At 40.0% G+C, this 72,089-nt stretch overlaps 1 protein-coding gene and 1 pseudogene across 1 annotated transcript; one reads left to right on the top strand and one right to left on the bottom strand.

The window, feature by feature from the left end:
• Window positions 1-35,713: 35,713 nt before the first annotated feature.
• Window positions 35,714-70,857, top strand: YWHAZ (tyrosine 3-monooxygenase/tryptophan 5-monooxygenase activation protein zeta). The gene is made up of 6 exons (XM_007532478.3): window positions 35,714-35,855; window positions 38,487-38,791; window positions 66,433-66,556; window positions 67,043-67,206; window positions 67,287-67,382; window positions 68,836-70,857. Exons 2-6 carry the CDS (start codon window positions 38,498-38,500, stop codon window positions 68,893-68,895), a joined length of 738 nt encoding a protein of 245 aa, XP_007532540.1. The 5' UTR covers window positions 35,714-35,855; window positions 38,487-38,497; the 3' UTR covers window positions 68,896-70,857.
• LOC103121989 (3-oxoacyl-[acyl-carrier-protein] reductase-like) lies at window positions 59,351-60,110 on the bottom strand (annotated as a pseudogene).
• Window positions 70,858-72,089: the final 1,232 nt, after the last annotated feature.

The following is a 72,089-nucleotide window of genomic DNA, read 5'->3' as shown; positions in this document are numbered from 1 at the left end:
GGAGCCCCACCTCCACAGAGCCCTGCCTCACTAGGGAAAGAGAGAGAGAGTCTGGGAGTATGGATCGACCTACCAATGCCCATGTTCAGTGGGGAAGCAGTTACAGAGAAGCCAGACCTTCCACCTTCTGTACCCATAATGATCCTGGGTCCATACTCCCAGAGGGATAAAGAATAGGAGAACTTTCAATATAGAGTGCTGGTGGTGGGACCTGTGTGGAATTATGCCCCTCTTATCCTATGATCCTGTCAATATCTCCATTTTACAAATAAAAAAAATAGATCAGGTGTGATGGGTGCCAGAATTACAAGTACCTTCATTAGGTACCCAGAGAAATAGCTCAGTGGGGTACATGCTTTGCCTAGATACGGCCCTGGGTTCAGTACTTACCATAACCTCCCCTCCTAGCCATAAATCTTCAACACTCTAAGATTCATAAAGTGAAGTACAACAATGAAAAACAAGGGCAACAAAAGGGAATAAATAAATAAATATTTTTTAAAAAAATTCATAAAGTGGTCTTTAAAAAGGAGACCTCGGGTTAAGCGCATGTGGCGCAAAGCACAAGGACCCATAAGGATCCAGGTTCAAGCCCCCGGCTCCCCACCTGCTGGGGAGTCGCTTCACAGGCGGTGAAGCAGGTCTGCAGGTGTCTATCTTTCTCCCCCCCCCCGTCTTCCCCTCCTCTCTCCATTTCTCTCTATCTTATCCAACAACAACGACATCAATAATAACTACAGCAATAAAACAACAAGGGCAACAAAAGAGAATAAATAATAAATATTTTTTAAAAGAATTTAAAAAGGAGACCTCAGACAATACAATCTCCTTTTTGACTGCAGAGTTGTGTTCCATTGAATACATATCCCATAACTTCTTTATCCAAATGAGTGCTGATGATTATGCTAAGTGAAATAAGTGAAGAGGGGAAGGACAACTACTGTGTGATTTCATTAATATGTGGAGTATAGATGACAAAATAAATCAACATGCAAAAATAGTAGTTATCAAACTATCTCTTGGACTCTTGTGAGAATTCTGGTGGTTATGAAGAAGAAGCACAGAACTTCGGGGGGGGTGTACTTGCTGACTTACTCTGTGTATGATTGTGAAATTATACCCCTGAGGTCTTACAATTTTGTAAAGTCCTACTAAATTACTAATAAACAAAAAAAGACCTCATATTTACTTTTGGTTTTTTCAAGTATATTTACGCAAAATGAACAAAGCTTTCCTACAGGACCTACTGGATTTCACATTTGCCTGCTTAGGGTTTCCATGGCTATTTTCACAAGAGAAGGTTAGTTTCTCTGTTACTAGACAAGAAGGCTAGCCTTGCACACACAAAAGGCAGTGATCCTGTGGGGCAGGGGCTTTAATACCAGACTCATCAGGTACAAGACAAGAAGAATTTTTCTCAAATCTCTCTCTACTTCTCTTTGTTTGGGCGAGTTTTTATTAGGAAGAAAAGGAGGTTGAGGAAAGTGGTGAGGAATGGGGATTGTTGCTCTGGCTTGATGGCATTTAACTGGTTCAACCCATCTGTTAAGCTAGGGGAGCTGGAAGTCACCATTCATCTGGGCATCTGGATGATGACATCAGGATAATGGTCTCTGGATAATTAGGACAAAGGTCATCCGACCATTTGCAAAATAACCTTAGAAACAATCCTGGGGGGAGTCGGACGTAGCGCAGCCAGTTAAGCTCACAAGTGTAAAGCGCAAGGACCGGAGTAAGGACCCCAGTTCGAGCCCCCGGCTCCCCACCTGCAGGGGAATCGCTTCACAGGCGGTGAAGCAGGTCTGCAGGTGTCTCTCTTTCTCTCTCCCTCTCTGTCTTCCCCTCTTATCTCCATTTCTTTCTGTCTTATCCAACAACAGCAATAATAACTACAACAATAAAACAACAAGAGCAACAAAAAGAATAAATAAATAAAATTTAAAGAAAAAAAAGAAACAATCCTGGGAGGGTCCATTAATTACTATTCAGTAGGAGGCTGCAACTGAATATTCTATAGAACCCATCATTAACAAGAAGTGTGTGTGTGTATGTGTGTGTTGGGGGGTTTCATTTTGACCCACTGTACTAAGTCCACATTCACTGTGCTTCCTGATCACTTGGTCACATGACAGTTTTGTCCAAGAGGTACCACTTTTCCCAAAACCATCCTGTTGTTTAGGATAGTGGTAGAAGTAAAAGAAGGGAGTCGGGCTGTAGCGCATCGGGTTAAGCGCATGTGGCGTGAACCGCAAGGACCACTGTAAGGATCCCAGATCGAGCCCCTTGTTCGAGCCCTGGCTCCCCACCTGCAGGGGAGTCACTTCACAGGCAGTGATGCAGGTCTTCAGGTGTCTTTCTCCTTCTCTCTCTGTCTTCCCCTCCTCTCTCCATTTCTCTCTGTTCTATCCAACAATGACAACAACAATAAAAAACAAGGGCAACAAAAGAGAATTAATAAATAAATATTTTTAAAAAGAAGTAAAAGGAGACAGAATTTCTTACTATATTTTCAAGGATAGGTGCAATCAACCAAAAATAGAAAGAACTTGGGTCAAAGAGAAAGCATGCTTGGATAGAGCATTTGTTTTGTCTTGAGTGTGGCACAGGTTTGAGCATGACCCTCCCTGCACTGAAGGAAGCTTTGTGCTATGGTCTCTTTTTCTATTGTATGTTAACTCTCTTTTCAACCAACAGGTTCCAGATGCCAGCATGATGCTGATCAGACTTCCCTGAACAGACAACCCCACCAATGTGTCCTGGAGCTCCATTTCCCCAGAACCCTTCCCCACCAGAGAAAGAGAGAGGTTGGGAGTATGTATGGACCTGTCAACACCCATGTTCAATGGGGAAGCAATTACAGAAGCCAGACCTTCCACTTTCTGCATCCCACAATGACCTTGGGTCCATACTCCCAGAGGTTTAAAGAATAGGAAAGCTATCAGGGGAGGGGATGGGATACAGAGTTCTGGTGGTAGGAATTGTGTGGAGTTGTACCCCTCTTATCCTATGGTTTAGTCAATGTTTCCTTTTTATAAATAAAAAATTTAAAAAAAAGAAATAATAAAAAAAAGTTGGACTAGAGCAGTAAAGCCCCAATGATGATAATGAATAGATAAAAATCAATCAGTAAATAAATATAAAGAACTTAACTAAGATGATAAAGTACATATTTTACATATATGAGACCTTGGGTCCAATATCTGGCCCAGGAAGGAAGGAAGGAAGGAAGGAAGGAAGGAAGGAAGGGAGGGAGGGAGGAAGGAGAAGAAAAAAAACGGGGGGGAGCTGGGCAGTAGTGCAGTGGGTTAAACACACATGGCGCAAAGCTCCAGGACCAACCTAAGAATTCCGGTTCGAGCCCCTGGATCCCCACCTGCAGGGCAGTCGCTTCATAGGCAGTGAAGCAGGTCTGCAGGTGTCTGTCTTTCTCTCCCTCTCTCTGTCTTCCCCTCCTCTCTCCATTTCTCTCTGTCCTATCTGACAACAATAACAATAAATGCAACAACTAAGGCAACAAAAATGGGAGAAGATGGCCTCCAGGAGCAGTGGATTCATAGTGTAGACACCGAGCCCCAACGATAACTCTGGAGGCAAAAAAAAAAAAAAAAAAATGCTGCCAGGAGTAGTGGATTTGTAGTGCGGGCACCAAGACCCAGCAATAACTCTTGAGGTAAAAATAAAGAGAGAGAGAGAGAGAGAGAGAGAGAGAAAACAACAAAAGAGAGAGAGAGAAAAAAAACCAAAAGAATTTGGGATTCTTTGTCTTGAATACTTCCCTTCTCCCTAGTTCCCTTTTCATTTCTCTGAGTCTTGTCAGAGCAGAGGGTTTGTGGCTTTCTCCTATCAAGTCTTTGAGTTTTTTCTACCAATTCATTTCCTTTTCCTTTTTTTTCTCCCCGTTTGTTTCTTCCTTGTTTTATTGCATGGCTTGTTCTTGCCTCCTTTTCTGATACTGGCATTCTTTCTTGCCTTTGGATTTCTCATTTCTCATCTCTTCCATAAAAGGAATACATTGCATCATGCTGACCAAGCCTGTCTATTTTTTGTCCCCTGTGGGCTCATGCTGAGGCTCTGTCCAAAACTGCCAGTATACACTGGGCCCTGATAAAACCATCGAAAGAGGAGAACCCACCCCAAAAATAAACAGCCACTTCCTTCTTGGAAGGTCCACTAGTAGAAAAACCAACAAGGCTTTCGTCAAAAGCTGTGAAAGGCAAACTGTCTCCATACCCAAAGAGCTCCAGGAAACTGGCCTCCTGTGTTCAGTCAACAAACATTTCTCAAGCATCCTAGGATCAGGCAGAAAGAGGATGAGTTCAAGGCACCAAGACTAGCTTGCTTGAAAAGGTTCAGGAGTAAGTAAATAATAAAAAGACGCTCCAATGATACCCCTTACCCACCACATTGTCCCTCTGCTGCATTATTTTTCTCCCTATCACTAATTGATTTCCATAGGACATGCCCTATGTTCTAACTTTTTTTTTAATTGGCATCACCAGAATTTAAGTGCTCTGTGCTCACCATTTCAGATAGAAGAAACTAGAGATAGACAGAGGGAGGGACAGACACCACAGCACTGAAGCTTCCCCCAGTGTGATGGAGGGGGGAAGCTGGGCTCAAACCTGAGTCAAGTGCATGGCAAAGCAGGAAGCCTTCCAGGTGAACTATCTTGCCAACCTTATATGTAAACATTTTCTCATCAGTTTTCTCCTAACTTGAAGGCAAGCTCTATAATGGAGGGATTTTCTTTTCTTGATTCATGGCTGAATCTCTAGTACTGAACATTGCCTAGGAGATGAAAGGCTCAAGCACATTCCAAATAAATGGTAACACAACCTGATATCCATAATATCAGAAATGGGGACAAAGTGTTATGGAATGACAGGAATTAATACAGAATAAAAATCAGGGTGTACGAGTCAGGTGGTAACGCAGCAGGTTAAGCGCACATGGCACGAAGCGCAAGGACCCGTGTAAGGATCCCACTTCAAGCCCCTGTTTCTAGCCTTTGGCTCCCCACCTGCAGGGGAGTCGCTTTACAGGTGATGAAGCAGTTCTGTAGGTGTCTATCTTTCTCTTCCCCTCTCTGTCTTCCCCTCCTCTCTCCATTTCTCTCTGTGCTATCCAACAATGACAACAATAACAACAACAATAATAAACAACAAGGGCAACAATAGGGAAAATAAATAAATTTTTAGTGTGTGTGTGTGTGTGTGAGAGAGAGACTTTCTGACTCAGAGAATTGTGACACTTTTGGAGTGAAGCAGTTAAAATAGTGGAGTTCAGAGGAGGCTTGGTCATCTGGTGCTGGGGTGGAGATTTGGAAGGGAGGGTATATGTGTGACATTCTCTGTGCTTCAAACTCAATAAAGCTCTTGTTTCTTTAATGGTTTATATTAGAAAAACTTCTATTCTCTCTGGGAGAAAAAAAAGAGGAAGGTGGGTCATTCTCAGTACTTGCTTAGAACACAACAAGAAACTCAGGCCATCAGAGAGATCAGAGGCAAGCAGAAGGGGCTTAAGAACTCAGGTGTAGGGGAGGATGGTGGTGGACCTGGTTGAGCAGGTATTGTAATGTGCAAGAACCCAGGTTCAAGCCCCCTGGGGGAAAGCTTCACAAATGGTGAAACAGCATAGTAGGTATCTCTCTGTCTCTTTCCCTCTCTATCTCCCCCTTCCCTCCTGATTTCTGGCTGTTGCTAATAAATTAATAAAGATAAGAGAAATAATTAATTAAAATATTTTTTACAAAAAGAAGTCAGGCATAGGGAGTTTGGGTTTCTTTCCTGGCTCTGTTGTATGATCCAAGCATTTCGCCTTGCCTCTCTTGAGTCCCATTTCTTCAGAGGATAATAGTCAGACCTTACGGAGCTATCCTAAGGAGTAAGTGAGAAAATGAATGTAGTGTTTAATACAGGACCTACCTGGTAAGCTCACAATTAAAAAAATAAGAGAAAGTAGTTATTCTAATACATGCATAATAGCAAAGAACTCATGTTGGCCAAGTAGCACACTTGGATAGTATACTGTTTTGCTATGTACATGATCCAGATTTGAGCACAGCCTTCACCACACTAAAGGAAGCTTCAAAGCTATGGTCTCTCTCACTGCCATATCTCTTCCTGAAAAAGGTGGGGGAGAGGAGAAAGAGGAAAATAAGAAGAAAGGGGGGGTCAAAAGGAGATGGAAGGAAAGGGATGAGAAAAATGAAAGGAAGGGAAGGGGAGGGGAGGGGAGGGGAGGGGAGGGGAGGGAAGGGAAGGGAAGGGAAGGGAAGGGAAGGGAAGGGAAGGGAAGGGAAGGGAAGGGAAGGGAAGGGAAGGGAAGGGAAGGGAAGGGAAAGACAGGAAAAACAGAGCTTATACCCTTCTGCACTCATTGTCAAGGATTGAAGTTATCCCATTGCAAACTATTTAGTTGCAGGAAAGCACAAAACCAATTTTCCACTGGCTTTTAGCCTACACAAAGTTCTATCAAATGCAACATAAATTGGGTACTAATGAAAGTGAGCATCCCTTCATATTCTCAACCTTTCCCATACCTAGCAAGAAAAAGAGAGGAAGGGAAGGAGGAAGGGGTGGAAGAAGGAAGGGGGGGTGGAGGAGGGGGAGGAAAGAAAGAGAGAGAGATTATGTTCATCTTTTTTTCCTGTTCCTGAGTATCTGTGATGATTTTCTTCTATCAGAGTCTGGTTACCTGGATGACTAAATCATTATCCTGTTCTCCCTCCTCTCCTTATTCTCCTTCCTCACCCTACATTAGTTCTGTTAAAAGAAAAAGCTTTCTGGGGAAAAAGAAAAAACATACCTTAATCCACAATTTACACACTGTGAGAGTCATCTATTTGAATTTTTTTTTTGCTTGAATACATACAAACACATATTTTAGAATATTAAACAAAACACCTTGTCTCTATGACAGAGGAAGGTGGCAAAGAAGGATAGTGAAAGAAAGAAAAAGAAGGTGCCTGGAAGCAGGAGAGTCAGATGGAGAGCAGAGTTGAGTTTCTAGGCTCTTTAGTGTCAGGAAACCATTCTGATTTCTAGCCCCATCAATTAGTTTGATCACATCTCTCAAACCTTCAGATGAGTACATCTTGGCTGACACCTATCTAGAGTCTCACAAGTGAACTTGAGCCACAATTACCCTGCTGAATCAAATGTCTGGAAACAATTTCTGCAAAGGCACTCATATTTGTTGTGAGTTTAATGTGCTCAGTTTTGAAATAAGTATTGTGTGCAAGGTGTAATATTGGGCAGATACCAGCACTTGGTAAATATTTGTTGAATAAATAAATAAATAAATAAATAAAAAGTGGTGAGTGCATTAGATTAAGAGCAAAGTGAAATGTGACTGCACACTATCTCCTTCAATCTAATCAGGACGCATGTGTAACAGGCCTTTCTCTCCACTCTTTCAAAATTTGGTTTAAGCTTAAGGTCCTCAAGCAGGGTATTCCAGTGTTGGTACTGTTGCTATTTGGAGCCTAATGCTGGTTATTGCTATTGTTGTTGTTACTGTTGTTGTTGGGGGTATAGTCTTAATTATTGTGGAATGTCTAGTATCTCCACCTACCTAGATGTCAGACATAACTCTCTCCAACTTAAGTGTCACAACCCAAAATGTCTCCTGACATTGTCAATGTAATTTAGGGTACAAAATTGATTCCACTTAGAGCCCCTGCTCTAAAGGTAGATTAAACATTGTCACCATACCAATGAAGTTCAGAGCTGGCACAAAACATTTATGAGTTTTAGTAATATTTGACTTACTAAAGCCCCATGAATGCAAGTACTTAAACAAAATACACCTATACATAAAAGAATCCTTTCTAAGTGTAAATGACTCAAATAATTCACAATAGTGTTAGGTATGAAAAAGCCACAACGCCATGCCCAGCTTAATTTCATCTTCTGGATTTAAGCAAAATATTGAAAAGGTGATCCACCTGACAATTCTCCCTTTGGGAAAGGATGTGAAGTTTCTTTCATAGTAGAGCTGTCCAAGAAATAAGTCTTCTTAGAATAAGCCTTTGTATTTCCTGTTCCTTACAGCCGGTGAACTTTCTCAGGAGAACCATCTGACTTGCTTACTTCTACTTCATTTAGGTACCTACTGAAATATCTCCTCTTCTCAAAAGCCTCCCAAGATCAACCTTTAAAAATAGCACCTCATCAATCTAGCACTCTATCTTCAATAACACTTCACACTACCAGGTATATTCTTTGCTCCAATTTTCTTTGCTGTCTGTCTCTGGCCCACTAAATGTTGATTGCAGAAGGCCAGAGATTTTGTTTTATTTTCTGCTGCCTCCTTGCCCCTGGGAATGGTGCCTAGTAGAATGTAGATTTTCAATAAAAATCGGTTGAATGAGCAAGTAAGCGGAATTAGTGAATGGTGGGTATAAGGTCAAAGTGAAGGAAGGACTGGAGTTGGTGTTTTGCACCGAAGTAAAAGACTGGGGGTGAGGGCAGGGGAGAGTTCAGGTCCTAGAACATGGTGGCAAAGGACCTAGTGGGGGTTGTATTATTATGTGGAAAACTGGGGAATGTTATGCATGTACAAACTATTGTATTTACTGTCAACTGTAAAACATTAATCCCCCAATAAAGGAAGTAAATAAACAAACAAACAAATAAATAAATACATTCAAGGAAGGCTCAAAGTGTTCCCCTGGAACCAAAGAGAGATTTTCACTGCTTTTTCTATTAAAATATTAATTACACACTGAGATACCATCTCATACCTAAGAGAATGACTTCCATCAACAAACCAGGAAATGACAGGTTGTGGAGAAAAAAAGGAACTGTGATGCACTGAGGTGGGAATGCAAACTAGTACAGCCCCTTTGGAAGACTCTATGGACAGTCCTTAAACGAATAAAAATGAAATTACCTTATGATCCAGCAATTCCACTCCTGTGAACATATCCTGTGGACACCCAAACACTGATTAGAATGGACATATGCACCCCTGTGTTCATAGCTGCATTATTCACAATAGCCAGAGTGGAAGCAGCCTGAATGTCTATCAACAGATGACTTGTCGTGCTAGCTTCGAGGGCAGGAGAGAGAGACCACCAGGGACTCATGGCTGAGTGGTACGCAGTTCAGTCTTTATTCATGTGAAACGCAGTGCAATCTAAGCTATCTCTAATTACAACCTTGTCCTTCTCTATCCTGAGGCGGAAGAGTCAGGTCCAAAAAGGATGTATGTAGGATAGGGGCGGGGAGAAAGAAAAAGCAGGAACCAATGAGGATTAAACCAATGTCCTGGAGGCAGGGGGGTGCTCAGTCAACAGTGTCTATGCAAATAGAATACAGTGTTAAGCAGGGGGAATCAAACCAATGAAACCAAAGGGGTCTTAGAAGCAGAATCCAGAAGCATACCAACAATGACTGGCTAAAGAAGTTATGGAATATAGATTCCATAGGATACTACTATACGATACTAATAAAAAAAAAAAGACGATATTGCATCCTTTGGGACAAATGGATGGAACTAAAGGTGATCATGCTTAGCAGAATAAGTAAAGAGATGAAAGACATTCATATGTGTGCTCTAGAGATCTGATTCACACGAGTTTTCCAAAAACAAAACAAAACAAAACAAACAAACAAGCAAATAAAAACAGAAGCAAGCAAACTGTGAGACTTGTGAGAACTGTGGTGGTTCTCTTTGGGAGGTGAGAGGGTGAAGATACAGAACATTGCTGGTGGGTACGGTGTGGAACTATCCATCATAATTTTATAATCTTGTAACATACTACTAGTAAGAAATTTAAAAACTTAAAATATAAAAATAAATTAAAAAATTAAAATAAAATACTAGTTACCTGAAGCGTTTGAAAAGTGAAAGAAGTGACTGGGAGTGGTGACTCAGCAAGTGCAACACAGACTTGCCCATTTGAGAGCTCTGTTTAATCCCAGAATATGAGGGGCTCTTGTCTTTCTCTGGCCTCTCTAGTCTCTTTCCCTCTCTTTCCATCTCATACACGCACACACACAAAATAATAATAAGTAAAATGAATATATATATATATATATATATATTTTTTTTTAGAAAAAAATAAGTTAAACCCTTACCCCAGTGGGACATGTAATTAATGCCTGTTTCACATCTCAGCAGCACTCAGAAGTTTTCCTTATCTCATATCGTTTACCTTCAGTATGAAAGTGGCTTGTATTGTTATTGCTTGCATAATATAAAATGACGGATTGTTTTGAATCTTCATTCCTTATTTTAAGAGCATCTCAGGCTCTTTTAAGTCATGTTTCAGTATTTCTTCAGTTTTTTTCCCCAAGTATTTCCAGCCATATATATGCAAAAAAAGAAAGGGAACAGGAAATGAAGGGAAAGAGAAAGAAATCCAACGCCAAAACTATCATTAGGCATCCTCTGCAACCATGAAGATCATGAATTTTATCTATATAACTTGATAGCTATTTTCTGATAAAAGAGATATATAAATTCAAATTTTGTAAATCAAACAGTTTATGTATATTCTGAAAAATATTCTTCTTCTTTTTTAACATTCTTACGTGATCTTGTAGTATTTTTTGAAAAATATTTTATTTATGAGGGGCCAGGCAGTGGTACACCTGGCTGAGTGCACACATTACAATGCACAAGGGCTCAGGCTCAAGGCCTTGTTCCCCCCCAGCAGAGGATAAAACTTTATGAGCAGTGAAGCAGCTGCAGGTGTGTCTGTCTATCTTTCTTCCTTTCTATCTCTCCTCTCCCCTCTCAATTTCTCTCTATCCAATAATAAATAAATGTGTAGATATATTTTAAAAGAAAAAAATATATTATTTATTTAATTTTAATGAGAGAGATAGAGAGAGAACAGTATATATAGAGGGTGGTCAGAGCATTGTTCAGTTCTGGTTTATAGCAGTGCTGGAGATCGAACCTGGGACTTGAGAGCCTCAGGCATGAAAGCCTTTTGCATGACCACTATGTTGTCTCCCCAGCCCAGTATTTTTATTTAAAGAAAAATTAGAGAGAACTCTCCAATATCTCTGGAACAGTATGATTTATAATACATAAATATTTGATCTTCATCCCACTTCTGACACAGAACTCCTAAAAATCCTTAGAATTTTCTAAATTTTGAGAGCAATAAAGTTACCATGTGTTCTGTTGATGGACTTATCTGTGGATTCCCTACCTCAGGATTGGGGCTGTTTACCAGGAGAACCAAACCATGTGATTAGAGGGTTAGAATTTTCAGAACCACCCTTCTTGCCTCTACTCACTCATGCTCTGCACCCTCCAGTAAACACAAGAGTTGTGCCTATAGAGGCCATAGGATCTCTGCACCCTCCTCCTATACTTTTAAAATTTGATAACTCATGAGAAAGAGGAATAAAGAGAGAGAGAGAATCAAAATTTTGAAGAGTTCAAAAATAAAAGAGAAAAGAAGTAAAAAAAAAATTATGAGGTGAGCTGAGGAGATAGTATAATGGTTAAACAAATAACTTTCACATTTGAGGTAATAAAAGTCCCAGATTCAGTCCCTAGTCCACTATAAGCCAGGATCAACAGTGAAATTTAAAAAAAAAAAAAAAAAAAAAAAGGGAGTTGGGCGGTAGCGCAGCGGGTTAAGCGCATATGGCGCAAAGCGCAAGGGCTTCAGGATACCAGTTCGAGCACCTGGCTCCCCACCTGCAGGAGGTCGCTTCGCAAGAGGTGAAGTAGGTCTGTGGGTGTCTATCATTCTCTCCTCCTCTCTGTCTGTCCCTTCTCTCTCCATTTCTCTCAGTCCTATCCAACAACAACAGCTATGGCAACAATAACAACTATAACAAGCACAACAGCAAGGGCTCCAAAGTGGGAAAAATAGCTTCCAGGAGCAGTAAAGCCCCAGCAATAACCCTGGAGGCAAGAAAGAAAGAAAGAGTAAGGAAAGGGAGGAAGAAAGGAAAGAAGGAAGAAAACTTAAAAATAAGTTATTAGGACAATACTCAAACATGTTCATTTCTTTAATATCCTACTACTACTCATTTTCTATACTAAACCTTAGGAATTTTTGATATTTGAAATGTTTACCATTATTTTTTAGATAACATTGGTTTGTAACACTATATATTTCAGGTACAGAGTATACACTACCTTGTAATCATCAACAAAAGTCTGCTTTCCATCCACCACCATATCTGCTTTATATATTTCACCTAATCTCCAGTTTGCTCCCATCTGTACTCTAAGATTTTAATTTAGTGTTTTGATTTTTGTTGTATTTTTTAAAGGTTTATTTATTTTACTTTTTTTACTATCAGGGTTATTGATGGGGTTCAGTGCACAATGACTCCATCAATCTCGGCAGTCATTTTTCCTTTCTAAGAGAGAGAGAGGGAAAAGGAGAGGGGGAGGGAGGGAGGGAGAGAGGGGGGAGATGGAGAGAAAGAGATATACCTGAAGTAGTGCTTTATCACTAGTGAAACTTCTCTGCAGGTGGGGGTAAGGGGCTTGAACCCAGGTCCTCTCACATGGTAACATGTGCACTCTATCAAGTGCACCACCACTTAGTTCCATTTATTTATTTATTTAAATTTTTTTTATAAATTAATTTATTTATTCCCTTTTGTTGCCCTTGTTTCTTTATTGTTGTAATTATTATTGTTGTCTGTCTTCGTTGTTGGATAGGACAGAGAGAAAAGGAAAGAGGAGGGGAAGATAGAGAGGGGCAGAGAAAGACAGACACCTGCAGACCTGCTTCACTGCCTGTGAAGCGACTCCCCTGCAGGTGGGGAGCTAGGGGCTCGAACCGGGATCCTTCGGGATCCTTCCGCTGGTCCTTGCGCTTTGCACCATGTGCGCTTAAGTCACTGCGCTATCGCCCGACTCCCAGTTCCATTTATTTTTATGAGAAAGACCACTGCTTAACTGCAGCATTTGGTAGTACCAGGAATCAAATTGGTATTTGTTTATTTATTTATTTATTTTTAAAAATATATTTATTCATTTTGTGAAAGTGGGAGATAAAGAGAGAGAAAAGAAGGGAGAGAGTAGAAGAGAGAAACCAAGGCACTATTCTGTCATTGGCAGGGCGGGAGATCAAACCCCAGGGCTTCATGTGTGCATGTCATGTGCTCCACCCATTAAAGCACCTTCTCATTGATTGACTGATTTGATGGGATAACCAATTGGAAGAAGTCAACTTCTAGATCTCAGCTCCTGTATAGGAAGAAACCAAGAAATGATGAACAGATTATATATTATTCAGTTTATACAGGTTACAATTCCAATAATATAATTCCAGTAATTGAGGTGAATAATATTTGCACTGACACACGCAAACATAGTTGAGTGTAGACTTGGGACAAGGGGAATCTAAAAATAGTTTGGAGTGCAAACGAATAATAAAGATGAGCAGCCCAGGAGGTACAGGATTTGCATGGGTGAGGTCCCAGGTTCTATTCCCAGGACCACATAAGCTGTGGGCTGTTTCTCTGGGTCCCCTGCCCCACTGGCCACCGACAGGTAGGGTCAGAATGACCCCTGTGGAGTCCCAGGGTAACTCTGCGTGTGTGTGTGTGTGTGTGTGTGTGGGGGGGGGTGATGTGCACGGAGAGAATCACAGATTCATTCAGCTCCAGGAGCGGCCTTGGAAAGGTGGGAAACTTGTTTATTGAATAGAGAGAAAGCAGGTAAATTATACCCATTGCACAGGGAGAGGGTCAAAGTAATCATTAACCCAAACACAAAGCAACACAATGAATAGTCACATTTTTACCTGTAAACGATTTGCTCACAAGCTGAAAGTTACCATACAAGGTTTGATTGTGAGCTTCACAATGCATATTTCCCTGGGGGTAAATTACAGGCACCTCAGGATGAGGGGAGGAGGAGGGGGTGTTGAGTAACAGGAGTTTGCAGTGGTTTCTCAAGTTTGGCCAATCATAATGTACAGTAATGCATGGCCTTTGTTTTAAGGGGAGGGGAGGGGCATGTGCAGAAAGGTAGCCCCCATTCTGGAGAAGCCATCCTTCATTAGTTCAGGAGGTCAGGGGAACCTTTCCTTGTCTCGACCCAAAGGGAGAGTTGGGGGTCAACCTGCTTGGATCTCATGGAAACAACAGCTTGGACTTTCTGGGACAGTGGGCCCCATCCTCCAACAGTAACAATATGCCAGAGCAGTGTATTGTTCTCTTTCTCTTTCTCTTTCTCTTTCTCTTTCTCTTTCTCTTCCTTTCTCTTTCTCCTCTCCTCTCCTCTCTTCTCCTCTCCTCTTCTGTTTTCTCCTCCTCTCCTCTAATTTTTTTTCCTCTGAAAATAAATTATTATTTTTAAAAAATATAAGCAGATAACCATAGTAACTAAAACACAAGTGTCAGGGTCTGATTTTGTTTTGAACTCAAGCTCTTTTTCTTAATAACTAATGGATCTTAATCAAGTTGCTTCATCTTTGTAAATAAAATAATAGAGAAATCTACCCATACTAATTTTGTGAGAATTCATGGACAACACATAAGGAACTTAGCAAATAGTAAGTGCAACTGTATGAACACAATCTGAAAGAAAACTGCAAATTAAGACTATCACAGTGGTCATGTCTCATACTAAGTGGCTAACTTAATCTATAAACTAGGATTATAGAAGTATGAGGGTAGCTATGTATTGAACTTCCTCTATGAGACAAACATAGTGCCAGACACTTTGTTCACATATTTCTAATTTTCACATTATATCTGGTACTATTGTCTCTGTGTTATAGATGAAGAAATTCAGAATCAGAAGTTCAGAGATGCTGCAATGCTATAACCCAAACTTTATTCACAACTCCACACTGCCTCTAAGATTTATTGTACAATCAACTTAGTCTGTAAATTGTTAGCACATTTCTAACAATGACTTGTTCTTTGAAATGCTGACCCTTCTAAAAGCTTAGACCAAGGAAAACAGAAGCAACCATGGCATTACTGTATAAGATACAGCTATATATAAATAACATCAAAGGGCACAAATTGTGGTAAGGTTGTGTATGATACAGCAAATCCTAGCAAAAAGATTTTCAAAGTTAACCCACTTGTCAAATAATTTGATTATAGCAATAACTATCTATTGCCTTCTTAAACTCTAAGACAGCAGGAACTTCCCACTTCCTCTATAAAGCCTATATTTTCCCCAGTCCTGGAACCTCCAAGGTGGGGCTCACTTTCCTACATGCTTCTCTCAATTCATTCCAACTGATACTGCATCTGCTGATCCCAACCTAATCAGTGCAATGAGTACCACCTCGACATGCTTCACTTCAGACTGTGTCCAGAGATGTCAGGCATGGAATGTCAACCCTTCAGCCTCATTACTCGGGTGAGACCTTGCCTTTCTCATAGGACTCCTTAATTCCATTTCCAGTGGTTCACTTCCATTTTTCCCATTTTTGTTGCCCTTGTTGTTATTATTGAAATTGTTGTTATCGCTATTGGATAGGACAGAGAGAAATCAAGATAGGAGGGGAAGTCTGAGAGGGGGAGAGAAAGATAGACATCTACAGACCTGAGTCACAACTTGTGAAGTGACCCCCCTGCAGGTGGGGAGGCAGGGGCTTGAACCAGGATCCTTACTCAGGTCTTTGGCTTTGTGCCATGTGTGCTTAACCTGCTGCGCTACCGCCCGGCACCCCACTAGTGTTTTTTTAATATCTTTCACAATGTGATTAACTTTTGTTCCTGGATTGTCCTTAAATACAAGGTAGAACTCAATCTCCAAGCATCTATTGAATTGAAAGAAAAAGTAAAGTAGGAGATACCACTGCCCTCCATCAAGTTCATTTCCCACGTCTACGCTCGACCGGACCTGCCAATATACGCGGATATCTTCGCCCACCCTGTCCAACGCTTGACATCTCGTCACCCAATCTGGTCCCCTACGCCTACACTGAGCTTCTCTGTTCCAGTCTCTTGGAAACAGAGCTGGCAGTCAGCTGAGGTAAAGAACAAACACCTCATCACAGACCCCTGCAAGCATCAACCCGGCTTTGACCTAGCACGTTATGATTGGGCCCTCCTCAATCGCTATCGAACAGGCCATGGCCGGTGCGCCGCTATGTTCCATCGCTGGGGAGCCAGAGACGACCCGAACTGCCCCTGCGGCTCCAGACAGACTATGACCCACATAGTCAACGACTGCCACCTCTCCAGATTCAAAGGAGGTCTTGAAACTTTACATCAGGCTCAACCTGACGCTGTTGACTGGCTACAGAAGAAGGGCAAACGCTAGAAGAACTGCCTGTACCCTCCTAGATTAGTGGCACCTAGCAGCCATTCTTAGAGGAGACTTGCTTCAGGACACATCTTTTACAACACAATGGAGCTTTTTCAAGTCAAATAGAGGAATGGGAGAAGTCAGAAAAAATATTCAGCAAAGTTATTTGCTAAGATGATATTGTGCTGGCTTGAAGAAGTTAAGTTATTTACACTGATTTAGTAATGTGAACCACCAAGATATCATGTTCATGTTTAACTTGCCAAATGATAAGCAGTAAGCACTGTTGTTTAGCTACTTTGTTTTATATCCTTCTTTAAACAACTCAGCACAGTACCTGGAAGTATGAGTCCATACAACAAATATATTAGGGAAGTTCTTTTTTTTAAAGACAAATGACTTTTATTTTCTTAAAAACATTAAAATCCTTTGAAACTAGTACAAACCAGGTCAGGACTCCTTTGAAGGTAAGCTTCCTCAAAATACTTATTTGATAACCAAAGCAAACAAAGCAGCAAAACACAACATTAACTACGCTGCGTAAGCTTTGTGAAACAATATGGAAGTTACCAGAGGAAGGGGGTGAGCAGGGTGGGAAGAATGGCTAGAGAGACCCATGCTGACAGTGAAGAGCACTGGAATCTCAGTGGTGGAGGGAGGCAGTGAATCTTATATAGTGGAATGAAGCTATACTCCTGGGCAATTTACAGTATCACAAACTAATGGAAAGTAAGTTTTAAATGTTTCTAAAATACTTATTTGGTGTTCTAAAATCTCACTAGTTAAAAAATTAAAAATGTAGAAGAGATATAAAGATATGTAAGTGGTTAAGCAAGTATATGGATGTTCAATATCAGTAGTCATCAGAGAGATGCATTTCAAACTATCATGAGATAACAATACATACCCATCAAAGGAGGTCTCGAAACTTTACATCAGGCTCAACCTGATGCTGTTGACTGGCTACGGAAGAAGGGCAAACGCTAGGAGAAGAAGAACCCATCAAAGAAGCTATAACTAAAGAAACTAACAATACTAAATGTTGACAAGAGTGGAGAACTTCTGGGACTTTCATACATTGCTTGTGAAAATGAAAAATAACACAATCACATTGGAAAATAGTTCTTATAAAGGCAAACAAACACTTAATATATGATTTCCTCAATCTAATTCTTTCTTTTCTTTTTTTTTTTTTTTAAACCAGAGCACTGTTCAGCTCTGGCTTGTGGTGGTGCGGGGGATTGAACCTGGGACTCTGGAGCCTCAGGCATGAGAGTCTGTTTGCATAACCATTATGCTATCTACGCTCCTCTTCAATCTAATTCTTATTGGTATTTACCCACAAGAAATGAAAGCATGTATCCTCACAGAAACTGGTATATAAATGTCTTATTCACAACAGCCAAAAGCAGAACAGTAACCAAATGTCCAACAATGAGGGAATGCTTATAGACATTACAGTAGAACCATATAATGGAATACTAGTCAGTAAAATAAAATAATAAGCTAACTAGATTCAAGCAAATATGTCTAACTAGTGTTTGGTAAAGAAGCAAAAATAATTCAGTGAAGGATGGATAATCTTTTTTTTTTTTTAAGATTTATTTATTAATGAGAGAGAGAGGGAAAGAGAGAATCCGAGTGTCACACTGGCACATATGATGTTGGGGATCAAACTCAAGGACCGTGAGCTTGAGAGTCCAGTGCATTTCCACTGCATCACCTCATGGACTGTGAGGATGGATAATCTTAACAAAGACTAGTGTTGGAACAATTTGGTTGCTATAGAACATAAATGAATGAGGGAGTCCGGCGGTAGCGCAGTGGGTTAAGGACACGTGGCGCAAAGGGCAAGGACCAACATAAGGATGCGGGTTCGAGCCCCCAGCTCCCCACCTGCAGGGGAGTCGCTTCACAGGCGGTGAAGCAGGTCTGCAGGTGTCTTTCTCTCCCCCTCTTTGTCTTCCCCTCTTCTCTCCATTTCTCTCTGTCCTACCCAACAATGGCATCAATAACAACAACAGCAATAACTATAACAATGAAAAACAACAAGGGCAACAAAAGAGAAAATAAATATAAAAAAGAATATAAATGAATGAATGAGTGAATAAATAGGTAAAACATTAACCTTTTGAGATTTCACTTCTGATAAACTAGAAAAAACAAAACAAAAATCACCCAAAAACTTAACAAAATACAACTAGAATCTCTCCAAGAAACTTAGCCACAGGCACCAAGTTGCAGATGCTACTATGTTTCCATCCTGAACTCCATGAGCAGAAGATCTCACCAATGTGTCCCAGAACCTCACCTCTTCAGAGCCCTACCCCACTACGAAAAGACAGAAACAAGCTGGGGGTATGGATCACCCTCCCAATATCCATGTCCACTGGAGAAGCAATTACAAAAGCCAGGTCTTCCACTTTCTACACCTCATCAAGAATTTTGGTCTTTACTCCCAGAGAAGTTAATGGTAGGAGGACAACCAGAGAGCTCTGAACTGCAATTCCATCAGGACCTAGAGAAAGAAGAGGGGAAGAAAGGGGGTGGGGTGGGAGAAGGACACTCAGAAGTAGTAGGTATAACTTTGAAAGGAAGAGAAGGCAGGACCATAGGGGGGAAAAGGGGGGGATATATAGAGATAGATAGTTATAGAAATAGTAGTCAACCCATATCTTTGACCTCGAGAACTACTGCCGTTTCTTTCAATGAAAGGAATGGGGCCACAGAACTCTGTTGGTGGCAACGATGTGCAATTTTACCCTGTTATCATATATTGTTGTATATCAATATTGAATCACTCGTAAAAAAACTGAAAAAACTTCAACCTTTTATTCTCAAGTAAGAATATACCATGGCATGTCTCTAAATTAAATAACACTTTTAGAGATAATTAGGCCACTATTGGCTAGGACTAGGTTTAACTTTATAGAAACCCCAAGTAAACAGGGGTTTAATTATATAAGTTTCTACTCATTAATGATAACCAAGGTCCAGTTTAGGGCTGGTACAGTGATTCCCAGAGGTTGTGAGAGGCTTCAGATTCCTTCTATTTTGCTAGCATTCTATTTTAGTCCAGACTGACTGTTCAAGCCCTTGTTGTGTCCACATTTCAACCACAAGTGAGGGGAAGGTTCAAAACCAAAGGAAGGAGAACCTTCCCATAAATCTTACATAAAATATCTGTTTACAACTCCTATCTATTATTTATTTAGAAGACCAACCAGTCTGGATGGGTGGTGAACATGTGGTCTTTATTCCAGGTGGCACTGTGTCCAACTGAATAGCAGAAATTCTATTAATATTATCTAGAGGAAAGGCAGAAGCTATATTGACAGAAACCTACTGACTGTTTTACATCTTCTTCAAAGTTTCTTTTTAAATGTATATTATTTTAATTATTTTCTATTTGAGAAAGATACAAAGTGACCAGAGTACTTACTAGTCAGCTCTGGTTTATGGTAGTACTTGAAATTGAACCTGAGACTTCAAAGCCTCAGGCATAAAATTCTTTTGAATAACCATCATGCTATCTCCCCAGGCCCTTTCTTCAATTTCTTCAAGATCTGTCTTCCTTGATAGATCAGACAAAGAAATACAACTTTTCTATGAAAATCTTGAAACACCCTTATATCTGTGAGAGTCCAAGATAATCAGAAACAAAAAAAGTTGAGAGGATGTGAAGAGAAGTAAACCTTTGTACACTGCCAGTGGCCATTTAAATTGGTGCAACCATCATGAAAAACAATACAAAGATTTCTCAACAAAATTAGGAGTGGATATTCATCATTACCCAGTCACCCTACTTCTAGGTATTGACCAAGAAGATCTAAAGGTAAATAAGAACACAAATTTAAAAAGCTACATAGGGAGTCGGGCGGTAGCGCAGCGGGTTAAGCCCATGTGCTGCCAAACACAAGGACCGGACCGGTGTAAGGATCCCTGGCTCCCCACCTGCAGGGGAGTCGCTTCACAGGCAGTGAAGCAGATCTGCAGGTGTCTGCCTTTCTCTCCCCTCCTCTCTCCATTTCTCTCTGTCCTATCCAACAACAATGACATCAATAAAATAACAACAATAAGAAAAAAAAGGGGGGCCACAAAAAGGAATAAATAAATAAATAACAAAAAGTTAAAATAATAATAATAATAAAAAGATACATACTCAGTCTTGAATTTGATCCCCAGTACCACACACCCCAGAATGATACTCTGGTTCAATCTCTCATCAATAAATGAATTTTTAAAAAGCCATTTCTTATGTGATAGCAATTATCTTATAAGTTATTACTTCCCCCAATAAAACCATAATAATAAGGCAGTGTTTCTCTTCTTTTATTCTCTATTTCATTTCATCACTAACAAAGCCTATAAGAGTACTGTACAAAAATCAATAAAAAAGTTAGTTTCCCTTAGTGAAGAAACACTACTGTTTATTGGTTTAAATAAACCCTTAGAATATGTTTACTTGGGAGTCGAGAGGTAGCGCAGCAGGTTAAGCACACGTGGCACAAAGCTCAAGGGCCGGCATTCGGTGAAGCAGGTCTGCAGGTATCTATCTTTCTCTTCCTCCTCTCTGCATTTCTCTCTGTCCTATCTAACAACGACAACATCAATAAGAACAACAACAATAACTACAGCAACAATAAAAAAACAACAAGGGCAACAAAAGGGAAAATAAATTAATATTTAAAAAATTTTTAAAACAGAATATCTTTACTTGTGGAATTTATTTACTCATGTTGTTATTTTATTAACTAATGACATTACTAGTCTCCAAAATATTCTCTACTAGAAAGGAAGAAATTATATTTATTCATTATTCTTCCTCTCAGTCAATCTTTATGGTTTATCAATAATGTGGCAGGCAATATATTTGCATCCTTGGCCAAAGTATATGACTATACTATGGAAAGAGAGAAGAAAAGAGAAAACAGCAGAGTATCACTCTGACACGAGATGCTAGGTATCAAACTAAGGACTTTATACTTGAGAGTTCAAGGCTTTACTGTGACACATTCTAAGCCATCCAAAGAGTCTCCTATGTTTCTATTAGTCTGAGTTCTGAACCTGCAACATCTGTTATTTAAAATAGCTATTCAAGTAAGGTGACTCAGTGGCCAGAGTGCATACCATGCATACAGCCCTGGATCTGACCCCCATCACTACGTATGGGCAGTTATCCTTTGGTCTCTCTTTCTCTTGCTCATAAAATTAACAAATAAAATTTTAAAATAAAATGAAAATGGTCATTCAATAAATCTCTATTCAAGAAAGAACAACAACAACAACAACAACAACAACAAAATGTCTTTTTAGAACCCAGATCCACGGATGATGCTGAACCAGTCCATGGTGATGTTGAACATTTCACTGACATCCAGAGTCCGTAGTGTTTAGAAAGGCTCTTTGAGTTATTTCAGCTAGCAAGCTCAGAAAGATAGTATAACCACTGCCTCAACATAGAATGTTCTCTCCATTCTTTGTCACTAAACAGCAGACCTTAGGTGCTTTCCCAGGATTTAGTATTCACTTTAGTCTCAGTCAAGTACAACACCCACTCTTCTCCCTGACCTCTGGCTCTCTCTGTACTCTAATAAAACAATCAAACCTTCTTTGTCAGCAGCTCAGGGTTAATTGTTCTTTCCAAAGCTTGACCTTCGGACTGTTCTAATTCCCACCCTTGGGTATCCACAGATGCTGCCTAGCTTATATATTTTAGCTTATTTGTGCCTTTCATATGTTTAACCTATTGCTGGACTGCAGTGATAACGAAAGTTTTTCAAGAAACGTCAAGCTCACTTTATGATTTGCTTCTATCTTTTGACAAGTTTTTGTTCAGAGAAATAGTTCAGTACATGCATCCTTTTTCCCACTGGTCGCTTACCAGTTAAAATGTTCCTACAGTTACTTATTCATTTTTTAATTGGCTCAACCTGAAGCATGCTGACTGTATTAACCTGACTGAAAAATCAATGTTTAACAAATAGGTGAGGTATTAACTATATGAAAGTTAATCATGATAAACACACACACATGATTTACCCAGAATACTCATGTTCTACAGAGTGGAATATGTACACATTTCCTATCCAGTTGCTAAAATATTGAAATACTTCAGGAATTCCAGAGGATTTCATGGTTAGGAAAATGTAAGAGCTCCTCCTAAAAATCACTTCAGATTCAGAACTACTACCCCACAGAAAGGACGGGGGAAATTAGAATACAGAAATTCTATTCCTAGCTCCAGAAAAAAATGTTACATCAGATTCCAAGAAAACTGTCAGAAATTTATATCACACTTTATTCCTTTTCCAGATGCCTACTGCTGTGGCAAGGGAAAGAGAGGGCTTCTTCTGATATGTATACATACATTCATACTACATTTTAAGCACTAATAAATTCCAAATGTTTCCTTTGCTTATTCAAGACCAAAATACACGCTAGAAAGGGACAACTTCGTCTGACCTTTCTATTCCATGATTTTCCATGGTTTCTTTTGAACTATAAGTGATGTACTTTTGCAACTGTGAGCTCTTGACTGCCATTACCTGCTTAGAGACATTGTTATATGGCAAGCTTCTCTAGATAAGTAAACATAGCAGTACTTGAACCTTTCTCCTTATGTCTTTACACATATGAGTATCTCTCCAAAGAAACTATTCCAGAATTCAAACAAAATTTCTAGTTTTATAAATTAGCATCTTAATTTCTTTTTAATTTTTTGATATTTATTTCCCCTTTTTGTTGCCCTTGTGTTTTTTATTATTATTGTAGTTATTAATGTTGTTGCTATTGATGTCGTTGTTGTTGGATAGGACAGAGAGAAATGGAGAGAGGAGGGGAAGACAGAGAGGGGGAGAAAAAGACAGACACCTGCTGACCTGCTTCACCGCCTGTGAAGCGACTCCCCTGCAGGTGGGGAGCCGGGGGCTCCAAACAGGATCCTTATGCCCATCTTTGTGCTTGGCGCCACCTGCGCTTAACCTGCTGTGGTAACGCCCAACTCCCAGCACCTTAATTTCTACACAGCTAGTTTCAGTAGTAATTTATAAAGAATATTCTAATATTTAACAAAAATCCTTAGGGTCATTAGCACTGAATACAAGACAAAAATATGATATAATAAAAATATCATTCAGACTCTCAGAAGGCTAGACATGGACCTACCATATGACCCTGCAATACCCCTCCTGGGGATATATCCTAAGGAACCCAACACATCCATCCAAAAAGATCTGTGTACACATATGTTCTTGGCAGCACAATTTGTAATAGCCAAAACCTGGAAGCAACCCAGGTGTCCAACAACAGATGAGTGGCTGAGCAAGTTGTGGTATAATATACACAATGGAATACTACTCAGCTGTAAAAAAATGGTGACTTCACCGTTTTCAGCCGATCTTGGATGGACCTTGAAAAAATCATGTTGAGTGAAATAAGTCAGAAACAGAAGGACGAATATGGGATGATCTCACTCTCAGGCCGAAGTTGAAAAACAAGATTAAAAAAGAAAACACAAGTCGAACCTGAAATGGAATTGGAGTATTACACCAAAGTAAAAGACTCTGGGGTGGGTGGGGAGAATACAGGTCCATGAAAAATGATGAATGAAATAGTGGGGGTTGTATTGTTAAATGGGAATCTGGGGAATGTTATGCATGTACAAACTATTGTATTTACTGTTGAATGTAAAGCATTAATTCCCCAATAAAGAAATAAATTATTTAAAAAAAAAGAAAACACAAGTAGAACCTGAAATGGAATTGGCATATTGCACCAAAGTAAAAGACTCTGGGGTGGGTGGGTGGGGAGAATACAGGTCCATGAAGGATGATAAATGACATAGTGGGGGTTGTATTGTTAAATGGGAAACTGGGGAATGTTATGCATGTACAAACTATTGTATTTACTGTTGAATGTAAAACATTAATTCCCCAATAAAGAAATAAATTTAAAAAAAAGGGAAGGGAAGAAGAGAGAGAGAGAGAGAGCCTGCCTGCAGCACTGCATCCCTGCTAGGGAAGCTTCCCTCCTGAAAGTGGGGATGAGGGCCTTGAACCTGGGTCCTTGCACATGGTAACGTGTGCTCGGTTGGGTGCACCACCACCTGGCCCCTAGAAAGGATTTTGATAGGCTTACCATAGGGAACACAGTTTGAACTCTGACCTCTGGGCTTTCTGGCAGTTGTATAAAGAGGGAGATTAGAACTTTCATTCAGCTCTCGGTAAGTGTGTGAGGTCTGGGAGGTCAGAGGAGCTGTGGCTATCTGTGTGGTCCTAGGCAACCTCTGCCTTTAGGACATTGGAGACAACTCTCTTCAGGGCCCTGTCACATCTGGCAACTTAGGGCTTATGTCTGTGTTCTTTTTTTTTTAATTCTTTTAAAAAATATTTATTTATTCCCTTTTGTTGCCCTTGTTTTATTGTTGTAGTTATTGTTGTTGTTATTGATGCCATTGTTGTTGGATAGGACAGAGAGAAATGGAGAGAGGAGAGGAAGACAGGGGGAGAGAAAGACAGACACCTGCAGACCTGCTTAAAATAAAAAAATATATATATCATCCAGGAGGGGTGGGGAGAGATGGCTGACTAGAAGAGTCTATTTTCCTTTACTATCACAACAACAACAAAGCCATAACATCCACGGAAATGAGTTTGAAACTCAAACAAACTTTCACAGCAAGAGACAATAGCCCAGAATCCAGGCAGTGAAGACACAGAAAGATACTTTCACCAAAGATTTAAAAAACTATTCCATGTGACAATAAAGAAGAGATACACCTCCCCACCCCACACACAGAAGAGGCCCATAAGATACAGAATTTTTATGAAGCAAGTGAACCAAAATTCTAGCACTATAATCTTTTTAAATTTTAAAAAAATATTTATTTATTTTTCCCTTTTGTTGCCCTTGTTGTTTTATTGTAGTAGTTATTATTGTTGTTCTTAATGTCATCAATAGGAAAATACAAACTATAAACTGTGAGGGAGTTGTATGAAAAGTCTTCCTGAAAGTGACCATAACTGTTATGTGCAGTTTGGCGGGAGCCATTTTGGAATTCATTTCTATAGTAATGGGTCCTGAAGGCAGAATCAAGAAGCAACACATTTGTTACATACAGATTTCCAGACTCTTTTTTTTAAATTTTTTATTTATAAAAAGGAAACATTGACACAATTCCCACCACCAGACCTCTGTATACCAACCCCTCCCCTGATAGCTTTCCTATTCTTTAACCCTCTGGGAGTATGGACCCAGGATCATTATGGGATGCAGAAGGTGGAAGGTCTGGCTTCTGTAATTGCTTCCCTGCTGAACATGGGCGTTGACAGGTCGATCCATACTCCCAGCCTGTCTCTTCCCAGACTCATCCCAGACTCTTATACTTCAAACCTGTAGAGCACCTACAACCTCAAAAACTTCAGGTCACTACCCAGGTTGAATGAACTTTGATGTTATGACATTATTCAGATATTTGTGGTTGCAAACTCCTGGTCACTCCAGAGGCCCACTCAAGCACAGACCTCCTGTGTTAGTCTTCACAGAAGATCAAAATAATGGAAAGACAGAAGAAATCACCTATATTAACGAATAAAGACAGCACCTTGAGCAAGCCCAAAACTCAACAGAATCAGATAGATTTCTAAAAGAAGAATTCACAGCTATCGTCCTGCTTGACTGTGAGAAAACCTCAATAAAATCTATCTGGAAGCCAGGGCCAGGTGGCGGTATACCTGGTAAAGCACATGCACTTCAGTGTGCAAGGACCCAGGTACAGGCCTGTAGATCCCCCCCCAATACGGTTAGGGGGAGCTTCACAAGCAGTGAAACAGTGTTGAGCTCTCTCTCTCCCCTCTATTTCTCCATACTATCTCAATTTCTGTCTCTATTCAATAATAAATAAATAAAAATGCAAAGATAATCAGAAGGCACATAACATCAAATTCTCAGTATCATGTTATCAGGGAAATGCATATTTAAAAAGCAAAATACCACCTGTTACAATTCACAAAATCCTAAACACTAACGAGGCCATATGCTGGTGACGATGGAACGAGAACAAGAGGAACAAGAACACTCATTCACAGCTGGTGGAAATGCAAAAAGGTACAGTTACTGTGAAAGACAGCTTGGCAACTTCTTTCAAACCACATAGACCCTAACTGTACAATCCAGCAATGGTGTTCCTTGGCAGTTTCCCAAAAGAGATGGAGGGCAACGAGGGGGCTGGATGGTGGTACACCTGGTTAAGCACACATAGCACCATGCGCAAGGACCTGCGCAAGGAACCAGTTTGGTCCCCCATTTCATGAGTGGTGAAGCAGGTCTGCTGGTGTCTATCTTTCTCTCTCCTTCTCTATCTCCCCCTCCCTTCTCAATTTCTCTCTGTCCTATAGAATTAAAAAAAAAAAAAGAAAGAAAAGAAAAAAGGAAAAAAATGGCTGCTAGGAGCTGTGGCTTTGTAGTGCTAGCACCAAGTGATAACCCTGGAGGGGGGAGAAAAAAGATGGCAACGTGTATCCACACAAAACCCACATAACCTGCATACAGATGTTAGAGCAGCTTTATTAATAATGCCCAAACCCAGGGGGGCAGGGGCACACATGTGCAAGGGGAACACATAGTTCAAGCCCTGGGTCCCCACCTGCAGGGTGGAAGTGATGAAGTGAAGTGTACTCTCCCTGTCTCCCCTCCCCTCTAAATTCCTCTGTCCTACCAAATTAAAAAATAATAGATATATTTTGAAGGAAAAAAATAATTGCCGAAATCTAGAAGCAATCAAAATGTTCTTCAAGAAGCTGGTATACCTATAGTAGGGGCAGGGAGACTTTTCTGCCAAGGGCCATTTGATTACTTATAATATTAGTCAAGGGGCACACAAAATTATCATCTTAAAAATTAGCACTTAGGGGGAGGAGGTGATGTACCTGATTAAGCATATACATTACAGTGTGCAAAGACCCAGTTCCCACCTGTAAAGAAGCTTTAGATGTCTCTCACTCCCCTTCTACCTACCCCATCCCCCCTTCCCTCTCAATTTCTCTCTCCAAAATAAAGTTTACAATATTTTAAAAATCAGCAGTTGCATAAAAAAGAGACAATTTTTTTAAAAAGAAAAAAAAAGCATTGCTTAATGTTATGAAAAAAGCTCCTCATTGTACTGAATTTCAAGGCCCAACAAGACCAGATCAACTGAATCCATGGGCCCTATGTGACCTGAAGGCCAGATTTCCCCACCCTAATCTAGACAATGGAATATTATTTAGTGCTAAAACGAAATGCAAACTTATGGAAGAAAGCCAAGAAAAGATGAAAGTTAAGTGCATGTCACTAAGTGAAAGAAACCAAAGTAAGAAAATCCTATATTAAAAAAAATTATTCATTTATTTATTAATGAGAGAGACAAAGAAACTAGAGGAAGAGAGAACCAGACCTTCATATGTGATGCTGGAGATCCATTTCAAGACTCTTTTTTTGACTTTGAGTGATAATGATATGCTAATATGGCTCATCACTGGTGGTAAGTGTGTGTGTACCACTCTGGACTCAAGAATTTAATGTAGAGTGTAGGTCTAGGGAAATAGCATAACGGTTATGCAGATGACTTTCAGACCTTAGGATCTGAGGTCCCAGGTTTAATCCCCAGTATCACTGTAAACCAGAGTTGACCAGTGTTCTGCTGTGTGCGTGTGTAACTTTCTATCTGTATATCTTTCATTAATAAATTCATAAAACCTTTTTTAATGTAGGGACTAGGCAGAGGAGACAGTGGGTAGAGTGAATGGCTTAGCACCACATTTAAACACAGCAATTTTCCCCTCTCTCCTCCTCTCTTCTCTCTCACTCATTCACTCATCAGTATTATCATTATCATGTTATTAAAGAATTAATTTTTTTGCCTCCAGGGTTATTGCTGGGGCTCAGTGCCTGCACCACAAATCCACCGCTCCTAGAGACTATTTTTCTCCCTTTTTGTTGCACTTGTTGTTTTATCGTTGTTGTGGTTATTATTGTTGTTGTTGGATAGGACAGAGAGAAATGGAGAGAAGAGAGGAAGACAGACACCTGCAGACCTGCTTCACTGCTTGTGAAGCGACCCCCCTACAGGTGGGGAGCCAGGGGCTCGAACAGGGATCCTTACACTGATCCTTGGCACTTCGTGCCATGTGTGCTTAACTCGCTGTGCTACCACCCGACCCCCAAGAGTTAAAATTTTAAATGTTTCCAAACTGAGATTCTAATATTTTTTTTCTTCCTATTGAAATATCATGAGTTTTGAAAAACAAAAATCAACCATTTTCAAGAATCTGAAAATTTTTTTTCACTAACTATAGTGAAGAGGAAACTAAATTAAGAAAGCTTATCTTGTATATTTCATCCTCTGATGAAGTTGGTAAAAGTATAAGCCTCAAAAGTGTTTTGAAATTAGAGTCTATAAACTTCTAGAGATGGCAAAACTGAAGTAGAGAGGGTCAGGGAGGAAGGGGGGGTTTGCTCACAAAAATGTAAAGGACAGACCCTCAGAATAAGGAAGTGCTGATGAAGCAGAAGGCGGAAGCCTGAGAGCAAACCATAGTATTCAAGTTTGTAGTTTTTCCATTTGTCACCACTGATTTAAAAGGAGCCACAGAGAGCCTCTGATTCTTAACAACATAAATTCATATTGCAGACAACTGGACAGTGGCATGGGGAGATTTTATGGCAACTGTTCAACAGGTGATAAATATAAATGTCTGTCTCCAGAATTTGGGCAAGGGAGCGTGTACTTGCACCCTACAAGACTTTAGACCTATCAGTTGTTGAGGGGATAATAAAGATAAGCACAGGGGATTTCATCTGTCAGTCGGCCAGTTCTAATTTTATGTGCATCCCGAGTTCACTTCACAGCACTGCACATGCCAGCCTTGTGCTCTGCTTTCCTTCCCCTCCCCTCTTTTTCAAAATAAATAAAAGTGGGAGAGATAGCATAATAGTTATGCGAAAATACTTTCAAGCCTCAGGATCCTATGCCCAGGTTCAATCCTCAGCATTACCAAAAACAAATAAAATATATTTGTAAATAAATTTTTGTAGCCAGGGAGGTGGCTCAACAGCAGAGTGCTGGCCTTGTCAGTTCTCCAACTGTGAAGTGAAAACAGACTTTCCTCATTCACATGAAGTAGGAAAATAATCACTACACACACACACACACACACACACACACACACAAATCATTCATTTTCTGTCATAGGAAGAAAAAGGATGTGATCTGAAAATCTCAAGAGCATATACCTGAAGGTGATGGACTACGGAAGACAACTAGAAAAAGTCTGTCATTAATAGGATGAAAGGACATGCACTATCAGTAACATACAGATTAGAAATGTAAGGAAACTATGGTTTTCCCAACCATGGTTCAACTGGTAGAACATGACTTCCAAGCCCAAGGTTCCCAGTTCTATCCTAGGCGTCCCGTGTATTGGAGTGATAGCTTCGCTTCTTTCTCTTTTCTTCTCTTTGCCTCATGTGAAACCCCATGCAATATATAAAATAATCTTAAAAAAAAACAACAATGTGGGGGCCAGTTAAGTGCACACAGTACTAAGCACAAGGGACCCGGCTCCCACTTGCAGGGGGGGATGCTTCACAAGCAATGAAGCAGGTGTCTTTCTCTCTCCCTATCTCCCCCTCCTCTCTCAATTTCTCTTTCCTATCCAATAAAATGGGAAAAAATGGCTGCCAGAAGCAGTACATTAGTAGTGTTGGCACCAAGGCTCAGTGATAACCCTGGAGGCAAAATAATAAAAATAAAAAAATGATGATGGTGATGATGTAAGGTGGTCCAGTAGCTGGCACAGTGGATGGGGTGTTGGCCTCTCAAGCGTGAAGTCTTGAATTTGATCTCCAGCATCACATATGAAGGTCTGGTTCTCTCCTCCTCTAGTTTCTTTCTCTCTCTGATTAATAAATAAATGAATAATTTTTTAAATATAAGATTTTCAAAAGGAACTAAAAATGCCACTGGAGGTTAAAAAAAAAAAAGAGTGACCTGCTGATAATCAAATTGGTAATTTATAGGGAGAATTTCAGGTTTTTCCAGAAATCTATCTTACAGCTCAGATTCCAAAAACACAGTCTGCACACCACTATAATTGTCTCTCTATCCCCTGGTTCTTTCAAAGAGGGACACAATCTACACATTTTTATCTCTGATAAGCAGCACAATTTCTGACCAGTGGGCCCTCATTTAGTGCTTGGTGAATGTGTAAAATGTGAGCTCAGTTTGCATGAAATTCTAGCAGAAATCTTTGTTCTTTTTAATTAACATGCAGAAAATGCCGCCTGTGATCAAAGTATGGAACAGAGGGCTATCTGGAGTCTAGGAGATGTGGATTGAGTTAAAAGAATTTGGTGGTTTTAATTTTTAGAAAAATAAAGCAAATATAGTAGACAAAGGAATGAAGGTGGTACCAAGTCAATAGTGAATTTAAAAAAAATTAATGAGACTATTAGATTGATTTTGAATTGAATCTTGCTTTTCTGAGATTGTTCTAGAAAATAACAGAGTAGTTGAGAATAAACTGCCTCTTACTGCAAGATCAATTTTGCTTTTCTTCATTTGTCTTACTCTCCCTTTTTTTCTTTCCTGTCTTGTTGTTGTTGTCGTTTGTTATTTTTTAAATTTTTACCTTGCTTTGACTTGCCAGTGACATTTGTGAATATTTTAGTGCTGGTTCTTATAACAGCCCAAACTTTTATCTTTAAAAAAAGAAATTAGGCTGACAAAAGAACTCACTTGGATAGTGCCTGTCTTACCATGCACAAAATCCAGGCTTGAGTCTGGCCCTACTGCAATGGAGAAAGTTACGGTTCTGTGGTGTCCTCCCCTTACTCCCTCTATTTGAAAAAGCCTAGAGTTTTGAAGCCTCAGTAATAACAAAAGGAAAAAAAAATAGCTCTCAATAAAATCCAAAATGATGACAGATTTTTATAGACTTTTAAGGACCCAGGTAAATTTCATTTTATGACCTCACTTCTGCTAAGTACTCAGAATCCCCTCCAGTGAGCAGAGAACCACTCAGAGAGCAAACTGAAATTCAAATAGGTTGGTTTTTATGTGCCAAAGACATAAGCAGAACGTATCAAAGATCATGTAACTGTCACATCATCAATCCACGGGCTGGGACGATAGCTCACCTATATAGTGTGCCTGTTTTGTCATGCATTCAACCCCTCAGTGCACTGGAGGAAGCTTCGGTGCACTGGTGTCTTTCCCATTCTCCCTCTTTTCCTATCTGCAGAAAATCAGGTGTGGAAAATAAAATAATGGCTATGAAAAATATCTTTTATGCCTGAGGCTCCAACGTTCTTGCCAAGTTTAATTTCCCCCAGCTATTCCCCATCCCCTCCCCCAGCCCTAACCCCTACCTGAAGTCAGCTCAGAGTGTTGAAGCCCCAGAAACAATCAAAAGAAAGGTGGAGGAGAATGCCTTCCCGTTGTGATGTTTCCCACTGGAATGATGGACTTCATGCTAATTCAGCTGAACTCTTTTCCTAGTTTGATATACAAGGCAAGTCTGCAGAGAGCACTGCAGTCTTTATTTCATCACTTATGTCTCACATGTGCTCACAGAAGAACACACATGTATATCTGTTACTTTGTGCAAGCAATAAAACATACACACATACATATGTAACTTACTACATACACCTTTGTAGATTATCAAAATCTGCCACCCGAAAATGTCTTTGGCATTTGGTCAGCTTCATAAGAAAGGCCCTGGAGGCAGAATGATTACCCTTGAGGTAAGGGCTTCTTTGGGGGAGGTTCAAATCTGTGCAGAGGACAGGAATTTGAATGCCTTGCTTTACTCACTTATCCTCCCCCACCCCCCACTTTGGGCAGTCTTCTTCCCTTCAAGGCCCAATGTATTAGGAAGCTATTTAAGATGGCAGTGGAGGTGTGGAGCAGGGCAGGGGGGGCTGCAGGGTTAGAGGGAGCCCAACGCCCTGCAATGGGGAGAAAAGGTGGTTGGCAAGGGTGGGCTAATACATACTTCGAGGAGACATGAAATTGTACATCTGGGACAACCATCTTGTAAAACATATCCTCAATAAAACTTTTAAAGATCATGTCTAGCAACAGATGGTAAGCTCACTAAGTATTTCTGGGACTCCCCCATGTGTACAGGAGATTAATAAATATTTTTAACAGAATTTTTAAATGTCTTACTTTTTTATTATTGGATAGAGACAGAAATTGAGAGGGGAGGAGGAGGTACTGAGAGACAGAGAGACACCTGCAGCACTCCTTCACCACTTGTGAAGCTTTCCCCCTGCAGGTGCGGACCAGGGGTTTGAACCTGGGTCCTTGAGCACTATAATGTGTGTGCTTAACCCCAGGGGCACCACTGCCTTCCCCCAAATTTCTACTTTTTTTTTTTAATTTCTACTTTTTCTATCACCTGCTTCATGGTTATTTGTCCAGCCTCTAAAGAACACAGCTAGATACAGGAGGATTTATTTCATCTCTACAATTCCAGGTTAGATTAGTTTTGACAGGGTCAGCAAAATAGCTCACTTAGTGCACTGCTTTATCATGTGGGAGACTGGTTCGAGTCTGACCTCCACTACACTGGAGGAAGCTTTGGTGCTATGCTGTCTTTTCCTCTTCTATGACAAAAAACAAACAAACAAACAAACAAAAAACCAAAAAACCCCCAGCATGCTTTTTATCTAGACACATACTTGACATACAAAGAATCATCAATTTCCATTTTAAGAAAGATCTCCAACGCAAGGAGTGCCACCCCAGCATGCTTCATTTCAGACTGTGTCCAGAGGCTTCAGGTGTGGAATGACAACCCTTCAGCTTCATTACTCGGATGAGACCTTTCCTTTTATAGGATTCTGATTCCATTCCAGGTGGTTCACTTCCTAACAAAGTCCCAAAACCTAGATATAGACCAGGTCCCCTGAGATAGAGCATATGTTCACACATATCCATAAACTAGGGCAAAATATATAACTGAAAGCAGAAGTACACAATAGTTTGCAGTGAGTACCCCCCAACACTTCATCTGCACTAGTCCAGCCTTTAGGTCCATAATTGTTGAACAATTTGTTTGGCTTTGTATGTTAACTGTCTTTTCAGCCAACAGGTTACAGATGCCAGCATGATGCCAACCAGACTTCCCTGGACAGACGACCCCACCAATGTCTTGGAGCTCTGGTTCCCCAGAGCCCCACCCTACTAGGGAAAGAGAGAGACAGGCTGTGAGTATGGATCGACCTGTCAATGCCCATGTTCAGCAGGGAAGCAATTACAGAAGCCAGACATTTCTTTCACCTTCTGCATCCCACAATGACCTTGGGTCTATACTCCCAGAGAGATAAAGAATAGGAAAGCTATCAGGGGATGGGATGGGATAAGGTGATCTGGTGGTAGGAACTGCGTGGAGTTGTACCCCTCTTATCCTATGGTTTTGTTAATGTCTCTTTTTTTAAATAAATAAAAATAAAAAATAGATCTCAAGCCACAATTTTCTAATATCTGGAGCCTACCACAAAACTGTAGACAACTTAAAAAAGCTTTTGAAATATTAGTCATGTGAAATGAATCACTCCCTAAAATTTACTTGGGAGTCAAAAGCAGGTGAGTTTTAGTATCTCAGAAATCAAACCTTGGCACCAAAGTAAAAGACTCTGGGGGTGAGGAAGAATACAGGTCCAGGAAAAGGTTGACAGAGGACCTAGTGGGGGTTGTATTGTTATGTGGAAAACTGAGAAATGTTATGCATGTACAAACTATAGTATTTACTGTTGATTATAAAACATTAGTTCCCCCAATAAAGAAATAAAAAAAAAAAAACCCAAACCTTGATCAATTTGTTCATATTCAGCCTACTATGGATCTGGACTCATGTGGAAATTTCAGGTAAAAATTGGAACACGGATACTTGGTCACTAGAAACTTCCTGGTTTATGCATCACTAAGTAAATATAGGTTATAACCTCTCATAGATGTAACTGGTAGAGCAGTCTTGTGGCACACTGACTCCCATCATACAGAACAAGCAAGGTTGTCCAAGGTGAAGAATCATTTTGTATTGTTTGCTGAGACACGCAATCTTCAGCAGAACTCTGAGGCTCCTTTCTCAGCGGTGCCAGAAACAGGCCCTTGCTAGGTGATTGATTAAAAAAATTCAGATCGGAGTTTGCATATGGGGGAGTTTTCTCACTGCCAAAAGCAAAGTCGGTGACTTTGGCCAAAACTAGTTTTGCAGATCCTTCCAGCACGGGTCTTCCCTTAGCTTTCACACATTTCGGGGCCAAGGGGCGGCAGGGCACCCAGCGCTCGCTCGCACTTCCTGAAGCCGCCCCGCGGGCGGAGGCCCCGGGCTTTCAGGTCGGGCGGCGGCGCGGCACCTGCCGCTTCCGCCCTTCTCCGCCCCCGCCCCCGCCCCCCGCGCCGGAGACCGAGTCCAGCTGGGTCGAGCGGGGTCCTGGGCTCCTCAAACCTTGCGCTCAGGAGGGAAAACGAAAGCGTAATAAAAAGATAAATAAAGGTTTTAAATCACTGCGGCAGGAGGGGTTCCAGTGAGAGCTTTATTTGGAAAGAAAAAGGTGCAACGTCCGGGCACTCGAGCCCCGAGCTGCAGGACCCCGGGGCGGCCCCACCCATTGTCCCCCGCAGCTGTCACCGCGCGCAGCTCCCGGGCTCCCCATTGGGAAGCTGGCCCGTCGCTCAGCCTCCACTCCCGACGAGCCTTAAAAGGTCGCCGCCGCAGCCCGGAGCCGGCAGGTAGACCCGGCGGAAGATGGCGGGGGGGGGGGCGGGGAAGGGAGGGGTGGCCGCGCTCAGGGAGGCCCCACCCGGCAGCGGGAGTCTAGGTTTGGAGAGGCGGGAGCGCCCGCCCCTCCCTGGTTGTCCGGCCGCGCCCTTCACCCCCACACCCAGTCCTGCCCGGATCATAATACCCGAACCGCCCGGCCGCTCTCGTCACCCGGCCCCGGGACTGCCCCGGGGCAGTTACCAGCAGGGAGCGCGCAGGGCGGGGCGGGCCGCGGGGAGGGGGTGGGGGGGAATGTGCGATGCCCCGGATGTTACCGAGCGGAGCCCCTTCTAGAGAGCCTGGCGCAGGCGCAGAAGGAGCACACGAAAGGCTGAGGTGGGGGTGGGGAGCTGCTGCCTTCTGGCTGCTGGAGGGGGAAAGTGAGCCTTGCGGAGGTGGCGGGGCTTCGGGGGAAAGGAGTGGTGGTGGGGAGGGGAGCTTCCTGCCCGTGCGCGCTCGGGAGCAGAGCAGAGAAGTTGGAATAAATCGGAGCTAGGTGGAGTGGAGTGTCGGTAGCGGGAGAGCACGCGCGCCCCTCCGCTCCCCCTCTAGCGCGGGCGGGCGGGACGCGCGCGCCGGGGTGCGGCGGTTGCGCTGGGCCCCCGGAGCTGTAGGCACCAATCAACGGTTGCCATAGCAGCGTTTGACGTCATTGTGCGTGTGGTGCCCCTGCTGCCGGGGCTGGTGATTGGAGGAAACCCCGTGTCTGCGGAGCGGCAGTAGCCTGTGAGCAGTGAGAGCCAGGGACAGAGTCTCAGCCTCGCCGCTGCCGCCGCCCAGAGACCGCTGATCCCCCGTCCGTCTGTCCGCCGCCACCCGCTCCGGACACAGGTAAAGAGCCCGGCCGCCGTCGCCGCCCTCCTTCCTGTCCCAGGCCAACCTTCCGAACGTCCGGGTGGCCGTCCGCGCCCCGCAGCCCCCACGGCCTCGGCTCGCCTGGCGGGAGCGGCGCCGGGGTGAGGCGGAGTCTTTTCAGGCGGAGACGGGCGGCGGCTTCTCTTCCGCTGGGCCCGGGCGGCCGGCCGCTTCGGGGCGACTTGCTTCCGGAGCGATGCCCCGACCCGGAGCAGACCCATCCCGGCCTCCGGGGGTTGGGTGGGGGTGGCGGGGTGCCGGGGCGCGCGCTCTCGGGGGACCCGCCCGGTCGCCGGCCCCGGGGGTGGCGGAGGCCGCCGTCCCGACCTCCGTCGCCCCTGCGCCCCGCCCGGGAGGATGACTCGGCGGGCCGCGCCGGGCCGTGGCGCAGGTGAGGCGGCCCCCACCCCGGCGGCCGAGGGGTCCCGGCGCCCGGGGGTGGGGACGAGGGAGGACCTGACCTCCGGCCGCAGCGGGAGCCGCGTTTCCTGGGCTCCGCGGGGAGCGAGGGCGGGACCTGTTCCCCGGAGGGTCGGGGCCGGCTGCTGCGGCGGCCGAGGGTCCCCGCTCGGGCCTTTTCCCGCATCTGCGGCCCCGCGAGCCTGGGTGTGGCCCGGCCCCCTCCCCCGCGGCCTGCGGCCGGCTGCCGGGGCGTCCGGGGCCTGGGCGGCGCGGGTGGGCGCGTGGGGTGTGTCCGCCGTTCCGCTCCCGCGGGCGGCGCGGGCGTCCCTGCCCCCGAGGCGGGCGGCTCCCCCTTCCCTCGGGCGGGGGCGCGGGCGCGGGGCTCCTCCCTCCGGCTCTGGGGGGGAATTAACACTCGGCAGTGGGCTGGGCTCCTTGACACAGATCCGCCATGACAAAGGGAGCGTCAGGGACGGGTGCGAGGCTGGGGCGGGGCGGGGCCGGGGTGGGGGCGGGGTCCGCGGGAAAGCGGCTCGGAGGCTCTCCCGGCTCTCCCTCTCTCCGCTCCCCTTCGCCTTTCCCCTCTCCTCTCCCCGCACTCCTCCTTTCCCCGCTCCCCCTCTGCTCTCCCTGCCTCCCCTCTCCCCGATCTCCTCCTCCTCTCCCCGCTCCCCCTCTCCTCTCCCTGCCTCCCCTCTCCCTGATCTCCTCCTCCTCTCCCCGCTCCCCCTCTCCTCTCCCTGCCTCCCCTCTCCCCGATCTCCTCCTCTCCCCGCACCCCTTCTCTCCTCGCTCTCCGCCCGCCGCGCCCTGCAGCCACCTCCGGTCGCTTAAGGGTTAAATGGGTGCGGCGTGTCCTCTGCAGTGCGCGGCGGCGGCGCCGGGAGAAACCTAATCCTCTTCCCCTGCACCCGAGGGCTTGGGAGAAGAAAACCTTTGTACTGGTTTCTAGATACATTTTTCGCTAGGAGTGGCATTAGCCAGCGTTTTTGACATCAGGAAATTTAAGTACGTGGTTTTAAGTGCCAGGGAATTTCCCTGGGAATATAAAGGAAATCATACCGGGGAGTTAATTTTCTCATTGAATGGCCGCAGCTCTTGTTTCTTTGAATAGTGCCCTTCAAGCCATATTTTTCTTTTTTTTTTTCTCCTCTTTTTTTTTTTCCCCCCTGTGGGGCCACCAAGTACATTGTGCTGTTTTAGTACTTTTCAGAAGTAAATAAGGAAAAGGATGACAAGGTAAATTGAAAAAATTGGGAGGTTTTATGTCCTTAATTTAGATAGAACTGACATTAGCTTCAGGTGTGCAGTGCACTGATATACCACAAACTGCGTATTTGTATTAGCTTTAAAATGAAAGAATTAGGCAGGAGTCATGGTGAAGAAATTGAATTGAAAATGTATTGGATGAAATAACTGGCTACTAAAAACTGCTGTAATTTTGCATTTGAGTTGGGAACAGTTTTTCACACTTGACACATAATGTACACATAATGTTTTAGTAAGGTTCCAGCACCTACAGACATTTTAAGCATGTGTACATTAAGATTATAGGTGAAAGTTTTAATATCAGATGTTGATCCTTGGTGTTTGTATTTTATTAAATAACAAGTTTAAAAAAGCAGTTTGGCCATTTCTCCCTGATAGCTGTCATTCTGTGGTCAGTTGGCAAATGCCGCAAAGTGCCAGCGATTTTGGGTTAGGGATAATGTCTCTTAAAATGGTAATAGCCCTGAAAAAACGTTATGAATACATGAATTACACTGGACTGGTGTGAATCATGATTCTGGATGTTAAGTTAGAAATTGCAGTCTTCTTTATGTACAGGGTTTTCAGACTAGAAAAGCCATTTGGTTTTGGACTATTACTACTGAGTGAAGGATTACGGTAGCTTCATGACTCAAAACGTTGTGTTTTTTGACCTTGTGTGAAGTCAGAATCTCCTAAAGACATTGTAACTTTAAAATTTAAGTAATGTTAATAGCTTTAAATTTATCATCTGCCTTCTGAGTATGCCAATTTCCCCTTATTCTGATCATCCCACTGTGAAGCTGCATTTTAATTCTTCACGTGAAGAACCTTCTATAGGTAGTTGGGCTTTTAGGAGTTGATGATGTGGGTTTTTTTTTTAATAGGTATAATTTAAATCTGTTTGTTTTGATGGGGGGAAAAAAACCCTGAATGCTATCTTTCTTCCCCCTGCAGAACATCCAGTCATGGATAAAAATGAGCTGGTGCAGAAGGCCAAACTGGCTGAGCAGGCTGAGCGATATGATGACATGGCTGCCTGCATGAAGTCTGTAACTGAGCAAGGAGCTGAATTATCCAATGAGGAGAGGAACCTTCTCTCCGTTGCTTATAAAAATGTTGTAGGAGCCCGTAGGTCATCTTGGAGGGTCGTCTCGAGTATTGAGCAAAAGACGGAAGGTGCTGAGAAAAAGCAGCAAATGGCTCGAGAATACAGAGAGAAAATTGAGACCGAGCTAAGAGATATCTGCAATGATGTGCTGGTGAGAATCAATTATTACCTAGCTTTATTATAATAAGAGGGTTCTTAAAATGAATGTGAACATGGGTTTCTACTATTTTTCTTTAAAAAATTTGACTTATTAATTTTGAAGCCTTATAAGAGTGCTTAAAAAACAGCAAATTCTACTTAGGTTTACTTACAGTAAATGCAGTAGTAATTGTTAGTTGGGAAAGATCATGGTAATATATTTTGTACTAACTGAAAAGAAAATTAAGACTGGATTACTTGTAGTAATTCTAGTGTTATCTCTTTAAAATGTACTTATATGGCTACAGGAATTCTACATATCTTATTCTATGTGAAAGAGATTTAATAGGAGACTCATGGTAGACATAGTACTTTTCCCTAGGTTAGCTCTTATAATGTTCACATAGTGAGTCAGCCATGCAGAAAACTTGGACTTCATGGTTATTTTCACCTCTTTCTGCATTAAGGATTGGAAGTTAACTGTGACCACAATAAAAAAGTTATGAATAATTTCAATTTAATTTTTCCAAAGCTTTCTGTGAGATGGACCAGAAAGCTGCTCACTTGTGGCATATGTTCATCACCAGTCTATGTGGTTCTAGAGATTGAACCCATTGCCCTCATCTGTAAAGTGCTGTCTTCCCTCGTTCAAGAAGTATTTTCCATCAAGTGTTTATTACCTATTATGCTGAAGTGCTGAGATTCTCTTATAAAGTTGAAAGAATGAAATGTTACACTCGAGTTAACATTAATCTATTTTACATATGATGTGACTTTCTTAGTCATATTATGACTAAGAAATTGATAGGTCCAGTCCAGCCATATAGCATATGACATCTGTATATATTTATATTTTTCAGTGAACAAAGTTTTTTTTTTTAATACTTCAAGTACTTTTACTAAAATGATTGCTTTTATATCGCATAACTTGAGGTAACACTGTGACTCAATTTGGCAGGACACTGGTATAAGAAGAGGCAGTGCTCCCCCACCCCTCACTTTGTACACAGAACTTTAGAGACAACTAGAAATCGAGAGAGAAAGGGGTGGTCAGGAAAGTGACGGACCCCTGCAACACTGCTTTACTACTCACAAGCTTTCCCCCTGCAGGTGGGGCTGGGGGACTCGAACCAGGGTCCTTGTACACATTTTAATGTGCACTCAACCAGGTGGGCCACTACCCAGCCTTCCTCATTCATGGAACATCTTATAAATGAGTGGTGTAGGGATATTTTTGACTTAGTTGCCAGTTTGGGGTTTGGTTGAAGTTGTGAAGATGTTATGATTCCTTTATTTAGTCTGTGAATATTAATGGACTAGCTTTAGTTATTTTATTTTTTTTTCAGATGTCATTTTTTTTAAACTCAAATTTCTTTAACCTTTAGTACTTGATAAGCTAAAGTATGCTTTAACTACTTTTAAGATCAAATATCAAAGAAAATGTATTTTTTTAGTTTTTCCTTTTTTAATTTGTGATTAAAAGTGAGTGACAAGACTATAAGATTACAAGAAACAGAAATAGTTCTACACTGCACCCACCACCAAAGTTCTGTGTCCTTCACCCTCCCACCTCCCAAAGTCTAAGAAAGTTTGTTTGCTTCTGTTTCTTTCTTTTTTTTTTTTTGCAAGTACATATGTATCAGTTCTCTAGATTTCACAGATGAGTGAAACTATCTAGTAGTTCATCTCACTATTTTTTCAGTTCTATTTGTAGAAAAATTAGTCTTTTGAAATTAATGTTGTTAGCTGTGGAGTCAGTGATTAGTCAGACTTATTGCTATTTATTTTTAAAGGGTTTTAAAAAATATTTTATTATTTGATAGAGACAGGAATTGAGAGGAGAGGAGGAGATAGGGAAAGAAACAGACAACCTGCAGCCCTGCTTCCATCACTCATGAAGCTTTCCCCCTGCAGGTGGGGACCAGGGGCGTGAACCTGGGTCCTTGTGCACTCTAATGTGTGTGCTTAACCAGGTGCACCACCACCTGGCCCCTTTATTGCCCTTTTTAAAGCACAGTAATTCTTCTATATCTGTCAGGGATAGAAGGCATGGTGTCAGCTGAAAAGTATCATTTTTACATTGAGAGAGGAATTCTGTACTCATATCAAGGCTAAATAACATATGCTGTTCCTAGTTTCTCAAGGTAATAATATAAAAAGTAATAAAAATTTGAAAATGTGGTTTTCCACTAAAAAATATATATATTCATTTCATCCCTTTCCACCTTTTACTCCCAGCTTTTCTTCCCCTACTATCTAGTATTATTGCTTAATTTTGTTCACTCGGTGTTTTCCTCTCCAATTTTTACACCTTCTAGATAAATTTTTATTTTGGTTTCCTCTTAAGCTACATTTTCTATTTAGACAGAAGTAAAATTTAGCGGTATAAAGGGAGTATAGCAACATGCACCTTATACAAACAAGCTCTTTTGCTGTTTCAGGTAGGTATTTGCATGTTTCCACATACAAAATATACCTTTGTGTCTGTCACTGAAAATTTTCCATTGTGAAGATGGTTGTAATAGTATTGTTTTCATATTAAGAAAAAAATGATTGCGTGGATCAATGGATGAGAGCGACTAGTTTGTTACGTGATTATTATAGGAGGAATTGATATTGGTCATTACGTGTTTTCCTTCAGAGTGGAGACTTCTCATCAACTCTAAATGAAAATCTTCCATTTAAAAGTGTGGGTAAAATGATTTCTTAAAAGCCATATATACTGCTGAGAATTACAAACAAGCTTTTCCTCCCAGCCTTTGTCTTTTTAAGAATAAAGTTCTGGTAGTAATCCAGTATACATGACTCTTTACTTTCAGACATACAGTAGACATGGAAATATTCATTCACTGCATGGGCAGGACTTTTTGGGTGAAAGATGGTCATAGGATTTAGGTCAACAACACTGCTAATTTTCCATGGTCTTTTCTGTTTCTGTTGGAAAAATTCAATATTTAGATAATTGGTGATTCTTCAAAAGAGGCTTCTTTTCCCTATCTTTTTCAGAAAGGCCTTGCTGTGCTGACTCTTCAAAGCATCTTGCATAGAAAATTCCTTTCTTCCCCCAGTAAAATGGAAGATAAAAGTAGAGCAGAACTGAAGTTCAGGGGAAAAGGTTTTTCTCACCCGAAATAGATATTTGGTTGGTGAAATATGCTTTAATTGCTTAAAGGTTCTGTATATAATAAAAGTTGTAGTTACAGCTTACTATAGTTTTTTTTCTGAGCTTGAAATTTAAAAAAGAAAAAAAAATCCCTTTTGGAGTTCATATCTGTGATGAACTTGTAATGAGTACCTGTACTACTGACTACCCTTTCTTCTCCTATACTGTATCTAACATCCTTAGTTACACTTTTTCTGAAGAACTACTTAGTCCATTGCTTAAATGATTATTACTATAATAACTATTTGCATTTTTAAGTGTTAGTACTATTAACCAAGCTGAGAAATATCAGTGATTGTGCTATTTTATACAGGAACTGGTGAGGGGGGAGGCAGTGGTGAACCTAGTTAAGTGCACATATTACAGTGCACAAGGATCCAGGTTCAAGCCCCTGGTCCCCACCTGCAGAGGGAAAGCTTCACTAGTGGTGAAGTAGGGCTGCAGGTGTCTCTCTCTTACCCTCTCTACCTCCCCCTTCTTGTTTCTCTCTGATCAAATTATTATTATTATTATTTTAAAGTACTTGGAACATTACTGTGGAATATAGTTACTGCTGTCTTCACAATCTGGACATATATATGTAAAAACACAGTGATTTCATCCTTATGTTGTAAATTTGAAATTGTAGTCTGTCTTTCCTGTCATATTTTAGACTAGAAGCACTATTAGTGTAGTGTATAGAGTACTCGTAATTTTTAAACATCTATACAAACTCACAAAGGTCGTTTTGTTATGAACATGATAAAGACAGAATGAGCAGAAAAATAGAAAAATTTGATCTCAGAAGAATTTAGTGGTATAAAAAGTACTCTGGAATGAGGACTATACCATAATGGTGACGCAGAGAGACATCAGTGGCTGAGTCTCTTGAGGTCCTAGGTTCAGTCCCCAACAGCACCATAAGCCATAGTTAAGCTGTGCTCTGGTTGGTCTCTCTGTCTCTGTCTGTCTGTTTATCTCTCTTATTAAAGGAATGCAATGTAAAGTTAATTATAAAAATATTCTAGGTTTATTCAGGTTCAACTTTTACTATGATAATAGCCACGATCATTTAGTCTGTTTGGAGAAATAGCTCAATTAAATGGGAATAATATCTGCCTCAGATTGTTGTAGAGAAAGAATTACGCCTTGGCTTAATTCTGTGTCATGCATATATATCTTTCTGTGTTTTGCATATATATATATATATATATATATATAAATTTTGGGTCCTGTTTAAAACAGCAACAGTATAAGTATGTCTCTACAGGGGTTTCTGAGTCCATGAGTGGGATTTGATTTAAGAATCCAAGAAGCCTTTGAAATTATTCTTCTGGTATATAGGACAGGGTCTCTACCAGACCACAAGTTTTTATTGAAAACACGTTGATAATTGAGTAATAGTGGTTCAGTTAACTTGTTGAAGTCCTATTTTATTAAGCTTCTGCATCTTTATTTGACAGTTTTGAGATGTGGTTGCTGCGTTCTTGATTTTCATTACCAGCCCACATAATTGCCATTAATAAGACAGGACCAAGCTAGGAAATCAGGTAGCTTTAGGTCTTTCTTAGTCTGGGTATATTAATTTGTGTGTTGAGTTTTTAAAATGCTATGGGCTAGGTAAAAGCTTAACTCCGAGAGCATCAGACTTGCATGCCCTAAGAACCATACCGTACCATATGTGCCAGAATGGTGTTCTGATTTCTTTGTCCCCCTTTTATCTTGTTGCATGTGAAATTTTCTCATAAGAACGGATAAACTACCGTAAGAATTTTAAGCTGAAAAGTATTAGACTACTCACTGGAATACCTTTCCTAAGATTTCTACATAAAAGGGGGGGGGGCGAGTTTTATATTGTTATACCCATTTTTACACCCTTTTTTCCCCCTCCCAACTTCAGTGTCATTGAGGACATGTTGATTTACAGGACGGTTGTTGCCACAGGATGTATTTCCCCAAAATAAGTACAGGCTTTTGTATGATTTTAAATATGTCTCAGAAAGTACAAACAACTTTTGATACATATACCTATAGTTCCTTTAAGGAGGAATACATAGGACAATCTTAATTAGTAATAAAAGTTTATGGGTGTTTTTTAAAATATTCTAAATAAACTTTAAATATTGTACAATTGAAGTCTTAGGACTTTGAAGTAGAAATGATGGTAATGAGAACAGGAAAGTTTGGTGGGAAGGGCAAGAATAATCAGCTTAATCAAAAGCAACAAGTTACCTATCTTTTTTTAGTATAGCAGTACTTGAGAATGGGGGTCCCTCTTGCCTGTTTCAGTAAGAGATGCAGCTGACCTAGAGGAACTTAGGGGTGTGAGATAAGCTGTGAAGTTAGCTTAAAATGAACTAAACAAAAGACTAAGGACTTAAAATTGGAATTTGAATTGAAAAAACCCTGGGTAAAAACCTCAAAAGTAGGACCAGGAGAATAGTAGGGTGGTTTATACAACAGGTTTTAATACCCAAGGCAGGGAAAAACCCCAGGATCAACTCCAGCATCACCATAAATGAGAGCTGAAACAAACAAACAAACAAACAAAACCACAAAAACCTCAAGGTACAGGAAAAATATGCCCACTTATGAAATAGTGATCTGACTTATAGGAAGAAATTGTTTTCAGTTCTAGCAGAGGCATTTGAATTAGAACAGAAAATAATTCACCTTAGTATTGTAGCAACTTTGACCTGAAGAGTGGATAGAGTTTGAACTCTGGAGCAGTGGGGGTTCCCCATGGGATCAAGTTAAAAAATAATTGCTGTTACTTCTGCCTGGCAAATATGGTTGACAAGACAGTAGGTAACTGGATGCCACTCAACTTGAGACTTCATCCACTGTGCGTTGAGACCCCAACACCTCAGCTCCTCCTACTTCCACTCCCCATAGTCCTTGACTTTACTGCAATCACCACACCTACTCCTGTTTCTTTTAAACCTGGAATCTCAATAACCCCATGCATGGAAGTCTTTTGCATAACTATTATTTTATTTTCCAGGCCCAAGAATAACCAAATTTTATCAAGAATCCTGTTAACACTTCAGTGAAGGAACAATAAAAGTATCTTTGTTTTAGTCAGTGGGGAAATCATACTGTCAGTTGTCCAACCCAAGTGATGTTTAAGTGATTCTTAAAAACTAGTCTCAAAATATACAGCTTAATTTTTAGAGAAACATCTTTCCATGTCATTTAAGGAATGACATTTTAAGTAGTTTTAGCCAGTGTAATGACCTACTTATAGAAGCAAGTACTGAACTTAAGCATCTGACTACTGATAGAAACTGATAGGGATTTCATTGTCAAGCATTTAGCTGAATGAAGTACATTGGTATTTATTCTGTAAGGACATTAGGGAGGGTGTCACTTCATTTAAAGTCCCTTTTTACTAATTTTATAAGGAAATAGATAATGGTTAAATTAACAAAGAGCCTGCTATTATGCTATGAATTTAGGGATGGATGATTTCATGGCCCTTGAGCATGAAAATTAAGGAAATGACCCCATATTTTGGAATGGAGACATGAAAAACCAGTTCCGTTTTTATAAAAATCAAAGCTTCCTTCATGACTAGATGACTTTTTATTAATCTTTTATTTCTGGCAATCTGGTTCTTTCTTTGAACCAATTTTCTCCTTTAATAACAGAATAGATTCTTATTGAACCCATCATAATTTGTTGACACTTTAGTTGTTTTCTTCAACTGGAGCATCTTTAACTTGTGGAGGACTTTGAGATGAATGTATCTATATATTTTAAACTTTATTTCATGAAATAGAAATTGAAGGGGGGTTAGAGGGAGAGAGACACATCTGTAAGTGTCTCCACCCACAGGTGGGAACGGGGGGCTTGAACCTGAATGCTTGCACATGGTAGTTAGCACATGTAATTAACCAGGTGCACCATCTCCCAGCCCCTTAAAGTGTCATCATAAAACCAACTTTGACTTCATTTTCTGATTGCAAGTTGCCAGTTGCTTTATTGCTTGGGTCATTTGTTTTCAAGCCTTTCACACATATTAACTCATTTGTATAATACTCTCCCATGAATAGAAAACAGGTTTATTTCCTCTTTTCATTGTGCTTGTAGTTATAACCACCACCACCACCACCCCCCCCCCCCCCCGTTCTACTTGGAAGCATATTGGCAAGAAATTCATGATATAAGGATTAACTTGACTTAATTTTAATTAACAAAAGTTATGAATTACAAACCTTTTACTACTAGTGGTAATCATTTAATCATACTTGCTACTTTTACAGTTTTTTCCCCAGTTCTATCCTGAGTATAGTGTGGGGGGAGGGTGTGTCACTGCTCTGGGCTTTTTCCAGAGGAAAGACAGGGAAAGAAGCCGCAGAACTAATGCTTCCTTTAGTGAAGGCCAGCTTTAAACCTGGGATGACACACAAGGCAAAGCAGAACATTATCCAAGTGAGTTATTTTACTGGCCCAGCTTTTTAAAATTGATAGTTTTGTCCATCTGATTGATTTAAAAACCCTTGTACAGTGTTCCTTGAATGTTTCATAAACATGTTTCATAAACATAGCAATCTATCAGTCAGTGCTAAAGGAATCTATAGACTTTATATGAAGATCTGCTTTCATTATGCACTGTTTTTGCTTAAGTCACTACTATCCACTAACTTTGGCTTGCGGTCCAGGTGTGCGGTGGATACAGCATTGGACTCTCAAGCATTAGTTCAGCCCCTGGCAGTGTGTACCAAAGTGACATCTGGTTCTTTTCTCTCTCTCTCTCTCCCCTTTCTTTACAAAAATGTGGGGTTATTTTGTTTGTTTAAGAAACCTTTGGTTCTAATTTGATTTTTAAAAATTTACTTCCTTTTGTTGCCCTTTTATTGTTGTAGTTGTTATTGATGATGTTGGATAGGACAGAGAGAAATGGAGAGAGGAGGAAAGATAAGACACCTGCAGACCTGCTTCACGCTTGTGAAGTGACTCCCTTGCAGGTGGGGAGCCTGGGGCTTGAACTGGGATCCTTAAGCCAATCCTTGCGCTTTGCTCCACCTTCTCTTAACCTGCTGCTATACCGCGTGACTCCCTCTAATTTGATTTCTTAACTGTCTCTGACATAAGTAAGCCATTGATAATTTCTATCTGCATGGCCTGAGGGTTTCTGTTTGATTATTATTCAGAGTTTATTTTTTAACTTTGATGTCTTTAAGGTTTAGAGACTGCATGCCTTCATTCTTGAAAACAGGACCACTGGTTGATATTTGCAGTAGTTAACTTTTAAAGAACAATTACTATGCTGAATAATTTTTTCTAGGTGACAGAAATTTGAATTTGGCCTGGGAAGAATGGCATGATTAGCTATTATGTGTATCTCAGCATTTCTCATTGTAGTAGATGTATTTCTGCGCAATGGTTCACTCTCCATTAGGGAGTAACTCCCTAACATGGTAAAAAGTCTTGTATCTTTGTGCATACTGCTTTGTAATAGCAGTTGCCATTGGCTTAGTTTTGCAGCTTTTTGTTAAGACATGTCACTTACTCTATTGAGTAGTCAAGAGTCTTGAGATTTTTATCTCATTAAATATTTCTTTAATTTTTATTTTTGTTATCTATTATATAGCTACAGCTAGAAATTGATAGGGAAGGAGTAAACAGAGTGACACCTGCAGCACTGCTTCTCCACTTGTGAAGCTTTTTTTGCTGCACTCAACCTGGGTTCTTTTGCACTGTAACATGCATTCAACCAGGTGTGCCACCACCTGGCCCCTAAACATTTCTGTTAACACTCTTGGAGTGACTGATGTTGATATAGGGCAGCAAAGCTGAATGACTATAGCTGACTTGTCAGTATCCTTATGGGAATCCTGTGTAGCACATAAACGTTTGCTTACTGGAATAAATATTTAAAGTTTTTGGCATTTAGGTTTTTGTGAATTTAAACGAGTTTGATGTTTTGACCTAACAATGGTAGTGATCACAGGTAGAGTATAAAGACACAGATGTTCATCTTTAAAGTTAAGTAGACCAAAATAAAACTTTTTGTCCATTAGGTGTTCTTTCTTGCTGGGAATCAAGCCCATAGGAAAGATCTTATTGTTAATTTGCAGGAAATACTCAATTTTTGTTATATTGGAATTTTATTAATTTGAATTATTTAATGAGATGGCCTTCATTAAAACAATTAGAAGTGTTTTAGTGGGTGCTAGTTCCTATCTTTTTTAAAGTTTCTGGATTAGGATTTTTCAAATTTACTAGGAAGGCATTGGTGATGAGTTGAGTCTTTCTCATCTTGGTGATGAATTACAAATACTTTTTGGAGAAATACCTGCTTGTGTTCTTACAAAATTCATGAACTGCAGTTCTTACCTTTTTTCTTTGCTCTTTTTTCTTAGCAGTTGTCTATTTCATAAGCCCTGTACTACAAATAAGTAGTAATTGAAAGAAAAAAGTTAAAAAAAAAGTCCCAACAGCTCAATAAATAACAGCAGAGTGAATGGGAAAGTATTGAATGTAGAGTAGGATATACAGGAGGTAGGTTTCAGCCTTTTAAGTAAGACTTAATTTTTCTTGGATTGCTTTGCTATCATTAGAGACCTGAATCTAATAGAACTCAGCAGTTTTTAGTTCCTTTATTGTTACCTTTTTCATCCTGTTGACTTTTTTTAAGTTTTTTGGTTTTTAGAAATTAAATGGTAAGGATATGCCATTTATTTTTAATGGGGAATGGCATTTAATTACACAAGTGGTTAAAATGTTTTTATCCTTGAAATTAATCATCTCTGTATGACTGTCCTTATAGGACACTTAAAATTTTATTTTTGGGGGACCAGTATTTCACAGAAAGTTGAGAGCTTGTAAAGTCAAAATGTGTGCAAATTCCTACTAAATTAACTCTGGATACCTGCTGGTTGCAAGTATTTCGGAGCTGTAATTGAAAAGAAAGGAGGTTAATCCAGCCACAAGAGGGAGTAAGAGACCAATTTCCAAACTGATAGGTCCATTTGAGAACGGAAGTAGCTTCTTTACCTACTTTCTTTATGGGGATCATAAAAGGCTTGGTGGCTTTACAGAATAAAATCTTCAGAGAAACCCTCATCATCAGGGAATTGTACAAGACTGATTGGAACTTCTACATTTTCCTGTGGAATTGGACTTAAATGTTCAATAAGGGTCTTATTAATATTTGAAATGTTTTAAGGTTATGTATTTATTTATTTACTTATTGGGTAGAGACAGCCAGAAATTGAGAGAAGGGCAGAGACAGAGAGGGAGAGAGACAACCTGCATCCCTGCTTCACCACTATTTCTTTATAGGGGAATTAATGCTTTACATTCAACAGGAAATACAATAGTTTGAACATGCATAACATTCCCCAGATTCCCATTTAACAATACAACCCCCACTATTATATTCATCATTTTTCATGGACCTGTATTCTCCCCACCTACCCACCCACCCCAGAGTCTTTTACTTTGGTGTAATACTCCAATTCCATTTCAGGTTCGACTTGTGTTTTCTTTTCTGGTCTTGTTTTTCAACTTCGGCCTGAGAGTGAGATCATCCCATATTCATCCTTCTGTTTCTGACTTATTTCACTCAACATGATTTTTTCAAGGTCCATCCAAGATCGGCTGAAAACGGTGAAGTCACCATTTTTTTACAGCTGAGTAGTATTCCATTGTGTATATATACCACAACTTGCTCAGCCACTCATCTGTTGTTGGACACCTGGGTTGCTTCCAGGTTTTGGCTATTACAAATTGTGCTGCCAAGAACATATGTGTACACAGATCTTTTTGGATAGATGTGTTGGGTTCCTTAGGATATATCCCCAGGAGGGGAATTGTAGGGTCATAGGGTAGGTCCATTTCTAGCCTTCTGAGAGTTCTCCAAACTGTTCTCCACAGAGGTTGGACCAATTGACATTCCCACCAGCAGTGCAGGAGGGTTCCTTTGACCCCACACCCTCTCCCGCATTTGCTGCTGTTACCTTTTCTGATGTATGACATTCTCACAGGAGTGAAGTGATATCTCATTGTTGTCTTGATTTGCATTTCTCTGACAGAGACTTGGAGCATTTTTTCATGTGTTTCTCGGCCTTTTGGATCTCTTCTGTGGTGAATATTCTGTCCAAGTCCTCCCCCCATTTTTGGATGGGGTTATTTGTTGTCTTGTTGTTGAGTTTGGCAAGCTCTTTATATATATTGGTTATTAAACTCTTATCTGATGTATGGCATGTAAAGATCTCCCATTCTGTGAGGGGTCTCTTGGTTTGGGTAGTGGTTTCTTTTGCTGTGAAGAAGCTTTTTAATTTGATGTAGTCCCATAGGTTTATACTTGCCTTAGTCTTCCTTGTAATTGGATTCGTTTCATTGAAAATGTCTTTAAAATTTATGCGGAGAAAAGTTCTGCCAATATTTTCCTCTAAGTATCTGATAGTTTGTGGTCTAACATCCAAGTCCTTGATCCACTTGGAATTTACTTTTGTATTTGGTGAAATACAGTGACTCAGTTTCATTCTTCTACATGTTTCAACCCATTGTTTCCAACACCATTTGTTGAAGAGACTCTGCTTTCCCCATGTAATAGTCTGGGCCCCTTTGTCAAAGATTAGATGTCCATAGGTGTGGGGCCTCATTTCTGGGCTCTCAATTCTATTCCACTGGTCAGTGTGTCTGTTCATGTTCCAGTACCAAGCAGTTTTGATGACAATGGCCCTATAATACAGTTTGAGATCTGGGAGTGTGATGCCTCCAGTTCTGTTCTTCTTTCTCAAGATTGTTTTGGCAATTCTAGGTCTTTTCTGGTTCCAGATAAACATTTGTAGCATTTTTTCTATTCTCCTAAAAAATGTGCTTGGGATCTTGATGGGGATAGCATTAAATTTGTAGATGGCTCTGGGTAATATATTCATTTTGATGATGTTAATTCTTCCAATCTATGAACATGGAATATCTTTCCACTTCTTTGTGTCTTTTTCAATTTCTTTGAGTAGTGACTCATAATTTTCAGTATACAAGTCTTTCACTTCTTTGGTTAGGTTTACTCCTAGATATTTTATTGTTTTTGTTGCTATAGGAAAAGGAACTGATTCCTGGATTTCAATTTCTTCTAGCTTAGTGTTTGCATAGAGGAATGCCACTGACTTTTGAATGTTAATTTTATAGCCTGACACCTTACTGTATTGCCTGATGATTTCCAAAAGCTTCTTGCTGGATTCCTTAGGTTTTTCCATGTATACTATCATGTCATCTGCAAATAAGGAGAGTTTGACTTCTCTTCCAATCTGTATCCCTTTAATTCCTTGCTCCTGCCTGATTGCTATGGCAAGAACTTCCAACACTATGTTGAATAGTAATGGTGATAGTGGGCAACCCTGTCTAGTACCTGATCTGAGGGGAAATGCTTCCAGTTTTTCACCATTGAGTATGATGTTGGCTGTAGGTTTACTATATATAGACTCCACTATCTTCAGGAATTTCCCATCTATTCCCATTTTTTGTAGTGTTTTGATCATAAAGGGATGTTGTATTTTGTCAAAGGCTTTCTCTGCATCTATTGATAGGATCATGTGGTTTTTGGTCTTGCTTTTGTTGATGAGGTGGATCACATTGATTGATTTACGTATATTAAACCAACCTTGCATGCCTGGGATAAACCCCACTTGGTCATGATGAACAATCTTTTTGATATACTGCTGTATCCAGTTGGCTAGAATTTTGTTCAATATTTTCGCATCTATGTTCATCAGAGATATTGGTCTGTAGTTTTCTTTTTTGGTTGTGTCCCTGTCTGCTTTTGGTATCAGGGTGATGTTGGCTTCATAGAAGCTGGCAGGGAGTATTCCAGTGTCTTCAATCTTCTGGAAGACTTTTAAAAGTAGAGGTATTAGTTCTTCTTTGAAAGTTTTGTAGAATTCATTTGTAAAACCATCTGGTCCAGGACTTTTATTTTTGGGGAGATTTTTGATAACTGTTTCAATTTCATTAGCTGTGATGGGCCTGTTCATGTTATCCACTTCCTCTTTACTTAGTTTTGGAAGTTGGTAGGTATCTAGGAAATCATTCATTTCTTCAAGGTTCTCTAGCTTGGGTGGCATATAGTTGTTCATAGAAGCCTTGCATGATATGTTGAATTTCTGCAGTGTCTGTTGTGATATCTCCTCTTTCATTTACTATTCGATTTATTTGGGTCTTCTCCCTTTTTTGTTTTGTGAGTCTGGCTAAAGGTTTGTCGATTTTGTTTGGGTTTTATTTTTAATAATAAATTGGCAGTTAAATTTTTTTTTAATTTTTAATTTTTTTTCCTCCAGGGTTATTGCTGGGCTCGGTGCCTGCACCACAAATCCACCGCTCCTGGAGGCCAATTTTTTCCCCCTTTTGTTGCCCTTACTGTTGTAGCCTCATTATGGTTATTATTATTACCATTGTTAATGTTGTTCGTTGTTGGATAGGACAGAGAGGAGGGGGAGAGAAAGATAGACACCTGCAGACAAACACCCGTAGACCTGCTTCACCACCTGTGAAGCGACTCCCCTGCAGGTGGGGAGCGGGGGGGGGGGGGGGGGGGCCGAACCGGGATCCTTATGCCCGTCCTTGCGCTTTGCGCCATGTGCGTTTAAGCCGCCACTGCGCCACCGCCTGACCCGCAGCGGTTAAATTTTATAGAATATGAATTTGGGACTTAAAGGAGCATAGAGCCAGAGGATTTGGTGACTTAAATAGGTCATATGTTAAGCACTAATGTTTTCTGTCTCTTTGGAAGTGTCACCTGATTTTTAGATTAAAACATAATATATTTATTCTGCTACAAGAAGTAAGGGATTTTGTAGGAGTGGAAGAGTTGGCATAACTTGAAGAAAATATCAATTTAAAACGTCTTCATTTCTAGTCTATATTTCAGAGTTCACTTCTTAAGTATTTAGAATCACATTAAAATCTCCAATTTTGTGTCCTTTTCCTTTTGACCACTGAATTTTCCTGCAAAATTTGTATAAAGTCAAACTGTATCCTTATTTGTATGAATGATTTCCCATATATCCTTTATCTGATTCCCTACGTTAATGTCGTATTAACAGTAAAATTTACATCAGAAGATTAATAAAATAATTAATAAAGCTGTTAAAAGTTAAACTTACACAAATTGTATCACTGTAATTCTCAGCCAGAATTATACTTTACACTTCACTGTCATAACTCCTTATTCTTTAATTTGAATCAGCTTTTTAGTCTTTGACTTAATAGTTTCAGATTTTTTTTCTAAGAATTTTGACTAGTTATTTTATAGACTCCCAATTTGATTCTGCCTGATAATTGCTAATCATTTAATTCAAATTATGTTGGGGGGGGGTAAGAATCCTGAAAGTGATATTTTTATCCTCTTCAGTATCATAGTAGGAAACACATGATGTCCTGGTAGGAAGCTGATTACTGCATTAGGAAGAAGTTCTTCTAGCCTAAAATTGGAAGGGAGGTTTTAAAATCAGTATTATATAAATAAGATAGAATGGGACACAGGGATTGTTCATAATTTCATATTTTGAATCCCTTTCACTCCTAGATGACAGGGTCTCCTGACTTCAAGGTGTTTTTCTTTGGTGGGCTTGTGGGTTTTATTTTCCTGAATAAACAGATTTTTTTTATTAGTGATTTAATATTTTCAAAAAAAGACAACGGGTATAATTCCATGCATTTCCTGCCACCAAAGTTTTGTGTCCCATTCCCTCCACTGGAAACTGCGTTCTCGTAAGATCACAGATATGGATTGACTTATTTCTATAACTATCTACATATTTATATATATTTGCCAACTTTTTTCTTTTTTATTTATAAAATGAAAATATTGGCAAGACCATAGGATAAGAGGGATATAATTACACAAAATTTCCACCACCAGAACTTCATATCCCATCCCCTCCCTTGAAAGCTTTCCTATTCTTTGATCCCTCTCGGGGATTATTATGGGGTGCAGAAGGTGGAAGGTCTGGCTTCTTTACTGAACATGGGTGTTGGCGGGTTTTTTTTTTTTTCTCTGCTTCAAACTATCCTCCCCAATCTTTGGTGGGCTTTTTATGTGCTTAGCCCAACAACCACATACTTAAATTTCTAGACAGTGGGGGTCGGGCGGTAGTGCAGCAGGTTAAGCGCACTTGGCGCAAAGAGCAAGGACCGGCATAAGGCTCCTGGTTCGAGCCCCGGCTCCCCACCTGCAGGGGAGATGCTTCACAGGTGGTGAAGCAGGTCTGCAGGTGTCTTATCTTTCTCTCTCCCCCCCCCTGTCTTCCCCTCCTCTCCATTTCTCTGTCCTATTCTATCCTATCCTATCCAACAACGATGACATTAACAACAAAAAACAAGGGCAACAAAAGGGAAAATAAAAAAAAAATAAAAATTTTAAAAAAGAAAGTCTTAAAAATTGCTAGACAGTTTTTCAGATCTCTAGAGAGTTGGATTAATTTTTTTTTTCCTGTTTGAGCAAATTAACAGTATCACCCTTGATACTTTTTAAAAAGTGTTGATTTAACATTGGGTTACAATATTGTACGATTTTAGGGAATATAGTTCACACCTCTCCTCTGTGTGTGTATACAAATCATCGACACCCATCACCAAAGTTCCTGTTCCTATGCCATCAAATAGAAACTAACAGTTGTACCCTTTCCTACCAAAAACCACCTTTTCAGAATCTTAAGAATCAGTTATTTGCTTATTGTTTGTTTTTTTTTTAAATTTTTTTTTTTTAGTCATACTCCACGTAAGTGAAACCATTATAAACAGAATCAGTAACAAGCTACAGCACCTAGGATGTAGGAAAACAGTTTTATTGAAGCATCAGGTCAAAATTGCATATGCCACAACATTTTGGGCCCAAAATTCAGATGGAGTTTCTCTTTTATAACATAATGTTACACAAAGAAAGGTTGTGTACATGTGGACCGTGAGATGTGTAAAGGGGGGGGGGTGGAATAGTAAAAGTCAATTTGCTTAAAAGCTCTCAAGGCCCTGCAAACTAGGAAATGGAGGGGGAGTAAGCCTGGAATTTATAGGTGTCCTTTAGACCTGGTACAAATACCTGTAGTTATTTTTTTACCCTATATCACCATGATGTTATTATTAGTGATATAGTAATGATTTGACAAGATTGTGGAATAAGGGGGACAGTTCCTGTATACAATTCAATTCCCACCAGATTCCCATACCCCCTTTGATGTTTCTCTATTCTTTATCCCTCTGGGAGTATGAATCAAAGATTTTTAATGGGAAGCAGAATTGGAAAGTCTGGCTTCTGTAATTGCTTCTCTGGAGACTGGACATTGGGTGTTGACAGGCTGATCCATACTCCCAACCCATTTCTTCTCTTTTTTTTAATGCTTTATTTATTCCCTTTTGTTCTCCTTGTTTTATTATTGTAGTTATTGCTGTTGATGTCATCGTTGTTGGATAGGACAGAGAGAAATGGAGAGAGGGGAAGATGGTGGGGGGGAGCGGCGGGAGGGGAGAAAGATGCCTGCAGACCTGCGGATGTGAGGCGACTCCCCTGCAGGTGGAGAGCCGGGGGCTCAAACTGGGATCCTCCTGCCGGTCCTTGGGCTTGGCGCCACCTGCACTTAACCCGCTGCAGTACTGCCAGACTTCCACCCCCAACCCATTTCTATCTTTCCCTAGTGGGGTAGAGCTCTGGGGAGGTGTAGTTTCAGGATACATTGGTGAGGTTGTTTGTCTAGGGAAGTCAATTTGGCATCATGGTAGCATCTGCAGCTTGGTGGCTGAAAAGCATTAAGACATAAAGCAGAACAAATTGTTTAAGAATCAGGACCCTAAAGGTAAGAGTATAGCAGATGAAATTTGGAAGAAATGTTGCAAGAAGCTAGGAAGTCATATTTTAGGTATGTTCCAAGGGGCTCATGACTTGACTAAGCACGACAGCTAACATACAGGTGGGCTAAGAGTATTGTTTGGGAAGATGGTATTAAAGATGGGAATAGGACTAGAAAGCTAGAAATGGGCAGAGAAAAGCTCACAATATGGGAAAAGTATATAAATATTGTTAACTGTAAACCCCATCGATCTGACCTAGGAGCCATGTCTATTCATATTCAACACAGGAACCTGTGTCACTTCTATATCCCTGTAGATCTGAGCTTGCATTCCATGGTCACAGCTAGGAACATTCTAGGCTGCACTCATTTCAGGACCACTTTTCCTCAAATGGCAGAGTATGTTGACCCGCCTCCTTTCAGAGAGTGGGGCACTTTCTACCACTGTTGTTCTATATTTAGGGCAGTATCCTGTAGAGGCCCACTAGAGGATCCACAATGCTGTTTCTGATGGAGATGATCAGTGACGGTGGAGAGAGGAGGTCAGAGGTCTAGGTCCATATCTATGTGGGAATCCCACGATTCCCTGACTAGGGCCCTGGATGATGGGGTGGCCATTATTACTGGTATTAGTGTATTACACCCAAGTAAAAGACTGAGGTGGGAGGGAGGGTTTGGGTCTTGGATCATGATGGCAGAGGAAGACCTAGTGGGGGTTGAATTTTTATGTGGTACACTGGGAAATGTTATGCATGTACAAACTATTGTATTTTACTGTCAACTGCAAACCATTGATCCCCAATAAAGAAACTTAAGAGGGGGCATTATTAAAGTGTGCCAGTCTCTTACCCTTATCCAGCTTTTGTAGTCCTTATTTCATCTGACAAGGTTTAGCCTTGAGAGTGATTTAGGGAAGTGAAAGAAGGTGAGGAGGGTATCTAGTTCTAAGTAGAAAATATTTGATTAAGTACTTTATGGTATCTTATTTTTCAGGTCTTTCTGCTTGTTGTACCTATTGAGTCACTGTAGACTGTTCAACTTTTTTTTTTTTTTTTTTTTTGCCTCCAGGGTTACTGCTGGAGCTGAGCTCAGTGCCTGCACTACAAATCCATTGCTCCTGGTGGCCGTATTTCCCATTTTGTTGCCCTTACTGTTATTGTTGCCGTTGTTGTGGTTGTTGGATAGGACAGAGAAATCAAAAAAGAAGAGGGAGAGAAAGACACCTGCAGACTTGCTTCACCACCCTGAAGCGACCCCCTCTGCAGGTGGGGGATCTGGGGCTCGAACCAGGATCCTTGCACTTTGTGCCATGTGCACTTAGCCCACTGTATTACTGCCTGCCCCCCGCACACTTTTAAGGTTTATGTTTGCCCAGCTTGCGGATACGTGTGCACATGTGCCCTGTCTCATGGGCCTTGGTCTATATCTAGGTTCTGTCACTTTGTTAGGAAGTGCACTATCTGAAGTGGTCCTGTGAACTAGGAACGGTCTCACTATCTAGAGTATTGGAGCTGAATGGTTGACATCCCAGGCCTGGTGTCTCTGGACACCATCTGGCACTGGTTGCATTGATTTGGTTGAGGTCAGCAGATGCAGTATCAAATGGGATGGGTCAAGAGAAACATGAAGGAAAACAAGTAAAGCCCCAGAGGTTCTAGGACTGGGAGAAATAATGGGTTTTATAGAGAATGAAGAAGGTTCCTTGATGTCTTAGAGTTAAAGAAGACAATAGATAATTAATATTAAAACCAAGTTATTTGGGAACTTGGTTAACTTTGAAAATCCTATGGTTAGACCTTACCATGATTTGCATCATTTAATGCTATTTACAAATAATTATATATTATATACAAGACAGGTTGCTTCTGGTCTCCTTGGTCTAAGATTATAGGTGATTTAATATTTCAAAAAAAAATTATTAACAGAGATGCATTAACAATTTAAGCCCATGGTAAAAAGTCAGTTTACTTATTAACACCATTCCTTCCACCCAAAGTCTGTGTCTCTACCCCCATATCCTAGGAGCTGAAAATCTACCCCCAAGTTTTTGTTTGTTTGTTTGTTTTGACTTCAGTGTATTGCTCCAAACTCTTGTCAAATTCTGCTTTTGTTTTCCTTTCTGTTCTTTTTCAACTTAGGTTTATGAGAGGTGTCATCCTATACTACTCTTTCTGGCTTATTGTACTTAACATAATTCCTTCTAGCTCCATCCAAGATGGGTTGAAGAAGGTGGACTCATTGTTCTGATATAGCTGAGTAGTATTCCATTGTGTATGTATATACAACTTTCTCAGCCACTCATCTGTTGTTGGGCACCTTGGTTGTTTTCTAGGTTTTAGCTAATATGAATTGTGCTGCTATGGACATAGGTGCACACTTATCTTTTTGGGTGGATGTGCTTGACTCCTTAAGATATATCCCTAGTAGAGAAATTACTGGGTCATAAGGAAAGTCTGTTTCTAGCCTTGAGAGGATTCCTTTGTCCCCACAACCTCTCCAGCATTTGTTGTTGCTGTGGTTTCTGATGTATGACGTTCTCAAAGGGGTGGTGAGTTGGTATCTCATTAACTCAAGCCACACAATACCAAGTAATAAATCCATTGAGGGTAGATACCCTCTGTCACCTTTATCTAGTCATCTATTGATAGGAATTTATGGTTGATAATACCTTACGTAGGTTATTGTTACTAGTACAGCTAAGAACATAGGAGTCCCCATAAACCCTTGTAATTTTTTAAAGGGATTTTCATGCCCTGTTACATAGGGGCTGTGCCAGTTTGCACTCTCATCAACAGCATACCAAATTCCTTTTCTCCATATACTCATCAACAATTCTTGTTCCCAGTCTTTTTTTTTTTTTTTAAATCTTCCTAGTAAAAATTTTAATACATTGGCTTTAATCATAAACCGTTCTTAAAGTCTTACACACAGACTGTATTATGGTTTCATAAGAGCTCATTAACAGTTACAGATAGGCCTTCTTAAGTAAGAATTTATTAAAGTTCTTGAACTACTGAACATAAGCAGCAGCTGGCAACTGAATTCATCAGTATGCTGCAAGCGTTAAAGTATAAACTAGACGTGGAGAATTCATCAAAGTTAGAACACTGATCACCTGTTTCAGGAGTTCTCATATTCTTCCAGTTTGATATGGGGGTGGCGATTAAACCTATTTGTAACCTTACATCTTTATGTGGTTATTTAAGTGAAATACACTTCTTTCTTGTAATTAACCAAATCACTTTTATTGATAATTTTAGAACATGAAGTGTCCTGAGAAGGGAACTTAAGCCTGAATGGGATGTCACAATGAAGTATAGAAAACAAAAAAACCGTGACAGTGGTGGTGTACCTAGTTGAGTGCACATCCAGCACAGGCTGGGGGCATGGATCAGCCTGCCAATGCCCATGCCTATGCCCAGCAGAGAAGCAATTACAGAAGCCATATCTTTCACCTTCTGCACCCCATAAAGAAATTTGGTCCATACTCCCAGAAGGATAAAGAATAGGGAAGCTTCTAATGGAAGGGATGGGACACGGGTCTCTGGTAGTGAGAACTAAATGGGATTATACCCCTGTTATTTTATCTTACAATCTTGTTAATTATTATTATTATATTATTACTATTATCATTATATGCCCTTGATTCTAATCACCATTATGACTGAATAAGCTATCAACTACACTGCCAATTGTAATCCCCCATCCATTACTAGAACACGTCCTGTAATATATGGTGATTCTACAAGAAACACAACCGTGTGTGCCACCTCAGTAGGCTCTCCAAACCTCCCAAGAGGAACATTTTTCTTTAAATCTTCTTTCAATTGTTTTGTCATATCTGAGTGAATAAATCCTGGTTCAACTACATTCACTCTTTATTTTCTTTCTTGCTACTTCTTTAGTGACAGCACGTGAAAATCCAACCAATCCTGCTTTACTTGCACAGCATGCAGACTCACCAGACAGGCCTTTTAAGCCAATAATACTTCCTGTATTAACTATAGACCCACCCTGCGGTTGGATCCTAGTCTTCACAGCAGCTTTATATGTCAGCATGGAACCCAAGAGATTATATGAAGCAGAGATATCATACCTTCAGTTTTTGCTCTTACTAAAACTAAAAGATTATTCCTGCAGATTCCGGCTGCATTTACCAAGAATTTAACTGAACCTCAACTTTTCTACAACTCTTCAAGTGTATTCTGGACGTCTTGTTCTTCGGCAACATGGCATCTAAATGCCAAATGATGCCCACCAAGCTCACAGGCAGTTGCTTTGGCCACTTGTAGATTTCTGGAGATGATGGCCAGTCGCTAGCCCTTCTGGGCCATTAACTGGGTCACTCCCCTGCCAGTGCCCTGGGAGCCTCCAAAGATGGCACAGATTTTGTCCATCTTAGACTGGGGAGTTGCAGACCTGGAGGATGGGGGGGGGGGGAGATCAACCGCTTTCTTTTAACTAACTTTTGTTAGTACTTGGAGGAGAGGGGGAAGCTACTGAAAAAACTCCACCCTCTCCACTACTCCTCCAGCCTAGAAACTTGCTGTTTCCAGCCCTTTTTTAATGTCGTTCATTCACATGATGATTTCATTGTGGAAGTTATGAACATTCTTTGATATGTCTGGGTCATTTTGTGTCATCTCTGGAAAAAATATCTACAGTAGATCTGCCCACTTTTAGTAATTTCCGTCATATTTTGTCTTACCTGTTTAGAAGTTTGCTAGTTTAATAGGCTTGATAGTCTCCAGGGTAGTGACCTAAAATTTCCTCATTCTCTAAGATTATGCTTAGTTTCCTGTTACATTTCAATGAAATTGTTCAAATTACTGCATTTAGCTAGGGGATTTTAAATAGTTGAGTACCTGATATGTGTAAAATGTGTCTTTAAAGAACTTTCAGTTGGAATTTATGTAAAACTATCAATCCAGAGGTCATATTTTTAATTGTCTAATATTTTATATGAGAAAGATACAGAAACAACCTGAGCACTGTTCACCTCTGGTGTATGGTGGGAATTGAGTTTGGGAGCTTGGGGCCGCAGACATGAGAGACATTTGCATATCCATTAAACTGTCTCCCCTACCCAAGGTCTTCTTTATTTTTTAATAAATTTTCTTACTGTCTTTATTTATTTATTGGATAGAGACAGCCAGAAATAGAGAGGGAAGGGGATGATGGAGAAGAGAGAACTCCAGCCCTGCTTCGTCACTTGTGAAGCTTTCCCCATGCAGGTGGGGTCTGGGGGCTTGAACCCTTGTGCATTGTGACGTGCACTCAACCAGGTGCACTGCCACCAAGCCCTCAGTCTTCTATATTAGTCAATAAATATGTGTTCTTTTATGAAGAATGGAGCATCCAGGGAAGTGGCTCAATGTAGAACAGCTATTCTTAAGTCTGAGACTCAGATTGACTCCCAAACCTTCCTATGCCTAACAGATGCTGTGGCCTCTGCTTCCTTTGCTAAATGCAGAAACACTTTTTTGCCCTTAAAAAGAGGCCTTCAGTTAAGTATGTGAAAAGTTATAAATGCAAAATCATAATTAATTTTATTTTAAATTATGCTCCCTGTGAATAATAATTTAGATGTTAGTATGTAGAATTAAAAAAGTTCTTGTCACTTAGAATGATCTCTTAGTTTTTGTATTTTTTTTTCAAGTTTAATATAGCTTTATTTTATTCTTGTCTGTCTTGTTTATTTATTTATTTTTTACTTTCTTTATTGGGGAATTAATGTTTTACATTTGACAGTAAATACAATAGCTTGTACATGCATAACATTTCCTGGTTTTCCATATAACAGTACAACCTCCAGTAGGTCCTCTGTCATCCTTCTTGGATCTGTATTCTCCCCACCTACCTACCCCAGTCTTTTACTTTGGTGCAGTAAGTTTTTGTATTCTTATGGGAATTTGCTGTGCTGTATAAAAAAATTCTATGCTTAAAGAATGTGCAAGATAAGATCAAATACAAACTACTTTATAAATTGTACCTTTTAAAAAAAATAATAAATTGTACCTTAATGTATGTCCATATTGGTATACTCCTTGTTTTCTTAAATGTCAGTTTCATGCTATTTGGTATATAACTTTTAATTTATATCATTAGTGATAGAAAATACTTTTTGTTTCTCTTTCCATTAGGAGCTTTAACTAGTTGCTAGAGGCATAAAAACATAGACTCTGGAGAGAATAGAAGATAGGGTTAAAATTAGGAATCTAAAGTTAGATGGCTCACCCCCAAAAGAATTTTGGTCTTTACTCCCAGAGTGGTAAACAATAGGGAAGTTTCCAGTGGAGGGGATGGGACACAACTCTAGTAGTGAGAATTGTATGGAATTATACTGCTGTTATCTTACCTTATAGATCAATATTTAATCACTAATTAAAAATTAAGAAAAATAGTAAAGTTAGATGGCTTATAGCACAGATTATTTTCAGTCATCAGTCCTTAAAAGTGATCCGTACCACCAGGAAGGAAGGAGGTGTGGTAGGTAGATGGAGCATTGGACTCTCAAGCATGAGGTCCCAAGTCTTAAGCCCTGGTGTTGCAGGTGCCGGAGTGATGTTCTGGTTCCCTTTTCTCTTTCTCATAAATCTTTTTTTTTTTTTTTTTTAAGAGGAACTGCCAGATTCCTGAGAATCTTTTGGTGGCTGAGTAGAGGTGGGTGGTGTTCTTGAAGTCACAACTATATTCTTGGCTCTCTTCGATGTAGTCGTTAGCACTGATAAAAAAGCAAGAGTGCCTAAAACTGCTGGGTTTCTAATACTAATGAAAGTGATGGCACTATACTGTAATTGATAAATTTCAAAAGTAGGATTAGGACTGTAGCCCAGTGTTAAAACTACTAGCACTGAATGAATAGTAAGTACTACTAGTGAAACGCCTCATGTGTATGAGCTCTGGGGTTTTGATCCCTGGGTTTCACACATACAAAGACTGACTTGTGTATCTTGAAACTCTTAAAATTACTCTTAAAAACTCTTGAAAACTCTTTAAATTACTCTTAAAATTAAAATAGTAATTTTGCTACTTACTAGTAGTTTAATAATAGGCCATATGTCAACATCCTTTTAATGTTTTGTATGGTTAAATTGGAAGTATGGCTTTTTTTTTTTTTTTTTTTTTTTCCAGAAAAGACATTTGTGGTTATTTGAATTAAGAATTGAGCTTAGTGCTTTCCACCCCCATGGAGTGCTCTTCAAAGAAGACAAGTTACAGTTTATTCAGACTTGACTGTTAAGCAAAACATCAATTGAAAATGAAGTGAGCCTGTCACTTTAAGGAAGAAAAAATAGTATTTTTGACCAGTGAAAGAAAATTGAAAGTCTTAAATAAAAATGAAACTTTTTCAAAGCTTTTTATCTACCACCATGATGTTCTTGACAGCTTAATAAGTTTTAAGTATTTCCTGTACATTAAGATTTATTTAACTCACAACATTTTCAAAAATTTTACAGATAAGAAACCTGAACTCCAGAGAGATTTAAAAACTTTTTCACAGTGACACAGCTCTTTAGCAGTAGACTACAATTGAATTTAGGCAGAAGGCAGCCTTTCTTAGTTTGTACCTTTAACAGGTCACCTGTAAAATTAGACTAAAAGAAAAATGTTTTCCCTTTTTTGTTTGTTTGTCTTTCCCTACTAGTGTTATCTCTGGGCTTGTACAGCACCACCATTCCTGGTGGCCTTTTTCTGTGTTTGTTGACAGCTAGAAGCTGATGGGAGTGTAAGAGACCAACTGACCTATACCCGCAGGAGATCAGGGGTTTGCACCCAGGTCTTTGCACGTGGCAACATACATGCTGTACCACAGGTGCACCACCTGACTCCTCTTTTGACATGGCTTAATCTTTTGTAAATGAAAGCTTTTTGCACTTTTTTTTTTACCATTTATTCAAATTACAGCTGAGTCTAAAGTGACATACTAATGAAATTTCTATTAATGTGAATAGTGAAGCAGATTTTTAAATGTCGTAATCCCTATATCTTATGAACAGAGGATCTTACCTATGCTGTCAGGGTCTGTCATTGCTTTCCTGTTTATACCCTCATTTAGGCTTTTTCTCTCTCTTCCTCTCCCTCTCTCTTGCCTCCAGTATTTGTTGATGCTTACTAGTAATCTTTTAAAAAATATAAATGAAGAGGGAGATGTCCGATTTTTTTCCCTTTGTTTCTATTATTATTCTTTAGACTTTATTTTATTTTATTTTTAAGTGGACTAAGCCAAGGGGGAAAAATATTTTAAGTATACTTTTTTTTTTAACTTTTTTTTCTTTATCGCAGAATTAATGTTTTACATTCAACAGTAAATACAATAGTTTGTACATGCATAACATTCCCCAGTTTCCCATTTAACAAGACTTTATTTTAATAGGACAGTGAGAAATTTAGAGAGAAGGGGGAGAGAGGCACCTGCGGACACCACTCCACTGCTCTTGAAGCTTTGTCCTTGCAAGTGGGGGCATGGGGACTTGAAACTGACCCTTGTGCATGACACTGTATATTTAAACGTGCACCACTACCAGGCCCCTCTTTGTGTTTTTTTATTAGTGATTTTGTACTAATTTACAGTTTATATCACACCTACCACCAAAGGTCTGTCAGTCTCCCCCATGACATCTACATTAAGATTTTTTAAGTGTCCAGGTCATGTTAGTGTATTCCTATGATAACATTGTGGTTTAACTCTGAGTAGCTGGAGCTCATGTAGTTGTAGCAAGAGAGGGAGAAACTGAGTTAAAACGCCTTTAACATCAAAGGGTAAAGGAAAGTCCACAGGGTTTATTTGGCCGCTTCCTAATATGAGTGCAACTTTTGCTTTTTAAATTAATCATACAATATAGTAGTAGTATATTGAAGCAAAGTTACAATACTGAGTGAACTCTTGATTTTACTTCTTGTCCACTATTACCGTCTTAGTTTCACTTTCACCCCATTTGTTGATGATAAGGTTTTCCTTGAATTACATTCTTGTAAATTAAGTTAGTTTTCCTCCCCTTCTGGTCTGGACTCTAGTGTTCCCTTATTTTACTGGTTTCTTCTTCAGTTACATTACTCCAGTATCCCAAAGTTTATCTTTTTTTTTTTTTTCATTTAATGACATGACTACTGAGAAAAAATTGGATGTTTGCAGGCTAGTTAGAAAATGTTGACTCGGAGTGCCAGGAGATTGTTCAGTAGATAAAGGATTGACCTCTCAGGCTTGAGATCCCAAGCTAAATTCCCAGTAGCACATGTACCAGAGTGATACTGGTTCTTTGTCTCCTCCTGTATTTCTCACTAATAAATAAGGAAAATGTTGGCTCAGGGTCAGTGATAGTTACTGAGACTGCACCTCTATCCGCCCCTTGGACTCTGCCCCTGAAGCCCCTTCCCCTCGGGCCAAGGGCCAGTTGCCTGTGAGGCCTGGGAGATTGGCACTACCTATCTCCTCAGGAATTAAAAACACCCATAGGGGCGGGGTGAAATGTTGGCTCCAGCTGAGGCAGTAGTGCAGCTGATACAGTGCACACTGTATCATGCACAGGGACCCAGGATCAAACCTGCAGGAGAGAAGGTTCACAAGTAATGAAGGGATGCTACAGGTATCTATCTCCCCAGCCCCAGCACACACCACCCGTGAGCCATCGAAATTTCTGTTATAAAACAAGGGGGGGAGGGAAGTGGTAATTGGCTACCAGAAGCAGTGGATTCATTGTGCTGGCACCAAGCCCCAACAGTAACCCTGGTGGCAGTTAACATTAAAAGAAAATGAGTCATCATTAGTATATAGTCTTTTTTCCAGTATGTAGATAACTAAGGGGGATTACTATTGCAAAATATGATTAAGAATGCCATACATCAGAAAGGATAGCAACAACAAATGTTGGAGGGGTCGTGGAGTAAAGGACCCCTCCTCCACTGCTGGTGGGAATGTCAGTTGGTCCAACCCCTATGGAGAGCAGTCTGGAGAACTCTCAGAAGGCTAGAAGTGGACCTACCCTATGACCCTGCAATAATAATCACCTTCTTTACCTCATCTTGGATGAAGTCTGAAGGAATCGTGTTAAGTGAGATAAGTTAGAAAGAGAAGGATGAATATGGGATGATCCCACTCATAGACCGAAGTTGAAAAATATAAACAGAAAGGAGAAACACGAAGTAGAACTTGGACTAACTAGGTTTGATGTATGGCACCAAAGTGAAAGATGGGAGGCTGGGGGTGGAATGACGGGATTTTAGGTCCTAGTGCACAATGGTGAAGGAAGACCTAGGCTTGGGGGTAAGAGTGTTTTACAGAAAACTGAGACGTATTACACATGTACCAACAAGTGTATTTACAGTAAACCACAAATCACCCCAATTTAAAAAGAATTATCATTAAATAATAAACTGAACAGACTTTATTTTTTTTTAATCAGAGCACTGCTCAGCTCTGGCTTTTTGTGGTATGGTGATGTAGGGGATTGAATTTGGGACTTTGGAACCTCAAGCATGAGAGACTCTTTGCATAAATAACCATTATGTTCTGTCCCCTTACCCTGACTTTAATTTTTTATATATTGCTATCCAAAGCCTTGTACTTTGAAACCACAAATTCCCGAGCCTGCTCTATTCAATAGCAGGTCGGGAGTTAAAATTTTCAGCTATTAGGTAGACTGCTGTTCTTTGAAAGGCAGATGTTTCAGTTTTTGTAAGTGTTTTCTTATTACAACTCTTACTTTGTTCCTTTTCAAGTCTCTTTTGGAAAAGTTCTTGATCCCCAATGCTTCGCAAGCAGAGAGCAAAGTCTTCTACTTGAAAATGAAGGGGGACTATTACCGTTACCTGGCTGAAGTTGCTGCTGGGGATGACAAGAAAGGTAAACCTGTTTTTGTTTTTTCCAAACCTACTTTTTGAGTTTGTCTGTTTCATTTCTGACATAATGTAGTTATTGCTCAGTATTGTTACAAATGTATGCTTCCTGAAAAGCCTAATTTTGTGCATAAGGATGTTGCCTCATTTTTTTCCTTTTCTTTCTTTCTATACATACATGTGCACATATATGTATATGAATGTGTTTGTATGAGTGTGTGTGTATACGCACTAAATGTATTTTGGATAGAGACAGAAATTGATGAGGGTTTGGGAAAGAGATGCATACCTACTCACACCACTTGCTGCTTCACTACTTCACTTCCTCATGTCAGTAGAGACCAGGGACTTGAACCTGGGTCCTTGCGCATAGTAACGTTGTGTGCTTTATTGGGTGCACCACTGCTCTGCTCTCCTTATTTTCTTAAGCATATAGCAGTTAAAAATAAAAGTTCAGATTTGTCAGTACATATTGTTGTGTTTCATTATCCAGGGATTGTGGATCAGTCACAACAGGCATACCAAGAAGCTTTTGAAATCAGCAAAAAGGAAATGCAACCAACACATCCTATCAGATTGGGTCTGGCCCTTAACTTCTCTGTGTTCTATTATGAGATTCTCAACTCCCCAGAGAAAGCCTGCTCTCTTGCAAAGACAGTATGTATTTCACTTCTAAACGTGAAAATTTAGAAATCCTTATTATTTGAGCACTGAGATATTTATTTTTCTTATAACAGGCTTTTGATGAAGCCATTGCTGAACTTGATACATTAAGTGAAGAGTCATACAAAGACAGCACGCTAATAATGCAGTTACTGAGAGACAACTTGACAGTAAGTACATAATGGCATGGTTAATGTGATCAGAGAGATGATGTTTTATAGATTGCTATAAAGGGTAATTAAAGCTGTTGATTTTTTGAAGAAAACTGAAGTGAATGCTATAGAATAGAATTACTTACTTCCATTACATACCTGTTTTTAGAATTTATTTTTCTTTTAAAGAATTTATTTATTCATAAGACGGAAAGAACCAGGTATCACTCTGGTACATGTGCTGCCAGGGATTGAACTCAAGACCCCATGGTTGAGAATTCAATGTTTTATCTACTGTGCCATCTCCCGGGCCACTGTTTAGTCACAGAAGAGTTTAGATAAGCAGTTTGATTTGAACTGGGAGCCGAGTGAAGTTAGGCATCTCAGAATATTATCTGCAGTGTACCAGGTAAAGAGCTAGGAGTCAGGTAAAGTTAGGCATCTCAGAATATTATCTGCAGTGTACCAGGTAAAGAGCTAAAGACTACAGACCAGTGTTTTTTATTATCATTATTATTTATTATCTCTGATCATTTCACTTGAGTGCAGAGTTTTGTCCTTTTTTTTTTCCATTTCAGTTTTTCTAACGATTTTAATCCACTCCAGTTTTTTTATTTTATTTTATTATATTTATTTTATTTTTTCAGAGAGAGAAAGAGAGAAACACCAGAGCACTACTCAGCTCTGGTTTATGGTGGTGTGGGGGATTGAACCTGGGATTTAGGAGCCTCATGCATGAGAGTCTGTTTGCATAACCATTATACTGTCTTCCCCCCGCCCTCCACTCCAGTTTTCTATGTTGGGGTTCTACATTCTAGAATAGCCTCAACAAAAAGATTTTACTGTTGAACAGTACTATTTATTATTATGTTTATTGTTAAGCAGGGTTATTTCTAGTTAAATGAATATGCTATAGTTTCTTAAATAATGAATCAATCTAGCTAAATGAAAATACATTTCATCTTTGACTAATATTTAATATTTAGGACTTCCTGATTTGAAAGTGTGATGGTTGTCATACTTCAAGGTAGAACCCAAAGCCTGTTCAGTTACCATCATTTTTGAGAGAGCTTAATCTAATAATATTTCAGCTGGATTTTGGTGTTGGTATAGCTTGAAGAACACACTGAAACAACTAAGTCAAGGTTCTTATTCTGACTCTGTTACTATTATCAGTCTTCTCTGAGCCTTGGCATTATTGACTCTTTTTTGCCAAGTAAAGAGGTATCTGGTTGATCAGTACTAAAGTACAACCCTAAGGACTTTCCGTCAGTTTTTTTAACTGTTATCATAGATAATTCAGGCAGCCTTAAAAGCCAAAACTGGAAAAGAAAAATTAAAACTTTAGAAATAAAAAAGCATTACTGACACAGCTAAAAGAATAGTGTTGTTCCTTTTGCCATATATATTAAGATCTTTCTTCAAACTGAAGTATGCTGAGAAATCTTTTTTTTTTTTCCCTTCTTCCTAGTTGTGGACATCTGATACCCAAGGAGATGAAGCTGAAGCAGGAGAAGGAGGGGAAAATTAACCGGCCTTCCAACTTTTGTCTGCCTCATTCTAAAATTTACACAGTAGACCATTTGTCATCCATGCTGTCCCACAAATAGTTTTTTGTTTACGATTTATGACAGGTTTATGTTACTTCTATTTGAATTTCTATATTTCCCATGTGGTTTTTATGTTTAATATTAGGGGAGTAGAGCCAGTTAACATTTAGGGAGTTACCTGTTTTCATCTTGAGGTGGCCAATATGGGGGTGTGGAATTTTTATACAAGTTATGTTTGGCATAGTACTTTTGGTACATTGTGGCTTCATGAGGCCAGTGTTCAAACTGCTTCCATGTCTAAGCAAAGAAAACTGCCTACATATTGGTTTGTCTTGATGGGGAATAAAAGGGATAATTTGTTCCAGTCAAAGTGTAGTTACTGTGGGTACTTTAAGGTTTGGAGCACTTATACGGCTGTAGTAGAAATAGATGATTTCATGGAAGTTGCATGTTAGACCATGTGTATCTACGGAGCACTTAATCTCAATGTGCACACCTTTGACTACAGCTACAGAAGTGTTCCTTTAGAAGTTGTGACCCAGTTTACTCTGGATAAGGGCAGAAACGGTTCACATTCCATTATTTGTAAAGTTACCTGCTGTTTGCTTTCATTATTTTTGCTACACTCATTTTATTTGTATTTAAATGTTTTAGGCAACCTAAGAACAAATGTACAAGTAAAGATGCAGTAAAACTGAGTTGCTTGATATCCATCATTTCATGTATATCAAGCACAACAGTAAAACAAAAAACCCATGTATTTAACTTTTTTTTTTTTAGGTTTTTTGCTTTTGTGATTATTTTTTTTTTTTGATACTTGCCTAACATGCATGTGCTGTAAAAATAGTTAACAGGGAAAATAACTTGAGATGATGGCTAGCTTTGTTTAATGTCTTATGAAATTTTCATGAACAATCCAAGCATAATTGTTAAGAACACTTGTATTAAGTTCATGTAAGTGGAATAAAAGTTTTATGAATGGACTTTTCAACTACTTTCTCTACAAGCTTTTCATGTAAATTAGTTTTTTGGTTCTAAAACTTCTCCAAAGGAAATTGTACATTTTTTGAAATGTCTTTCCTATTCCCTCTTGGCAGCTAATGGGCTTTTATCAAGTTTAAAGACAAAGTTTATCATATCAAAATACTACTAATATTACTACTACTGTTCCCAACTATTTCCCATATTCCCCTCTCCCCACGGAGTGGGTTGTTCTTTTTTTTTTTTTTTTTTTCCCCAGGGGTGGGGGAAAAATGATAATACCCATTTAAATTTTTTCATAATATGGCATTTTCTAACTTAGGAAGCCATAATGTTCTTGGCCCATCATGACATTGGGTAGCATTAACTGTAAGTTTTGTGCTTCCAGAACACTTTTGTTTTCAAGACTTTCTTAATACTCTTAAAAGCCTGCCTTCAGTTTTGATCCTTTGTTATTTGTCAGGTACACAGGATTACCCGTTTTAGCCTTCTGTCTTGTCACCAGCCATTCCTATTTGGTAGCCGTGTACTCGGAGGAAAAAGGCCGCATGATCTTTTCTGGCTCCACTCGATGTCTTAAGGATTCCCTACTTTCCTTTGCTTGCATCCCATAAACCCTTCCTCTCATCCTATTTACTGCAGCAAATCTCTCCTCAGATTGTGTTTATCTCCCTGTAAGCCCTACCTATACTGAATGGTGTGTCATTGTCTGCCTTTGAAATCCTCCCCCTCCCTTTCCTTCTCTTCTTTAAATAATGATGGGCTAAGTTATACCCAAAGCTCACCCTGCAGACTATTTCCTCAGTATCTTGCAGAAAACACCAAACAAAAATACCATTTTAAAAGAAAGAGGTGTATCTTTTTGTTTAGAATGTAAGCTCCTCAAGAGCAGGGACAATGTTTTCTGTATGTTCTATTGTGCCTAGTACACTGTAAATGCTCAATAAATATTGATGATGGGAGGCAGTGAGTCTTGATGATAAGGGTGAGAAACTGATACCCAAATACTGTTTTGTTGCTTGTTTTATTATAACAGAATAGACTGGTAAATGAAGCCCTCTGGAGTGACTGTTTCAGGTAATATATTCACATACAAGTGCACTGGAGGCCTTAGAGCTTCTTTGAGGAGTCAAGACATCTTATGTTTTAAGACAACATAATGTCATCATCTTTTTTTTTTTTTTTTCCCCTTTTTCCCTATGTAATTCTCCTGACCCCCTGGCCAAGGACATGAAATAATCATTTTATAGCTAAGGAGAATGCAACTACTCTTTGGAGATGGATTTCATTCAAGCAAATTATAAAAATCTAAAGCTTGTCACATTTTTATATAAGCCGTCAGTTACCACTACACTAGTTTTAATTCTGAAGTAAAAATGTGATAATAACTTCATTAATAGTAGCTGCTAATACATTTACTTATTGCCTGGTAAAGGAAGACTCCAACTTAGGATTTGAATAATTTTTAATAACTTGCTCCCTTAGTGATCCCATGTATAGTTTTTTTTGTCAGTATAATTTCAAGACTGAAGCAAATGTATTTTGTATAGTGTTAGGATTTTAAGAGTAGAGCAGCATTGTCATCGGTTAAAAGGGTGGATTTTGTTGCAGCTGTGGCTTATCCTAATTTTTCCAGTTAGTAACTGTTAACTTCATAGAAATGGATATGTGAGAGTATAAAAGATTGTATATTAAGTATTTATTAACTGTATAGGAATTAAAACTTCTGTTTCCCCTACAAAAGAGTCACCAGACCAGGAAATGACCCATAGTGTATTTTTCACAGAATGTAGAAGCTGCAGTCTTAGATGGTTTGTGGTCAGATCTCAATTTGAAAATGAGATCGTGATTAATTTTGGTGCTCAATGGCATGGTGTTCACAGATCTTCTCTTCTAGATGCAGATCGATCCAGAATTTTGGAGATTTGCCAGTAGCAGTTACATCATTTAAGTGACTTATAACCACAGGAAAAGAGTTTGCAAATAAATCATAGACACTATATGAGAGCCTACAATGTGTTAGGAACTTTACAATTGGTGCTATGTGCTCAAATAGTCTTATGTATGCTTGTAAGAGGAAGCTAAGAAATAACTTGATATGCTGATATCCTGTCAAATGCCAAGTAGGAAATTACTGTGATGACACATTTCATTGGTTGAGACTTCTAAATGTGAACTTTTCATAAAATATTCC

The sequence above is a fragment of the Erinaceus europaeus genome, chromosome 8 (assembly GCF_950295315.1).
Source record: "Erinaceus europaeus chromosome 8, mEriEur2.1, whole genome shotgun sequence".
NCBI classification, from domain to species: domain Eukaryota; kingdom Metazoa; phylum Chordata; class Mammalia; order Eulipotyphla; family Erinaceidae; genus Erinaceus; species Erinaceus europaeus.
The sequence above is the reverse complement of the archived record's forward strand: the minus strand, read 5'-3'. Positions and strand labels throughout refer to the sequence as shown.

Bases quoted from the DNA above. Each gene is read 5' to 3' on its own strand.
- YWHAZ (XM_007532478.3), top strand. From the start codon at position 38,498: ATGGATAAAAATGAGCTGGTGCAGAAGGCCAAACTGGCTGAGCAGGCT. The intron at 38,792-66,432 runs GTGAGAATCAAT...TTCCTTTTCAAG, and splicing joins ATATCTGCAATGATGTGCTG to TCTCTTTTGGAAAAGTTCTT. The intron at 67,383-68,835 runs GTAAGTACATAA...CCTTCTTCCTAG, and splicing joins TACTGAGAGACAACTTGACA to TTGTGGACATCTGATACCCA.